The 60,948-nt window shown below is 36.7% G+C and overlaps 2 protein-coding genes and 1 long non-coding RNA gene across 3 annotated transcripts; 1 reads left to right on the top strand and 2 right to left on the bottom strand.

The window, feature by feature from the left end:
* Positions 1-353: 353 nt before the first annotated feature.
* Positions 354-26,534, bottom strand: LOC100891190. The gene is made up of 28 exons (XM_030975409.1): positions 26,468-26,534; positions 25,521-25,655; positions 24,280-24,344; positions 23,421-23,523; positions 22,556-22,834; positions 22,215-22,304; positions 21,265-21,389; positions 20,311-20,437; positions 19,572-19,651; positions 18,823-18,936; positions 17,074-17,187; positions 15,664-15,787; positions 14,595-14,732; positions 13,850-13,993; positions 12,748-12,828; positions 11,975-12,033; positions 11,331-11,462; positions 10,824-10,884; positions 10,307-10,371; positions 9,566-9,694; positions 8,508-8,630; positions 7,731-7,806; positions 5,994-6,091; positions 5,294-5,575; positions 4,217-4,330; positions 2,896-3,058; positions 1,588-1,666; positions 354-1,022 (listed from the first exon to the last, which is right to left on the bottom strand). The coding sequence occupies exons 1-28, from the start codon at positions 26,507-26,509 to the stop codon at positions 841-843; spliced, it is 3,324 nt and encodes a 1,107-aa protein (XP_030831269.1). The 5' UTR covers positions 26,510-26,534; the 3' UTR covers positions 354-840.
* Position 26,535: 1 nt separating this feature from the next.
* On the bottom strand, positions 26,536-52,613 carry LOC105444112 (putative ATP-dependent RNA helicase TDRD12). Its single transcript, XM_030975410.1, has 19 exons — positions 52,524-52,613; positions 51,912-51,961; positions 50,586-50,741; positions 49,021-49,109; positions 47,853-47,900; positions 47,104-47,223; positions 45,332-45,387; positions 38,750-38,835; positions 37,433-37,499; positions 35,872-36,913; positions 35,120-35,282; positions 33,657-33,848; positions 32,787-32,924; positions 32,114-32,215; positions 31,627-31,671; positions 30,585-30,776; positions 28,007-28,135; positions 27,264-27,384; positions 26,536-26,710 (listed from the first exon to the last, which is right to left on the bottom strand). Exons 2-19 carry the CDS (start codon positions 51,936-51,938, stop codon positions 26,553-26,555), a joined length of 2,931 nt encoding a protein of 976 aa, XP_030831270.1. The 5' UTR covers positions 51,939-51,961; positions 52,524-52,613; the 3' UTR covers positions 26,536-26,552.
* LOC115920203 lies at positions 39,565-44,448 on the top strand. The gene is made up of 4 exons (XR_004062248.1): positions 39,565-39,671; positions 40,936-41,078; positions 41,669-41,778; positions 42,603-44,448. It is a non-coding gene; the product is annotated as an uncharacterized LOC115920203 (long non-coding RNA).
* Positions 52,614-60,948: the final 8,335 nt, after the last annotated feature.

Raw genomic sequence — 60,948 nt, 5'->3', positions numbered from 1 at the left:
TTTGAAGCGCAATTTTGTTAGGGCTTCAATATTACACCATATCACAGACACTGATGACACGTAGGGCCATGCATCTCAGACTTAACATTGTTAAACGATGCCTTTAAATCCTATCTGCACTAGTTTAACCAGGAGGGATAAGACCTACCTTCGTAGTCAATGGCAGGTGGTTATCTCATCAAATCAGCTCTCAATTAACATAAGAAAAAGGGGACCATGGGGGACCAATGCGTACCGCTTAGGCATTGTTGGCTATATAGAGGGCGCAAGTAGCTACAAGTAGTGCAGTCCCGCTTTAAGGCACATATACCTACCTATTTGAGATTACAGGTGGTATTATATCTTTACTCTCCTATATCAACTGAGTCACCAAAAAGCAGTGAAAGATTACCCTATAAAATGAGAAGGAAAACATCTCTCCCATTTTGGAATGTATAGAATGTATAGTCATAGTGGGCTACCCAGCACAGGGTGGTGTCAGCTTACATCCTTCCCCTGTTTGAAGGATCAGAAATACACCACAAAAAAAGTACAGTGTAAATAGACAAAAATAAAATACAACCTCCCACCTTGCATATGATCTAGAACATGTCCAGAGACCCGTTTCACAAAGCCTTTTTTCAATGACAAATGCAAACAATCAGAAGCAAGGATTTCACTAGCTTATAACAAAATCTTTCATTTGTCACTGATGACAAGTTTTGTAAACATGGGGCCCAGGTGCAACCCACCCTACTCCCATCGGTAGAGGGTTCTACCCCCCCCCCCTCTTCCAAAATGTATGTACGCTATAGAGTGCAACAAGTCCATCCACAGTCACCAAGATATGGAAGCACTCTCTCAACTACTGAGACCACGGTCTGTATCACTCCGGGATGAAAGTGTTGGTATGTCATCAAAAGCTTTGTCAAACTCGTCTCCTGATCTTTCTGATAGATCCTCCTCATCTTCTGATCTGTGATGATAATCCACAGACTCCTCTATGCCTGGTTCCTGGAGTCTGTATGAAGTCTTCTTGGGAGCTAGAAAACAATCAACACATATACAACTCCTTTAGTCAAACCATATACATATCAAATCATCATCACACCACAAGTTAACGATCTTCCAAACATGACGATCCAACTTGCTTCTGCAAAATGGAAACTGAGTACAAAACACAATATCACAATGAGCAAGTGTTTCTAAATGGCAACAACTGAGATACAGGGAATTAAGGTTAGAGTCAAAAGAATATGCATGTTGTGATACATCATACTCATATTTTAGCAAGTTGATATTGCCTGGAATTGGGGGCTCAATCAATAGTGATCTGTCAGTTTATGACAGGTTCAGTGACCCAATCAGAGTTCTACTTCAAATGTCTCTCCAAGTACTTCGGTCTTGAGCCATCTGTTTCAGCATTTCATATCCTGTTGCTCCACATTCTGTGATTAAATCATCTAGAAAGCCTTTACGAGGTCTTCCCCTCTTCTTCTTTCAATGTAGACGGCCTTCTAGGACTCTGATCTGATCTGGGCTAGGAGTCATACAAAAGGAACAAACATGTAGTAGCTCTCACTCAATATATTCCATTGATATACTTACTAAATGGTTTTCTCTTTGCGTTCTGAGCATCCTCGTCATCATCCTGCCATCTCTCAAAGTCTACACTAATGTATGGTATCTGATGGAAGAAATGGACATACATGGTCATTATCATAATGATGTTGATATCAACAGCAATAACACAACGATGATAATGTTTGATTTACATATGTAATCAATACTTTATTCTCTATATACTATACACGCTATACAGTCCGTACTGTTTACTAATCCCACAGCACACTAGATCATCTGACTACGATCAAATTTTGGAAGTATTTGCAATAGCATTTAAAACAAACATTCAAACTTTTAAAATCTTAATGATCGAGGATCTCAATAGTCATATCATTATTCAATGGATTTCAATGTTCTTTGGAATAGAAGAAGCTAAATCAACTTAGAATCATAGTGACATCATACCAGTAGTGTAATTGTCTACAATTTGAAGCCAATTCAGCTGTTATTTTGACTAAAAGGCTTAAATGCACTAAAATTCCAGTTATAAGTTTTTGTATCATTGTTTAGAACCTAAATCAGAAGATAATGCTTGTTTTTAATATATTCCCAATATTTCTAAGACGATTGCAATTTCTTTGAAAATTGGATCACAGGAGGAGTGTATAGTGTGTGGTGGGCTCTAGAAATATCTCACTACATAGTAAACACACTACTGCAAGAAAAGGAAATTATAATAATAGCTAGTTCTTATATAGCGCTTTTCAGGACCGAAGGCCCTCTCAAAGCTCTTTACAGATATATATATTATTACCCTGGTCATAGGATTCAGGCTTACCTGCACACAATGTATGCACATTCTCCACTCCCTGGGGAGCATTCCAGCCAGGCGTCTTTTTTACAAGCGCACACTTGCTAATCTAACCACATTAGCTTTCGCATCCTACCGGGTACCCATTTAACACCTGGGTGGAGAGTGGCAAATGTAGATCAATGTCTTGCCAAAGGACATTAGTGCCGCGGTGGGACTTGAACCGAGAACCTTGTGATCCACAGTCCGGTGACATATCCATTCGTCCACGACACCTCTACAAATATAATCCTAGCCATATAATCCTAGTCATCATTTGTAGAGATTTCAATAGTTGAAGAGCTATGTAGGATTGGTTTCAAAACTTTCCCTATGTATCATGTTGACATGGTGTACAGTACTGACAGAAGATATGGTGATAATGATAAAAATATATGAACTGGAGTAATTTCTGAAACCATAAGGAAGAGAGATGGCTCTGTGCTTTAACTCTGCCCTAGAACCTGGATTACATGCACATTATTTGATTTGTTACTAACCTTTGTTTTAGTTTGTGTGAGTCTAGTCCACTTGATACCGATGCTCTCTTTGTAGAGGGTGATGAGAAACTCTCTCCCAGCTGATACCATGGTGAAGTTAGTGTTGTCAACTCGGCTAAACAAATCCAACTCAAACTCATACTCTATGTTCTCTAAGATTGCACTGTCAAATGAAACAAAGGAGAAAAGATAGTCAATGGAATTGCAGATTGTATCACAGTCTCACTCTGTCTATGTACTGTTAATTTTTGTTTGCGTTTTCATATTTCATAAAAATACATGTAAAATGTATTTATTAACCATTCTTATGTAAATGTACACGATTCTATGTCATGATGTAATGTGTTCCCTAATATTCAGAAGCGCCTTGAGCATTTAATTAAAATGGATAATGGCGTTATATAAATCTCATGTATTATTATTATTATTATGGTAGTTTAATGGTAGATCAAATACATTTCTGCAAATACACAACATTATGCACTTAATCATAAAAGAAATAGCGGCTTCTGTAATGGCACACATGTCTATTATGGTACTCCTGGCACTCTCATATTATTACCCGTGTCATAGCAGAGCAGCCTAATACGTAGTGCTCCAGCCTATTGGGTAGAGAGCGGCCAATGTGAATTGATGTCTTGCCAGAGGACGTTAGTGCCGGACTGGGATTTGAACCTTCAACCCTTAGACTGAGACTCAAGTGAATGAACCACTATACCACTACTCATATTTAAGACCTATCCATTTTGGGACATTTTCAAAGTGATTGCTTTCCTAGACGTTTCAAGCATATTACCAAGCTGTACTCAGAGACCTTTCCTTTGACTAGGATAAGGACGCAAAGTACAGTGTGGGAAGAGAGAGAATGGGATATATATGTATACATATATATCCCATAATATGTCCATGTGTTGGCATAGATTGACACAATGAATGATGAAGAAGAGAAGATTCATGCTATAAATTCAACCGTTTTAGTAGGTCACAAATTTTCAGCCTACATTACGTCTTTATGAAGTGGTTTTATATACATATCGTCCCTATTTTCACGAAGTGACGGTAGTGTGGAAAATAGTAACGCAAAGTGAATGCAATTTTTTTTCACTACCGTCACTTCGTGAAAACAGCGACGATATATATATATATAGAGAGAGAGACAGACAGACAGACGCAGAGAGAGAGAGACAGACAGACAGAGACAGAGAATGAGTGAGGAAGAGAGAGAGAGAGAGAGAGTGCTCTAATTAAAAGGTATAATACTACAGATATGCATGTATCAATATAATTGTTAATTTAAAAGATACACGCAACATATATTTACCTGAAAGAAATACTGCTTGTGGTGACGTTGACGATAGGGTGTTTGACATCTTGTAACTGAACACTTAGAAGAACAGAGTTGGCATGCTGAGACCATAATATCTTCGGATGACATCTAATAAAAAAGAGTGAGAATATCATCTGATAGAAACGAAAGTATACTGACATAGGGATAGTGCACATGAACATTTGTTGATATCATTTATTTATTCAAGAAAAGTAGAAAACAAATAGAGTAAACATAGTATACATAAATCCAACTTAGTTTGAGAAAAGAATAATTTGACAAAGTAATGACATGAACGTAATAGTGAGAAAATTGCAATTCTACTAGGTCCATTGCTTATAAACTTAAGGTAGATGGCAGGTTTGCAAGATTTTTACCACATGTACACATTAAATGCATGAAACAGACTTGTAATCTTAGAGACATAATAAAGCGGTACGCCCTTTACTTTCAAATGTAAACATGGCATGTGACCTGGGGTCTAAGAAGATGTAGATCAATTGTGGATTGTGCACAAAAATAAGAATTAACCACCGAAAAAATTTTAATTTTTGAGCTTTCATTAATTTGCATGTCTCATTTATGATAACATCACATTTGTCCTCAATGAGGAAATGCCCTTTCATTACAATATAAAATATATTTAACAATAATATCCAAAGCAACAAGGATACTCAATATTCTAAAAAATTCAAAAGGATTGATCAAAAATCACATTCATTGAAAACAGACCGCTCAACTATCAGTGCAGAAAAATTAGCTCACTTTCTTCATCTACTAATAGTCATTACTCAGCTCTTATACACTTTCTACCAAATTTGTTGGCAGTTATTATTCATTTGCAGTCTTGGACATTCGTTTAAAGTTAAGCATGATTATTGGCATTTGAAATTATAATTTTCAATCTTTCCCAGAACTCAATATTACCATTAACCTATTGAGCATAATGAACATTTGTATGACATAAAGGAATATAAATATGGCAACACTTTCAGGAGGGGAATCATAACAAATCATTGTCATGAAACTCATGAACTTGCCAACTTCAACGATAGAAAATAAATAACTTACTGTTTGATCTCCACTTCATCTTCCTCTAGAAGAGGCATTTCATCAGAGTCCTCCTCCTCCAACAGATGGCTTGCATCACCCCCACCATTCAATGGAACAGTCTGAATGCTGTACTTTGATTGGGCCATGGGATGGGTTTTAGGGATAGTCAACTCTGTTTGGGGGAGAGCTTTCTGGCTATGTGCACGAGATGCTTCATCTATCTCATGCTGGTCAATCATGTCCATTAGAGGGAGACATTCATCTTTGGTTTGACTATTGAGGTTGTGTGACATTACACATCTAAAGAAATAGAGAAAAACAAAAAAATTGAAAGTATGTAAAAGATCCCTTTATTGCTTCAGCAAAGGAGAATTCATACCTTTTCAAAAAATATAATACCTTTTTGTCTACTGGATTGAATGAGCTGTAAATACATTTTAAAATGCAGCAATGTATATACAGTTTAAAGCCTATCTACACTCGTTTGACCAAGAGGGATTAGACCTTTCTGCATGGTCACTGACAGGTGGTTATCTCATCAAATCACCTCTCAATTAACATAAGAAAAAGGGGATCATGGGGGACCAATGGTAACCGCTTAGGCATTGTTTGCTATAATTAGTGCAGTGGGTATTTTAAGACACACAAACAATAATAAGGTGCAATAAATGAAGGTAAAACACTATATCAAAGCCATGACATGATGGTTATAACTCACCCTGATATACAAGGTAGTATTTCATGCTCAAGCATCATCTGCCTAGCTTCATAATCACTCCCTAGGGTCTTCAGTAACAAGACAGTCTGCTGTACTACCTGAATAAATACATACAAAACAAATGTCATAAGCATATAACATCAAACCTGTCTCAGTAAGGACCTCTCTATAGAGACCACTGTTCTATAATGGTCATCCATAATGCCTCCCTCTTGAAGGAAATGTGTGTTAAAGAACCTGTCTACAGTGACCACTATTTGTACTTCAATTGTTGGTCTTAACAGACAGGTTTGACTGTATACAACAAGACATTTTGAGAATGAGGTTGTCTATATCGGGATTCAACAGATATAATACTGTGAACACAATAATTCTAGTTTTCATAGACTTGTGGGTACTCTAAATACTACTGTACATCCCACTATGGATCTGCGACTTCACTAACATCACTCTACAAGTCTACAAGACCTGATCTACATGTAGTTCAATACATGCATTAAACTGTACCTCCAATACCATGTCTCTGCATTCTAACACTGCCCCCCCCCCCCCCCAGCCTAACAAAGATAAATGGTGAAGTGCTGTATTTCCTAAATACAATGACCTACATAATAGATGGTCATTTTAGATGCCCCAGGCAGTGTTGATGGATTGAATTCACTGCACCCTACCATAATTTTTTCCCCACAATATTTACTAATAAATCGACATGTATAATCATTTGGAATAGTACTATAATAAATGATGATGCAAAGAATTCTGTGAGGTTTAGGACACATAATTCTGCATAACAACCTAGTTAGTCTGTTATGGAGGAGGGGGGTTCATGCATAAAGATTTGCTGTATATTTAAAATGTACTGCTTACACTCTACAAGCAGTATTCTTTGTTAAAGGTAATACAAAGTTTTGGTATGGGGTCATGGATATGGAAGCATATGCGATCCTACAATATTCAGAGATTGTTGTCGCTGTTGAAATCGAGTCTAGAGTTATGAAATTGTAAATAATAAGCTCTTTATGTTGTATAGCTCCCTCTCAAGGTCAAGATATTAATTAAGCTATAAAACAATGTTTATTGACTAAAATCGACCAATTAGCTATTCCCGTTCGGAAATTATATATCACAACTACATATTTTGAGATTTTCATGGTCGCAGCTACCATTGTACGGCCGTAGGCGCTATTTGAAATTTATCAAAATTTACCGGGAGCACCGGTTAATTTTTATATTCAATTTTTCTCGAAAGCAGAACTGTTTTAGGGCCTAAATTTTCTAGTGCTTATAATACACCCACAGTGGCATCCAAATATATCAAAATTGAAAAGAATCACTATCCACCCAATTTTCAAAATTTCCCAAAACTTTTTATTACCTTTAACTAGGTAATGTGAACTGTCACGTCTCATTCACCTAAACCGATCAACTGGCCCCCTCCCCGAACAAGAAAAAAAAACGAAGGCGAACAAACAAAAAAAAAAAGCTCTAGCTTTGAAAAAGCATAGTGTACTTCTCATTTCTGTACTTTTTCTGCCAACAACTATCTAACAAAAAGTTATTTATTTATTTATTTGTTATTTATTTCTTATAACATTCAATTTGTTTATTATTATTGTTATTATTATTATTATTATTATTCTTTTGGGTGGGGGGGGGGGGGTAGGAGCAGTATAACATATCACACGTTTCAATCACAATTTCACTGACCCGTCCATAGAGAATAGATCGATTAGTTACCTTGTCATCTCTTACAGCCCACATGATATTACAAGCAGCCAGTAAGGCATCATGCTCATGCATCACATCACGATTCCTATATAGAAAACATAATTATAATAACATCAATGTTTAATCCACCAATGACAATTAAAAGTGCAACATCTTTCTAAACACTTAGCAATTTTTCTTTCTCTGATGTATACTAATTAACTTAGTTTGAAGCTCATTCTTCACAAATTTTGGAAATAACTTAAAGCCTACATTTTTCAACTGAATTAACCTCTGTGGCTTTTAACCATTCATCCCATTATCCCATTATCTATTCTATTAGTTAACCTACAGGTATACACTATGCATACTACTACTACTACATATGAAGCTTATATATCACATGTTTCATAAGATATTCTAACAAGATAACAAAGCAGACAAACTACCAAATCATGTCTGTAACTCCAACTGTCTAGGACAGAGGCAATCACTGTCAACGTTTACGAAGTAAGGATATTGTAATTTATAAAGTGAAAATTATCCTCTAAAAAATGGCAAAAGCAATTTGTGAGAGGATTAGACACTGTCTGTGTGAGTTCAATTCTCTGTGTGCGTTAATATGAATTAACATTTTCCCCTTGTGCTCTTAATCTTTAAACCATTTCAATATCTTTAGGGGTGATTTTATGACTTCTATCAGCATACAAATTTTCCTTTTTTGTGACTGGTCCCCATTAAAGCAAATGAGGACTCTTACAAAATCAACTGGAAATGAACTGGAAACGTTATACAACATACACCTACCTTGGGTTTTTGGCTAAGTCTGCTAGGACGGCTAGTGGATGAGCAAGCCTGTCGATGTGGTCAGTGTTATTGATGAGAGCACATAGAGATGAGATGACTTCTGTGGGTAAGCTATCCCGTACACTGCAGTATAAATCACACAACAATCATCATACATATATGTATATGCTTATTGAAAATCACCATACAGTATATAAAGTATTAAGTGGGAAGTGTTTCATGAAATCAAGGTGGTCCATAAGGAGTTTAAAAATATAACACCAACAGCTTTGAATAATTATTTTACATGTTTGAAAAGGTCAATATTTGTTCTCTACCAAAATGATTTATTAATTATCAGTCATAAAATGTGTTTGAAAATGCTTTTCAATGTAGATCAGATTGCAGCAGAGTGCTTCTATGAACCTTAAATTCAAATTCAAATTCAAATTTATTCATGTTTCCAACAAAACATTACAAATCAATTATAAGCATTTAAAACAAATTTAAGAAATACATGTTGGAAACCTTAGAGCTCCTGTGCAAGCCCTAGATCCCAGTCACACAGGACTCAGTGCTTTATCAGTTCATGCTCCTTCCATGTTCCAATTTCACATGTATGAATGATTGAGGACCACACCGATTCAACATGTAGCTATAATGTACAAGCACTGGAATCGGCATATAGTTTATATCTGGAGAACTCTTTAACGTATGTGACTATTGAATGAATGCTTCTCCAAAAAGAGAATTTATTGATTTATTTTTCTATCCTTTTGGATACACCTCTACCCAAGAGGGGGGGGGGGGGGGGGGGGAGGAGGAACCACTACTGTCATACTCTATTATATACATCTACAATACCAACTTAGATTTTTTCCAATGGATTTACTACTTTGCCAAGAAATAAGCTCTTCTTATTTAATTAATCTACCAAAATCTTTTATGTTTAGAATTTCTTTTTTTTAAAGCATGTTATCATCTCAAACGACATAATCAGTATTCAGTATTAGAGTAGTTAATATGAATTTTGCTCTTCTAATATCAGCGTTCCCTAACACTATTGAACATGTTCTTACACATCATTGTAGAAGAGAATGTTTCTCAGCGTGTCACAGACATTCTTTATCACTAAACTGCTGTTGTTCAAGTCTAGCAGGTGCTGTAGGATTGTGATACCTCCAGCAGCTAAGAACAGGTCTCTGGTCCTGGAGGAAAATAATCATATGAACATTAATAATGTCCTGTAATTGAAGAAGGTGAGACAAACACAATTTCATACTCATGTATGTCAATTTAAAATCAATATTGTTCATTCAAATACTGGATCAATCACCAGTTCACTGTTATCATTATGTAACCACACTCTATAGATGATAGATGGTTCTTCTCACACTATCATCTTCCATTTTAAATGTCCACTGTCAGATACTTTCTAGTTTCTGCACCCTCAAGGAAGAGCCCTGTTTTTGTTCTTCTGTTGAGCACATGGAGCACATGTTGATTCATGTGTTGGATCTAAAGACATAACATTTCAATTCTGCCTCTTCCCCATGTGGATTTAAATGGCTATCAAGTTAAAATAAAAATTGTATGGTTCATGTACCATTATAATTCGTAATGATTAAAACAATAAGCTGGGAAAAACATACTCTCTATGAAGATTAGGACTAAAATGGTGGACAGACTATTGTAAGAAATACATCACAGTCCATTAAATAGTGTTAATAGTAATAGGAAAGTGAAAATCATCCCAATAAATTCACTTTCATCTATCTTCAGCTTATTGTCGGCCTCTTTACAAAACAATCCCTTCTCACCTTTTCTCTGTTGCGATTTCTTGGATGAAGGAGGTGATATCCTCCTTTAAACCTACATCAGATGTCTGGAAATAAAACAAAAAACAGGTAAAAAATGTAACGTCTTATTTACGACAAACATAGTATCAACGAAAACCTCTTATGGGTCTATTGTAATAGTACACTTTGATAAATACATGAAAATGTATATGTAAGAGGGGAACATACTTCAGACTCTAGATGCATAGAGAGGGAAGAATAACAAATACATTATTTACATACAGTAATATAGTTAACACTAATAATAATAATAATAATAATATTCTGTGTTTTTTTAGCGCTCAATACATCGATCTGCCTAAGCGCTTTACAGATGTATTATTACCCCGGTCATCGGATTCAAGCTGTAGAAAAGTTACATTTTAGGTGACTGGTACACTTTAATGTGCATTCAGATATTTACTATTTTAATCTAATGGACAAAAACAGATTGCATGGGGAATGATCTAGGCATAAGATGATAATAATTGAAACTAACCTTCATGAGAGCATTATGGATGCTTTTCAATCCTCCTTCATTTGCTATCTCATGACATATTCTGAAATAAAAGATAATTTCATATTTTATAAATCATGTACAAAAGTATCCACACAATTTACAGAATTTGTAGTGTGTCTTGCTCAAAACAAATAAATAAAGGGGGAAAAACACACACACACATTCCATGTTCATAGTTTAATGACTATTTAGTAGTGTTTGAAAAGATCTCAATCATCAATGATCACTTTTAAATTAATTTTAGAATGGCTCACTTTTTCCATTTCTTATGAACATTTGTCAATTTTTGATAGCGTATGATAAAAACAAATTTAGAGAAACTAAATTAAACTGAACCTTTCAGAAATACAAGTAATGACTGAAGTTACTTTCTACCTATCATGATCTGGTAGCACATCACATGACAAAGTAAGATATTATTTAGCAACAAAAAATTACCATCAACAAAAGAAATTATGTGTTCTGTGATAATTTGGAATACAATACCTAGAAGATTCAGATGAGACTCTTAGTAGACTTAGCACCAGGAGTTCTTTGGTATTCTCTTTCAGTTTTCCATTGCACAGAACCTGGCATAATGCTCTGATACATCCACCCTCAAGCAGAGATGTCTTGTCACTACAATACAATCAGATAAATTTATTTAATACTAATTAATAATTGGAAGAATAACAAAAATGAAACATAATTTCTGCACAACTGCCAGAATAGCAGAATCTTGCCCAGAGAACGTAGAGTGCAATCCAGCGGGAAAAATACATGGAAGCTGTGAGCGATTAAGCTCTGGATAACTCCAAAGTAGCTCCAATAAACTGAAAAGAGCTCTAAAGGTAGGATAATAAAATACTTAAAAACCACTAGAAACTGTGAAGAAAAAAGTATCTTTATATAGGTGCATGAATTCAATGATTATTTTCTTTCAAAACATTATATTTATTTTATCCTGCCACATAATGTACCAACACATTAACAGATTCAATATTTGCAGTAACTCAAGATGGTCTGGTCACTTACACATTTTGTGTAATTTGTATAATTCTACATCAAAATAAATTGTATCATGCTACAAATCTTGGCACATATTCACTGATTAATGATACTTTACATATAAAAACACAGTTTTGAGTTACCTTTCACTTGACATGAGTTCATCTATTTTGGTGACTAATCCGACTTGACCTTGTGAACTCTGTAAGGAAGTCATCAAACATGTAGTGTTTATCAATCATTAATGTTACTACTATGATTAAAATACATGATGAATGTGGCAAGGGATACAATAATGGTTGGTTCATTTATCAGCCATATACACAGATCTCATAAGTAATTTACATAACTTAGCTCTGATTAAATGATCTTAAAGCCTTCTGTGTATCTATCCCATGATAAATACATTGTGGTACGGGGAGATGATTTGTGTGGCATATAAAGAGTGAAACCCTGAGGAGACTCTTCTACTGGAAGCTAATGAGAAGGTAAGATTGGTTCTACCTCAAAACACTTGGTCTGATGACAAAAACAGGTTTTCATTTTCCACAGCCAAATGAAGGGTGAGAAGAAAGACAGTCATTCTACGATAGCAGTGCCAATTCTGCTACATTAGACTACTTCCAACAAACCTTCTAAGATATCAGCCCAAGTATCAGATCCTTCATCATCTCATATCTCGGAAGGATTATCAATTGGCAAATAAAGAGTGATGTGATCTGTATAATCTACATGTTTATGCCTCTACATGTCTGTCAGAACACATACAAGCTCCTCTGATTAAGAGAAGTTTCACTAGTTTTTCCAGCAAAACTAGCATTCACTTGTACGGATTACTAGAAGTCTAGGATACCATAGCAATAATAGACATGACATACTTCCTGATGAGGTGTTGTGTGACTTTCCTTTGACCTACCTTGACTTGATAGAGCTGTGCACATAGTTTGTTGAGTTGCTGAATGTCTTCTGAGGGACTGGTTTCAATCGGGAACATCATCTAATATTCAAACATAAGGTTTATTCACAATCTAATGTTAAAATATGTCTATATGAAAAACTGCAGTGAATAGAATTATGTGTCTGATAAATGAATAGTACAAAGTGAATAAAAGGTAGCACTTTGAATACATAGCAGTCACATATCCAGTTGCTAATGTAACAGAGAAATAAAATAATCCATACTCCATGGGAAGCAGGTGGGTCCTGAACAAAGCCTAGAAGCCACAGATTACACCAGCTATATGTTTAAGTTGAAGCCTTTGGTGTGACTGTAGCTATTCATAGTCGTCAGAAAACCTAGTCTTGACTTTAAAGGGATCCGGTAACTTTGTCTCAGATTCTGAAACCAAATCCTGGATTTAGCTCATGCTGCAATGATAATTATAAACCTTTAAGTCAGTCAGGAACCCTATGACTTTTACAAGCCGATCGCCTGTCTGATTATCAAGATATTTATGATTGGAAATTGAAACCAAATTTTGCGTTTGCCAAACGGTTTTCATAACACTACAGTATATTGGGGAAAACGAGTATGATAAAACCGGTCACTCAAAGATTTTTACTTTTTGAGGCACTTCTTGATCATTTTGAGGCGCTATCTCTTTTAGGGCTTCAATATTACACTATATCACAGACACTAATAACACGTAGGGCCGTGCATCTCAGATTTAACATCGTTTAACTATGCCTTTAAGACTCAAACAGTACTACGGAAGAATGTCAGGTAAATCAGGCAAAACATAGAATATCTAACTTTGCAAGAATTTCTTTTTTTTTCCATACTATTGTGTTTGGTTTACTCAAGATATAACATCAGGATATGACAAATATATAATCATCTATATATTGGTAGATGAATGATGTAGATATTGATTATTGAATGGATGTAGAATACCAGTGTTGTGTCCGAGTCTACCCCATCTTAGTCTGAGTCCGAGACCGGCATCACTTATAAAGCAAGAGGGGTTTACTTTAAGCATAATTGAAATAAAATTTATGAGTGATATTACTTTGCTTACCTTCATGAAATGTTGAGTTGGTTGAGCTAGACCAGCATCAATGAGTCTCTTACTAACGAGGATCTTTTCTCCTCCCATTTCATTGTACATGTTCACCTTGTATCGATAGCCACCGGTCCTATCGCACAGTGCAGTGCTCTGAACCTAGTGATAATATTAAACATACCTTGTGAAGTTAGAAGGAATTTAATTATTTGCCATCCCATAAATTACAAGAAAATAAAGAACAGAAAAGTAAATCAAATTGATCATGGCAAACATCATTTTCTTTTACTTATTAGAAGACATAGCAGGGCTGTAAACGAAAATCCCAGGGTAGACCTATTTATCAGTTCTATCTCACAGCTCACTACTCTACCTACATGCACTAGGCGCAATAACAGATGGATAATGCTGGCTAGAGTCAAAGAAGAGAAGTGATATTGAGATACACATCATGTAAAACATGTCAACATTCAATTCTAAAACAACTACCCTCTCGCTTATCGTCCAACCCCACCCCTCCCTAAATAACTACCCCTAGGATAATTTAATATCCCTGTGGACAACTACCCCCCTAAAAAAAACCTCCTCAGGCAATGGCCTGATAGGACCTTTATTGCGTGCAGTTGCAATTCATTTACACATCTAAAAAACCTTGGGGGCTTTTTTGAGCATGAGAGTGGTTGTGCAGGGGGATAGTCATCTGGGGAGGGGGGTAGCTATAACTTGAACCCAGTTGATCAACTATAAAGTAAGGTCTTACCTCGACTGTAACAGACACCTTAGTGGTTTCACCTACACACATATTCCACAGCTCTTCAGTAGTCTTGTCATCCCATGTCTCCTGATAAGCTACTGGTTCAATAGCTTCTAAGCTACATTGAATCGCTTGAGGGCCAAGCTATAAAAACAAAACACACAAAAAAATAAACTAAAAAAAAGTAAGACACAACAACAACAAAAAAACAAACCTGTTGTTAGTTTACAAAAATGTATCACAAATACTATAAAAGTTCAACCATGAAGGGTTTGTCAGTTGTTCATCTTGATACAAACACAAGTCCATGATATAGATAGTAGTCTATGATAAAAAAATCCCCAAGTCTTCAAATAAAAAGAAAAAATAAAACCTTTCCTTTGCCTAGAATTGTAGTCAGTAGAAGCGTCACGTGGGCAAATTCTTTGCAAAGGAATTTGTAGGACAGAATATAGACACATTAGAATGAATTTGAACAATTCAAAGTAAAGGACAGAACATTAATCAATCTTCTTAACAAATTATCTCCCATGAAGCCTGTTCATACAACCGAACATTTATTTCAAACACATAACATACAAGTAACTAACAAAATGTATTTATCTTGCTTAAATTCCAGGAAAGTTTACAAAGCTCTATGCATCATATGTCTTTCATATCATTTCTTACTAACTATTATGGAGCCAAAAATCTTAAAGAGAGAGATGGCAGTCAGTTTGCATGACTTGTGCAGTAGGTCATAATTAGCTGACACAAGACTTGGTGGAAATACCATCAATGGGTGTACAAGTCACACACACAGCAAACCCATGGTCCCATCAAGAAATACCCCCCCCCCCCCCCCCCAGCCTCTCCGGAGAGATGTCTTGAGTGGAACAAAGTGTAAGGTAATGACTTTTCCATATGGGGCGATCGGTTGAAAATGCAGGCCTGGTGGTCATAAAACTGAAGGCTATTCGTGGTGATTGACAACACCCGTTATTGGGTAAGGGTGTCAACTTCCCTACTAACACGTAAAAGAAACTACACTCCATGAGATGCTGCTAAATATCTGCCAAATAAAAGATTTGCTTACATCTGTGAATTCCTGAGGTAGAGGGCACACATAGCCCTTCTGAACCCACTCCATATCACCATGGTCCATGAAGAAGACGTCTCTCTCATCGTCCTTCTCATCCAGAACACGACCTCGGTACCATCTGTGCACGAAAGACAAACAAACTCTTATCATTAACTGTATGGAGGAGCGATGGCTGTGGTAGGGCAGTGGTCTTTTAAACAAGAGGTCCTGGGAAACCAAGTCGATATGCTAGTGCCCTTTGGTATTTAAAGGCATTAATACTCGGAGAGGACTAAAAGCTGCAGGTCCACTGGTTGCTTACTTACAAGCAATCAGGTAAAACAAACAAATATTTAAAACATAGTTTGCAATTGCCATTTTAAAATTCATTGTATTAAATCCCATGTATACCATATTTTCCGGCGTAAAGGCCGCAGTATTTTTGGAAGAGAAAATATTTTAAAAATTTGGGGTGCGGCCTATGCCACGAAAGAGTAAAAAAAAAATTTAAAAATAAAAAAAAGTAAGTCAAAACCAGCACGAATTTGCACATATGGGACTAGATCTACGAACGGTACAATAACTACACATTTCCACACATCTTACCGACAATTTTATCTTGCATTGTTGACATGAAGACGAAAATAAACTTCCAAAAACAACATCTGCCGATAGATCTTGATCTAAGTTCGTGCCAATGCGTTGCAAAAGTAAAAGAAGGGCCTGTTTAACGGAGCTGCCGCGAAGTATCCAGCACGCGAAGTTGCTATTTTGAATCCATTTCAATACACAAGAGAGAGGCGCAATGTATACATCACAAAAAACTTCATAAGCTAGCATCAGTGCGGGATGGCCGAGCGGTGTAAGGCGGTGATTTTAGTCAAATCAACATTTGTACGCAAGAGATCAAATCCCGACTTAGACAAAAAGTTTTTTTTTTTTTTGAATGTCGAAATCGGGGGTGCGGCCTATACGGCGCTGCGGCCTTATCGCCGGCAAATACGGTAAACACACAGATCTACTTAATAAAACAAAACAGACTGTGCGCATATATTAGTACACAGACATATATGATTTTAAGCATACCGCAAAAGACTGCAATAGAAGCAATATGAGCATATTATCTGTTTGGAGCCAGAAGGGCATTAACTCATGTACTTTAGCAATGGGTTAATGTCCTCCTGGCTGTGAACAGACAATGTTATATGTTTAACACTTGAATAACAAATGGTACTTAAGATAGAAGATGTGAAATGCATGTAACACAACTTGTAGGTACAGGTAAATAATAGGTCCATTTACATAGCGCATTTACTATATGAATATACTCTACTGCGCTTAATACAAGTATCGTTTTAGTACCCCGACTGTAGCTGAGCTGTGAACATACACAATGGTAACATAATATGACTTTCGTATCTTTACCTGTCATCAATACTACATTTTGCAATGCACAGCTCTCCTAGAGCAACCTGGCACTCTCCTGTTGGTTGGTAGTCAGCCATCTTGCGATTCAGATTCTGCATTAAGCTCTCTAACCTAAAAATAAAAGATAAATATCAAATCAAACAGCCTCTCATAATAATAAAACAGCGATAATAAAGCGCTTTCCACCTAAATATCACAGCATTGCCATTAGATACGACTCTATTTACAAGAAAATAACAAATAATATGCAAGTCCTATAAGAGATAATTTTTTTTTTAAATTTTTTTTTTTTTTTTTTTGGGGGGGGGGGTCAAATTCCTTATCAATCTGTGACGTATACAACCCATGTATGAAAAATATTTTCCTTTATCAATAACTATGAAAATGAAAGTTTGATGAAATTTGAGAAGACTGCCCAAGATACGTCACAAGATTGCCAATTTGTGTTTGATAGAATAAAATTACTAAAATTACTAATTATCTTATTCTTTATCGGATTTTGCTCAAGCTTTCACTGATCGGTTTCTCTCATAACCAACTAAGTTTTAGGGTGAAAATCCCCTTTAGAAATTGTTGGATAGTATTGGAAACTATTGCACGCTTTTACATGAAAAACGTGGGATAGGCTGAGCAAAGGAATCTCACCTGACCGAGTTTAAATTATTTGATTAGGATCAAAGGAGTGAGTTGTTGCTAGTATTGATTGGGTTGAAGGCCTTGACGATCATACCTGTAGTTTGATTTGACTGTGGGGTCATGATACCCCACCTGATTTACATTGGTTCCTGTGTTATAGTGGTGGGGTATAGTTTTAACGAGAGCTTTTCGTAATGATCATACCTGTAGTTTGATTTGACTGTGGGGTCGTGATACCCCACCTGATTTACATTGGTGCCTGTGTTATAGTGGTGGGGTATAGTTTTGATAGTAATGATCATACCTGTAGTTTGATTTGACTGTGGGGTCGTGATACCCCACCTGATTTACATTGGTGCCTGTGTTATAGTGGTGGGGTATAGTTTTGATAGTAATGATCATACCTGTAGTTTGATTTGACTGTGGGGTCGTGATACCCCACCTGATTTACATTGGTTCCTGTGTTATAGTGGTAGGGTATAGTTTTCATAGTAATGATCATACCTGTAGTTTGATTTGACTGTGGGGTCGTGATACCCCACCTGATTTACATTGGTTCCTATGTTATAGTGGTGGGGTATAGTGGCTCTGTCAAAGTTTTAACGAGAGAAATGAAGGTGGGGTCGTGATACCCCACCTGATTTACATTGGTTCCTGTGTTATAGTTGAGGGGTATAGTTTTAACACAAGCTTTTCGTAATGATCATACCTGTAGTTTGATTTGACTGTGGGTCGTGATACCCCACCTGATTTACATTGGTTCCTATGTTATAGTGGTGGGGTATAGTGGCTCTGTCAAAGTTTTAACGAGAGAAATGAAGGTGGGGTCGTGATACCCCACCTGATTTACATTGGTTCCTGTGTTATAGTTGAGGGGTATAGTTTTAACACAAGCTTTTCGTAATGATCATACCTGTAGTTTGATTTGACTGTGGGTCGTGATACCCCACCTGATTTACATTGGTTCCTATGTTATAGTGGTGGGGTATAGTGGCTCTGTCAAAGTTTTAACGAGAGAAATGAAGGTGGGGTCGTGATACCCCACCTGATTTACATTGGTGCCTGTGTTATAGTGGTGGGGTATAGTTTGAACGAGAGCAATGATCATACCTGTAGTTTGATTTGACTGGTTGTATATAGATGTGATGAGGGTTCTCTATAGCTGATAGATACACCTGGTTTGCTGTATCCTCATTCAGACGGGCAGGTGCCGGTAGCTTCACACTGAGAAACAAACAAACAAACACAACATTTACAATCTCTCAGATATATCATTACACTGCTTTAGGTACTGTGACTTGAGTACACAAGACTCCTAAATGCCTTAGCATTTCATTTTGTTGTTATGATTGTAATAATATGAATGCAGGGCCCTCGGGGAGAGCAGTATGAATACTGATGAGGCTACCCAGGGTAGACAAGACATATTCTTATTATTATCATTATTATTGTTGTCCCTTTGTTTTTTCCTTTTCAGATAAAAAAACAAAAATACAGAGCAAATAATTTTATATAGCGCTTCATACATCTCGGACGTCTCTAAGCGCTTTACAGATATACTATTACCCTGGTCATTGGATTCAGTGCTTGCCGGCACACACTGTGTGCACAATCTCCACTCCCTAGGGAGCATTCCATCTAGGCGTAAACTTGATGCTCAAAAACTGTTTGACCAACTATGGCGGTCGCATTCTCCCGGGTACCCATTTTAACACCTGGGTGTTAGAGACATCATGTTCTTACACAAAAGAATTGTACATATAATTATCTAAAGAACTGTGACATAATTAATTCATAATTAAATTGGAAAAAAGAAAAAGAAAAGACAGATTAACCCTGTCATAGCAGCAACCACATACCTTTGATTGACTTGTGTCAATGGGGTATCTTTGGGTAGCTTCATCTTCCCCTTGCATAACTCCACTAAGTTTTGGATGTGCTGCAAGAAGATAACAGAATGCACAGTAAAGTATCGTTAGAATACTTCTAAGAGCAAAACTTCACCATTTAAAAGCCAAATCACAGCAACTAAAAGGAATATCGACTAATTGCTTAAAAGTAATAATGATTATCCTTTGTGAGTTGTTCTCCTTGAAACATTTTTCATCAATACCAAGGGGATTCAACCTGTCCCAGGTCTTTTTTATTATCAAATTTCAATAAATTGATTTTACGAGATATCAATTATAATATGACATGAATACCATAGTACTGGAAGTTGAAGGAAGTTGACATTAAATTTTACAAATCACTTTCATAACTTAATTATAACAATCTAAACAATGTTGATTCTAACATTCCATTCATTTTGAAATATCAACAAATTTGGAGTGTGAGGCAATGCCATGATATTGCATTTTTAAAATCAACCCTAGTACCAGCAGTTAGTGTTACATTTATACTGAGGGTTAAAAAGAAAAACCTTTTACATAAGCATAACATGAGATTGAAGTGAGTTTGAAGTGAAGAAGATGAAGGGATGAGTCAGTGACTGTTAAGCATTCCTACATTCTATGTTAGCATGCATTCTCATATGAACAAGAAATACACAGGTACATTTTAAAAAGCTTATTCTAGAACAATTTGCACAAATCTTACCTCAGGATTATCCACAGCGAATCCTTGTTTGATCATCTCTCTCCTAGTATGTATCTCTACAGATGACTTGGTCTCTTCAAGATGACATCGTTCAACTAAAGGATCCAACCATAGACTGTTACCAAGGCTATAAACAAAATAGAAGAAATAGAAAACCACATGAGAATAATACATGAAACCAGATAGCACGATATATGCTTAATAACAGCTTACAGGTCAATTTCTTGCATTACCGGTAGTCAATTCCTAAATGCAACCCTGGATACATATTGTACTTACAATACCTTGGTAGGTAGGGTTTCTATGGTGTTAAAAACACTGCATAATATGCAATCAAAATCTCTAATACAGTTAACAATATTTAATGCAAATTTGAGGTTTTTAATTTTCCTTTAACACTTAAAAATTGCATATAGCAAGAAAGAATTGTGAAAACAATATGATTTTGAAAGCTCAACCTTGCACTAAGAGTATTTTGAAAAATGTATGAGAGAAAGAGATAAGAGAGAGAGAAAAGAGATTACATAGAAACAATAGGTTTTTGAATGGTATAGTTTGCAATTCAGAGCTTTTCAAGGTTTATCCATAAGTGTACTCCAAATATTTAAACACAAATAGTCTAAAAAGTCTAAAAAGTCTAAAAACATCCTTTGATGTTAGAAACAATAAACATTTACACTAACAAGCTGAAATGAATTGCCTAACATTATTTCTAGGAGGAAATATTAACAAAATCATACAAGCTTTTCAAATAGTTTGTTTTGCTACTCAGAAGCAGTAACAGTGAGCAACTCAGGCTCCCTAACATGCTATAGTGGGAAGAGAGAGATAGAGAGAGGGAGAGAGAGAGATAGAGAGAGAGAGAGAGAGAGAGGGAGGGAGAGAGAGAGAGGGAGGGAGAGAGAGAGAGAGAGAGAGAGAATCTTGTTGCTAAACTACAATGACTGTGCTTACCTGAGCACGATCTTTCCATCTAGTTCCTTATTAGTCAAGAAGTCATACATGTAATTATCCGCCCGAGGGTTCCAGGAATAGTCCTTGTCAGTAGGCTTCACACGACTCACAAACACCTCCACTGCCTGAAATTAATTGTAAATATTTACTTCTTTCCATTCTGAAACTATTATTTAAAACATGATCTGCCCAATGTTAAGAGCAGCACGATAACCTCATACGTTCATAAGAATTGGATAGCTATAGCAAGTTTTATGCTTTATTACAATGTGCACTATTTGCTAAACAGACTAAACAATCAAAAGAAGGCAGAATTCATATTCTTAAAGGACTACAGATAGTACTACTGAGAACACTGCCTAATTCATAATGCTTTTCTAAATATCTAAAAGATGTTTAATTTAACCTAAGAAGGCTTTATAAAAATGAATGATTAATTTGTTATATCGGGTAGAATTATTCTTTATTAATCACAACATCTTCCAAGGTTCTGTGTGCATATCAAATATGATTATTATAGGACAACTATTGGAAATGATGGATTTTGTAGCAAAGAACCATCTTGCAACTGCTTGAAACATTATAAATATTTGGAAATAAACATATACAAGGTAAAAGGATTATTTTTTTAACTTTAACAAATAATTTGAGATATATATTTCCTACAAGACATATATTGTGTTCTTGGATGTTTTTTTCTGCTAAATTTTCCCTTTATAATGCCATCTGCCCTCAAAACATTTTTCTTTAAAAAAAAGCATATAGATGGTGTTTTAAATCATAGTAAAATTATAAATGTTTATATTATGGGCACAAAATGAATCTTTGTATTAGTTTGCATTCTCTTAACATTGCACAATAAATTGGTATATAGTGCAATTACTAATATTAATGGTTTTAAAGAGATGGAATGTGCTCTGCTCCTGTCGCAGATATAAGATGATAAATACCTGATACTTGATTTGACGTAGACCATCAGGTAGCTTGAGTAACTTGTCAATTCCAACTCTCTCTCGACCTCCTCTGTCTACAAAGTATACCTGTTAAGAGAATGAATGCTGGTCTATGATTTACAGAAACCCATTAGTCAAGGGCTAATGCATATAAAATGATTAGAAGATCACTTTCATGCCCATCTGATAAAGAACTATACTCCTTGTATTCTTGATTGTCTCATGATAAGCTGCTTATTAACATGCATAAAAGAGTATGAATCACATAAAATAACTAATTCCTAAGGGTTTGTTATTGCCATCCATAGAACAGAAACCACATAGTAGATCTGACTTACGTTAGCAATGCCAGGCGAGTCAACGGTTTCCTTGGAAACCAAAGCCTCTACTCTAACTCTAGAGTAGCATCCTGCCTGGTCCTTGTAGCCACACAAATTATCCTTCTGAAGAGGTCGCTGACCTATGATGTTGACCGGGTCAGTGTACCATTCCTGCAGTTCTACAGTCAATTTGACATAGTCTGTTGTCATGGAAACGACCTTGTGATCAGGAGAAAGTCGATGGGCCAGTAGACGCACATAACAGTGGGAGGCATTCACTATGTAGGTGACAATCAGCTATAGGGAGGCAAAAGAAAGAAGTAAAAACTCAGTTTATTCACTTTATATCCCAAATTCTAACCCTATGGTCCCAACGCAGGTTCATCCTGATACCGGCATCTCCAGTCGGGCCATAACCATCATCAACAGTTTCGTCAACGAAATTAGAATTCTCTTATATTTAAGAAATTACACTGGTTACCTGTTTGTGCTCATCTCAACCTAGGATTAGCTCTAAAGTACTTGACTGAACTGTTTACCTGAATCATACCAAACACAAACCTCAGGTCTTAACAAAAGTCTCTCTTTAGTACGCCTCACATGAATACAAAGTTTGCAATCTCATGCCTTGTTTTTTCTAGAGCCATCTAACATTATGTGTCAAATGTGTGCGGCTAAGATGATGAAAAGGGTATGTGCAGGGTTGCATGAATACGGTATGACGTACATATATATTCATTTGACGGTATGACCATTAAAAAAATGACCAGGAGTAATAAGATGCTCATTACGATCCTCGCAATCGATATCGCACAACCAATCAGAGCTTTGTATCCGTAAGAGTCATCTAATATAACACTTTGATATTAAAGAGCACACATACCTTGACAGTGCCTTGCTTGGGAAGGTCAATGTAATCTGGATGGGTTCCTGGTTCATCCATGTCTGTAAACACTTCATGTCGATCCCCACAATGCATCCTGCTCCTAATGGGCGGATAACAATCATATATTACTTATGATTTATAATCAAATATGTTACTCTAATTTGGTCTTAATGAATTAATAAATTTAGCTACATGTTTTTAGATTAAGGTTTCTTTATTTCGTTCATGTAACTAGTTAACTATACTTGTACATGCTCATTTTTAACTATGTAAAGCGCATAGAGAAACTTTCGTTTATTATACACTTAATACATCAAACTTTATTGTTATTATGATTAATACACAGTCATGTCAAATATCCATCTTATATTCATGTGCATAGCTACTCAGACAATTCCAGCAAAATCATTTAGTTCTTCTAAGTATTAGCAAGCACTAATAATTAAAACAAAAAGAGACTTTTAAAACATAACAAAATTGTAGAAAACAATAGCACTCTTTGAGAGAAATATTAGAAGAAAAAAAACATAAAAATCAAAATAAATTTGAACAACAAAGCAAGAACAGTGTGATTAGTATGCATGGTGTTTAAATTGTGAAAACCTCAGAAACTATCAACATTGGTCATCTCATTGATACCTTAGCAGTTAGACGGGTTATGCAAGCTGAAGAATAGCTTTAATTGTCAACATTCAGGCAACCATGCCTTACATAAGGAAAAAAAAATCAACAAAAAAAAATCAACAAAAAAAAAATCAACAAAAACTCAAAAAAATCAACAAAAACTCAAAAAAAAATCAAAAATTAAAAATCAAAGCTCTTCATTTTCCAATGCCAGACAATATGCTGATCTTACCTACAAACACCAAAGGCCTTGAGCTGATTACAAATAGGTTTGTTCTTCCTTCGTTCTTCTTTGGCCTGATATGCAATGAAAATAGGAGAGTTTTTAATATCATTGAGGACAAAAATAGTTGATGAGAATTCTTACATATACACAATATATCAATCGTTCATATCAATAGATCATATAATCAGTGCGTATTTTCATATATTTTTGAACATTTGAAGAGTACCAATTACTACAAAAATGTGTATTTTAGTAGTTCCATATCGTAATACTACATTAAAAATATGTGCTTTCAATATTACTTCTGTAAAGAGATTTTGGTAGTTTAAATACACTCTCAATTAACATAAAAGCGACTTGTGCATAGACTACTTGTATAAGCTCACATTCAAATAGGGCCTGCATGGAAAGCCATGAGCTAGAAATGGGTCATTTAAAGTTCTCATTCAAAGCAAAACCCAAGCATAACAATGATGTTTACTACTAAAAACTTTTGTGAGTGTATGTGGAAATATCTAGGTAGAATGATAAAAATATAATTAGTTGCACATCCTTCGCTTCATATTTAAATATCGACTGCAGAGATGCCAACTTCTTGACACAAAAAAAAGACTAAGTATCCTTTACAAAAATATCAGATTTTGGAGAGAAAAATCAGATTTTCACGAAAACTCGACACTACTGATGGCTGTTGGCCCCGGGCCAGTAAAATTTCAGAAAAATGTTTTACTGGTAAGTACGGTCAAGTAAAATGTTTGCTCTTTCATGTAAATATAAAGAGAAAATTGTAAAGCAAAGTTTTTGTTGGGGTTGCGGGGGTTTACTTGTACATGTTTCTATGCGATTCCACAGTTTTTATGGGGTTTTAAAAAAAATAATTAAAAAATAGAAAAGATATTTCTTTTGTTGTTGTTGTTGTTGAAAAATCGTATTTTAAGAGGTGATATCGTATTATCGTATTTCACTCTTATTATCTTACTAAATACGATTTAATCGTACTGGTTGGCATCTCTGCTACAGGAATTAATTCCTTGAAATGCTAGAGCGCCGCAGTGGCTGCCTTGCTAAAGCCAGGGTAATAAGGAGTGGCACAACGTGACGGACATGTGCGCTATATAAGAAGCCACCATTATTATTATTATTACAGATATAAACTAAGGTTCGTATTTAAATAAATCCTGCTCTCCTATAATAGAGACAAGATATATTCTTTGTTTCTAGATCAAATGAGTCTAGAGCAATCTTACCTGTTCCACCTGTTCATGGGTGATTGATGAAGGCAAAGGTTGACCAGAACGGAAGAGTATATCAGACATGTGAGATAATGCATGGATGTTGTCTGCACTCACAAAGCTTAGAGACTGACAGCTTGAGTTTTTCTTCTGTATCAACAACAAGATTAGAGAGAAACTAATTAGATTATGACTCATTATACAATCACTTAACCTTTCAGAGATGATTACATCTATATTTACCTTAAGATTTATTCCAACTAGTTTTCATATCAATCGTGCTTCAATAGCTCCATTCAATTTTTGATGAGACTCCTTTATTAACGTTTCAAAATTACTAACAGTCAAATGGTATAAAGGTAGTCTTCAATTTTGATGAGGAAACTACTTTCCTAGAGAAACTCAACACAGACATGCAAATTTAAGTATAGGACTGCATTGGTTAAAATCCAAACTTATCTATATCATATTGTCATTTTATACATATAATGTGGCTGTTAACTTTTTCTACCAAATTCCTTTTGCAGGTATTCTTGATTAACAGTCTTTCATATTCTGTAAGATTTTGTTGCATTGGAATAAAATTTTGAGACAATTTTTCCTCATTTGAAAGATAAAGCTGAGTTCTGGTTAGTTGATTGCATTGTGAAAGAAACGGTGTGGAATCGATCAGAAATGATTTTAAGAGTTCATTTGTATGAAAGCAGGAAAATAAGAGAAACAGAATGGTGAAAGTTTGAAATAAATCGGACCGATAGGAAACTTATGGATTTTAAAAATTTGAAATCACTACATCTCAGCCAATATTAAATTGACAAATTGTCTCAAAACTCTCCTGCTGTTTGTCGTCTACTAAAATATCATCAACTTTTGTTTCTCTCCTGAGCATCTAGAGTAAATGAACAACCCACATCGACCCAAAAGACATACATGTGTATACATTTCCAAAAATAATAGCTCACCTCTTTGAGTTGTGATTCAAAGTGTCTGATCATACATCCCATTCTCTTTCCATAATGAGCCTTGTTAGAAGGGTTAGGGTTAGGGTTAGAAATAATAGCTCACCTCTTTGAGTTGAGATTCAAAGTGTCTGATCATACATCCCATTCTCTTTCCATAATGAGCCTTGTTCGAAGGGAAGTCATAATGGATGATATACATGGCATCCGTTATCTCAACATCGTTGATTGCACCATCAGTCATCACTATATCACAAAAGAATTGAAATTAAAAGGGAAATAAAACACATCTTATTGTTTATAAGGTTAATGATTAATCACAAAGATTACATTGAATTTTGACAAATTGACTTTTACCCAGCATTTTCATGAGTCCCCCTAATTAGTGACTATATCAAACATACAAAGTGTTATACGTTGATAAATCTTCTAGTCTAATATACTATCCTACTGGTTGCAAATAAGGTCCTCCAAGCATTCAAGGCATCTATTAAACACTGCTATCTAATTACAACAGTAGTAGATTTAAGAAAATCAAGAACATAAGATAAACATAGACCAAACTTAAATGAGGAAGTATTATTCAATGGTACACTTGTAGTGGAAGCCAGTAGAAGCCAGGTGAAGAAGAGGCAGACCTGCTATTTCCTGGTTGAAAAAAAATCCATGTATGGACAGGGGAAAAAGCTGTCAGAGCAACAGTAGACAGAGAAGGGTCGCATAAATATGTAATGGCCCCAGCAGCGCAGCTAGCATCACCTGACTGAAAGAAGAAGACACTTGTATCGTGAGAACTTACCTAGGATTGGTATTGAGTCCGGTCTATGATGAGTGTACCATTCTTTCTTGATTCTCTCAATGCTGTCACTTGGCATGTCGTCTGTTGCTAGTAAGGTGTAGATGGACGCTGAGGTCAGAATCTATGAAAAGAAACAAGAAAACAGACAGAGTTTTATTCCAACTGCTGTCCGTCTATGGAACTCTCTCCCTGCCCGTGTAAGACACATTCCAGATAAAGGACTCAAACTTTTATGCAAAATACATGGATTCCTCCTTGATGTGACATAATTTTGTTTTTGCTTTTATTTTGTATTGGGATTAGTTTGTTCCTTTTTATTGCCTGTTTTGTAATCAGTTGTAGTGAACCACTTGATTGCACTGCCAGAGCTCTCAGTGAGAGTCTACTGTTCAGCACATTTTGCAACTTATACTTAAAAAAATTAAAAATCTGATATTAAAAATTGAAAGAATCATATCAATACATGCATACATTATAATAGTTCATATGCTCAGTGTTGTTAAATGTTAATATCTCACTGGTTTACAAAGTAAACATTCACTTTGAAGAAAAATCTTGATTACACGTGTGTGATTCATTCAAATTTAGTCATTTCTCTTCTACCTGTGACATCTCTTCATGGAATAGACCTTCTACATGTACCTAGGTGTACAAGTTTTCACCAACAAAAAATGGGACATTCACATAGAAAATGGCAATGTCATTGACAGACAAAACTACATTGACAATGACCTTGAGATTACCTTCATAAGTTCTGCAGCAGTCTTCCGATCATTAGCAAAGATGATTGATTTGGTTCCCTTCAGCATTCCTGATTGGAGCTTACTCAACATGACTTGGGTGCGCTGACTAGAATCCATCATTTCTATGTTCTATTCACACATACACAAAAAGAAAGCAAATAATTATAGTTAACCCACAGAACTTCATCAGAGTTTTCTAAAGGTCTAAATGAATCAACTTTTTCCCCTTCCAAAAGGCCATTTTTAACCAAATTTAATGCAAAGGTCTTTGTGAAGTGCCTTAATACAAATTATTTCATTCACCTGTTACATATTATTATATCTCAATAGTCAGAATGTGAATTGCATACAGTATTTGTTGCTAGGTAGGACAAACATTATGGCTGGCCCTACCTTACAAAACAGAGTATATCCAGTTTGCATTCTGACTAATGAAATACAATTATTCTTAATAGGTGAATGAAATAATTTGTATTGAGGCACTTCAGAAAGACGGTATGCATCAAATCTGGTATATTTGTATTATCCACTCTTTCATAGCTAAAAAAATATTAAAGAGTATCAAATGAAATAGCTGGATTGAAAATTACAACAACAACAAAATTAAGGACTCCTCCATCATCCCTCTCTATCACATGGTGCAGAGATGCCAACCCTATAGGATGGCTGTCAGTAACATTTACCACATTTGTCCGTAACAAATGGGGGTCTTTCCGTAACGCAAGACACCGCAGCATAATTTTCGCGGAGAACGTACACAAACACCCAATCATACTGCATTTCGAACCTACCATTTTTAAGTCCAAAATAAAGATGTGCATAAAATTTTTTTTTATAACTGTTTGCAGTCAAAGGATTTCCTCCTTTGGTACTTGCTCTTTTGAGTGAATCCATGATAATATTCAGGAAGAAAACACCTCGTTCAAGCGTCGAACAGCAAATTCAAATCCACAGTCAAATGGCAGAACTCGTATCCTACACACGCACACGTACACTCACCACTACCACAGACACACCAGCCCAGGCCGCTAGGCCCGGCGTTCATGAACAACAACACACCGTATACCGCACTTGCAATGCGCCCGCTGAATCACCGAAGTCTTCGCTACTATACTTTGAATGGGTATTGCGGGCGGGCGCCGCGCGCACGATCATCCACCACCATGCTCCCCCCAAAATGCACGACCGCACGTATACTAGAATCAAAACAGTAATGACGGCGGCCGTGTTGTTTCGGAATTAAACAAGATGGCGGCGGACGGACCATGTGCGTGAAAAATGCCTATCCAGTAGAGGTGTCGTGGACGAGTGGATATGTCACCGGACTGTGGATCACAAGGTCTGCGGTTCAAGTCCCACCGCGGCACTAATGTCCTTTGGCAAGACATTGATCTACATTTGCCACTCTCCACCCAGGTGTTAAATGGGTACCCGGTAGGATGCGAAAGCTAATGTGCTTAGATTAGCAAGTGTGCGCTTGTAAAAATGACGCCTGGCTGGAATGCTCCCCAGGGAGTGGAGAATGTGCATACATTGTGTGCGGGTAAGCCTGAATCCGATGACCGGGGTAATAATATATATATCTGTAAAGCGCTTTGATAGGGCCCTCCTGAAAAGCGCCATATAAGAAATAAAATAGTTATTATTAGTCAAATTCAGTGAACTTATGAGTAATTGCGTGCAACATGCAGTGCTGTGTACGGAGACTATGTGATAAGGCGGCATTCGCTATAATGTACTTTTATTTATCGTTTCCCGTAACCTTTTGATTGTTTACCGTAACGCCGTAACAAGAGCATTAAAACCGTAACAAATACGGCGAAACCGTAACGGTTGGCATCTCTGCATGGTGCATCCGCAAGCCTACTGTATATCTACATCACCATGCAGGCTGATACTTTCAAGCAGCATCTAACAAAATTTAGGAATTGCCAATTTGTGAACAGAAATAGAGATGATAAATTTAACTCTGCATTGCCAAATTAAAACTTCAACTTACAACTCATTGTGAAACTCAATTAATCAAGAGATAAAAGAGGTATTTTACAATTAACTGGGAGTAAATGTTTATGTTACAGGCCCCACATGAGGGTTTAGAGTGCCTGGTTACTCTGATTGTACATGATAGTAGGTTCTTTTTTTGGGTATTTTGTTGTTGTCCTGCATTTGTGTGTTTAGGGGTAGGCTTTCATATAAGGAATCCTTCCTTTCTGCCGATCCCAAATGCTCTCATAAATTGCCATTGAAATTTTCATCACTATCTTGTTCTTGTTTGTTTTATCATTCCATTCTGTATTTGTATGTTTTAAATGATTTTATGAAGAGTGTTGAATAAACTTTGAATTGAAGTTGAACAAGGGATAAGTAGTAGAGTAGTGAAGTACTGAAAAAACAGCAGTAGAAGAAAAAGCGGTAAGATAGATTTTTTTAAACAATTTACTGGTAAATTGTTATGTTCCAGGACCTACATGAGGGTTTAGAGTTCCAGGTTTATACAACATGGGAGTAGTAGAGGAATAGTGAAGTACTGGGAATATTAGAAGAAGAAAAAGCGGTAAGATTGAGATTAAGCGTTCACCTGTCGAACCCTGGCATAGACTGCAGCCTCCAGTTTGTGAGTAATGACTACAAGTTGATTGGTCATGTATGTCCGGAGAAAGGAACCTATGGCTGATGTCCACTCATTGGCAAAGACCAGCAGCTGCCTTGGAGCTGACCGCCTCTGATCAACCCTTAGTACACTCAGAAGCTCTTGCATCATGATCTTCACCTGGTCAAATAGAGACAATGAAATATCTTCATCTATGCCATACACAGATGCACAGGATAGTCTATGAGGGGTTTTAACATGTGACAACAATATATTTGAATTTTAGCTTTAAATTTGTTTACCTAGTCATACATTGTATTTACAAATGCTTCAAAATATGGGTGATATTACACGAGAGACCATGATAGAACCTAGAGGCCTTAAGCAAGGCTTGGACCCAGGCCACTAGCAATTTTCACACTTTGAAGACATACATGTATGGTCATAATCCTTCCAAGTCGCAATTCCACATGATTACATTTTTGTTTGTGGGCCATCCTGTATGGCTCTATTAAAGGAAGTGGAGTCAAAACAGTTATCATATTGGTGAAAGTCCCTGCCTATTGTTTCATGCCTTCATTTCATTTTTTCTGTAAACATGTTTAATACATGTACATTCATACAAGACCTTTTGTTTTAATGTGAACTCGAAAAAAAAACCCAGAAGTTTCAGAAGGCTTGTGAACATTATTTACCCTACTTTTCCAATACATGTAACAAGCAAATTTATCTCTCTCCATTGCCACATCTTCACCCATCTCTTCATACAAGTTGCACATAAGTCAGTTACAAAATAGACATGGAACACTTCTTGATTTACGGTTGAATTATCCTAAACATTCTATATCACTACACAGGGCATGATAAGGACTCAATCAAAGTAATGACCCAAAAATGCAATTCTTCAATATCGCACATCTCTATGCACTTCCAAATGATATTATTAACCTGACATTAGCTGATGCTATGTCAGGTAAAACACATAATTAATCAGGCATATTGAGTTGACAATTTTAAAGACAACACTTACCTCATCAAAGAAGTCCCTGAAAAGAATGTTTCCCTCATCAAAGATCTAAACAAATGTGAAAAATGCAAAGGTAATTACTTTCTTAGAATCAGGTCTCAGGTCACACATCATAAAGAGCACACACCACATACAATTTTGAAGATAAGTCAAGATTTATCCCAGTTATACATGAAATGACTAATAGGCAATTTACAATAAATTACCATTTTAAAATATAGGTGTACTTTCCACAAATGTAGAGTACAATAAATGCTATTATAAAATGGGTTCAAGAATGTAGCTAATGAGAAGCTTCGAAACGGATCATGTGCGCGCACCTCTCTAGATCCACCGACAAGACAAGGACCTAGACTAAAATTTATTTGGGACCTCTCTAGATCCACAGATGTTTTCACCAAAGGAATTCCTAATACACTATACTACAAGGAGTATCTCTATTTACACTCTTCTTCTGGGCATGCAATGATAACAGGAGAGATCTACATACCACATGACAGAGTCTGTTGAAGTTTGTCAGGTTTCTTTCTTTCATCTTCAACACACATGGTAAGGTGGAAATCAAGATCTGACAGCCATTCACCAGCTGGACCTGGAGTTGAGAAAAAAAGTTATTCAAAACTTTAAAAACTTCAATTTAATATGTAAATAAATGTTCTTTTTAATCATTTGTTTATTCAGCCCTTCATTTTAGCATTTCTCTAACATTACAATATAATTTAAATGATAAATATGCAGTCCAAATGGTATAACCTGAACTTTGTAACAGGGAAGGGGGCAACCCCCCCCCCCCACTCAGTGTTATTTATAGTACGCGTATGCATGTTCCCTCCCTTTGAAAGCACCCCCCTAAGTCTGGTGTGTAAAGTCAATACGGGCCAATTTTTTGTGTATTACGAGCCAGACTTTGTCGCGTGAAAAGTACCCCTTTACCGTAGTTTTTGGGAACATGAATACGGTCCCTTCGTTCCTGGAGTGGGGGGGGGGGGGGAGGCGGGGCATGATGCAATGGCCATCTAACACGCTTAAGAATTATTTGTTTTGTCTGAAACGTTCCAAAGCAGTTCAAGTTATGGACATTTCGATCCTTTCATTTTATGCTTAAAATGTTCCATAGTATCTTAAGATGGTGATAAAATGTGTAATGTGTGTGTCATACAAACCTCTTGTTGTTTCTCATTGTTACCCCCATATAGGAAGATGGTGTTGATTGACTTGCTTGCTGCTCTTACAAACTTCTCACACAGCTGACATACAGACTCTGCATGCTCCCAGGATGTACACAGAATCAATGCCAGGGGCTGCAAGATAAATAGAAGAAAAAGTTCAGATATGATGCTGTAAACCATCGCCAAAAAGAAGCAACAAAAAAAAGAGTCTTCTTGCATGTAAAGTGAACAGCAACTGCATGCAACAAAGGTCCTGCATGTATTCACTGAGGTCTGTGTTATAAGATACAGAAATGTGATGCGCATTACACTTAACGTCAGCATTAAACAAAACGCCAGGGTTTTGCTGCGTCTGAACAAGTTTTAAGAAGTCCATTCCATGTGGAGAGTACAATATCCAAACATTGCTTTTTGTGAGTGAACCGAGATGGTTGCTACAGCAATCAACGAGTTGAAGGACCGCAATGGCTCCTCGCTGCAAGCAATTAAGACTTAGTGAGTACTATATCCATACATTGCTTTTTTTGACTGAACCCCTTGACTACTAAGTTGTGCCATTCCAATAGGCTCAAACCAGGGACCATCTGGTTCTCTAAGGTTAAGATTTGAGTGTAGTAAGTATCCCCCCATCTACTAGAACCGGGTGGCCCCTCTATTAGGCCTATAACATTCATAGATGTCAGTTGTCAACATGTTATAGTGTCCACCCTAATATATAGTTGATTTCATATCAAAGCAGAAAACGAGAGAAACAGAAAAGGAAACATTTAGGCAAAATCAGAAAGAGAAGAAGAAAGTTTTGTCTTTTTTAAGTAATCAAAGTGTAATCAATCAAACATTAAATGAGTAATTTGTTGTACACACCCCATTGCCTGGTGGTAGGTTGGTGTATGTACTTGATTGGAGCAGCTGAGTGATGACCGGCAGAAGGAAGGCTAGGGTGTTAGCTCCATCTCTCGGAGCCACGCCCACAAGGTCACGACCTCTCAGTACTGCAGGCCAAGCATAGGCCTCGAGGAGACTTATGTTCATGTGTGTCTTTTCTCTCTGGTAAACCTAAATAATTAAATCAAGAAAATCCATTTATTAATCATTAATGATGTTAAATCAGCAAACATGATGAAGAATGTCATTGATGGGAAGACACTTAGTGACAAAAGAAAGACACGTCCCCTACTGAATAGAGATGGGTAGCATGATGCCCTTTTTTGGTTGAAAAATGAATTTTTGAAAACTATAAAAGAAACTATCTATGAAAAAGATCAGAGGAATTATTTCAAAAGGCATATAGTGCAGTATGGTATGTAATCCCGAAGGATTTTTGTGCCAAAGTTGATTTTTGTTGTTGCTGTTTTGGCTTCAAAAGGGTCCCAATTGGCCAAAAATGATGGGGTTCGAATTTTCAGACCCCTCCTTCATTTCCTGGGGGCTCCATATTGGGCGCCAAAATGGCTTATATAACGCGCAATAGGGAAATTCGGTGTCTTCGGGAAAATTTAACCCCATCAATTTCTGATAGCTTGGACCCCAATGAATCCAAAAATGCAACAAAAAAAAATCAACTTTGGCCCAAAAATCCTACGGGAGCTGTTTCAGTGACATACCGTACCACACTAATACCAAAATATGACTGTGTTACAAAAGAAATAGAGTAAACATTTTATTGGAGACTCAAATTGGCAACAAAATCTTATGACACTTGTTACTTGTTTCATCAGCAACAATTCTTTATTGAAATACTTTCTCAAATGATATTTAGTCAAAATGCTCTCCTAATGACAGTACTTTTATATGCAGAATATTAGGATCTGGCAATATCAATATGGGCAGAGGGGGAGGGCCTGTGTATAAAACACACTGTGGACAGAGGGTCTGTGTATAAAACACACTATGGACAGAGGGTCTGTGTATAAAACACACTATGGACATGTATTCCATCAGGAACCAATTGTAGGGGTGCTGTAGTCAAATGGTCTAATCACTAGACAGGGAATACAAAGGTCATGGGTTCAATTCCGGCCGTGGCTCTTATGTCCTTTACCAAGGCATTTTATCTCCATGGTTTCTTCCATCCAGGTATTAAAAGGGTATTGGGTAGGGTACAAACATCACTGTGGTTAGATTAGCAAACATGCCTATAGAAAGGCGACTAGCTGGAAAGCTCCCCAGGGAGTGGAGAATGTGAACTGTAAAATGCACAGTCATAATGGAATCTCACGACTATTAAAGCACTTTTGTCAGTTACGTTGTAACTACATGTAGTAAACCAGTTATAAAATTCAGTAGGTTTTATTATTTAAAAAAAAAACCTTGATAATCCAACTGACCTTCTTGATAACTTCTGGGAACGGAGCATTTTTGATTTGTCTGATCGGATCAGGTGGGAGGTCCCCATGCATGATCACGCCCATCTCGTTGCCATGGTGATGACTAGAAGATCCAGTACGAGGTTCATCTTCAGGGCTGCCAGACTTCAACTGCTTTAGAAGACTGAAATGTAAAAAAAGAATTAATTTGGTTCATTCATATGCTTATTTAAAAGAACGTGATATAATCATAGGACATGTAATGCTTGAGAGAACAAATCATATTTGGAATCCAATGAAAATGAAAGCTATTCTTACCAAGAATACTTGCATTACATATTAGTATCATAAATAAGGAAAGATTATAGTTTGAAAACAGAATTCAGTGATAGCGCATCGACTGGTTTTAGACCAAAACCAGCTACCATTATAAACCATTGAAAATCCGGCATATATCTTTAAAAATTGGTACTTATTACAGGCTTATTATTATCATGATTATTAAGTATTTGGCGACACCTGTCCCTTAAGATTTAGGTCATCCTTTATTTTCATCATACTCCTTAATTGTCAGGAAGATTTTGTGGGTTGACTTTCACGTTCTGGTAGAACACAATTTGTATTGTTTAAGGTGATTAGTACCACTTACAAGAGAAAATATAACCTGAATTAAGTAAATTCGAGAAGACTTATGTCTGTGGAATATGTAAAGTAAGCTTTCGAAAGGTCTGACCACTTATTACATATTATCAAGATAGGTGATATTATTCTACCTTTCTTGAATAATCTTAGCCCGTTCAGAGGGGGAGGATGTCGGTGTAGTCTTTGCTCTGACTGGTGTAGTAACCTCTCCTTCAGAAACATCCGATTGTCCACTCGTTGAACTCATCTTATTCCAATCAGATAAAGATGGACTCTGTTGAGATGCTCCTCTGTGGGTTTTGTGTTTCCATGGTAACTTAGAATCCCTGACTGGGGACACTAAAGTTGGAGGAGACTTGGTTTCTGATTGCCTAGGTGTCCTAACCTGTTTGGATGGTAACTCCTTTGGTCTTACGCTCACATCTCTCATGAATGGCTGTCTGGTAGTTTTAGAGATTACAAGAGGTTTGTGGATCCCTGGTCTCGGAACAACATTCTCATCAAGAGGACGAGGAGAAAGGGATGGCTGAGTTGAGCTCTTGGGAGACTTTGATGATTGAGATGATGGAGACGGATGAGGAGACCTTGATGGCTGGGCTGATGGAGACGACTGAGGAGACTTTGATGGCGGGGCTGATGGAGATGATCGAGGAGACTTTTCCAACATCCTTTGAAGATTAGCTGACTTCAAGATGTTTGATGGAGGGGAGGTTGTAGAGGAAAGAGGTGACAAAGGGCTCGGTGATCTGGTTCGTCCAACTTCGCTGGTCCTGACGAGTCCTGCAAGGCCACGCCCTCTGCCTGTAGAGGGCGTTAACTGTGATCCTTCAACATCTTTGGATGTACTGTCAGGACTCATCTCATCCTGGACCTGGTCCTGGACCTGCCCTAGTGAAGGACTAGATCCTCTGGCTCTTGGCGATCTAAGACGAACATCCTCATCTGGAGCGTGTCGTACCAAGATACCCCCAGACGTTCTCTGCGTCTCTCCATTTAAAGTTTGACCAGAAGGGCTCTGACCTCCTGGTGTCCAGGGTGAGGGTCCTGCACCGTGTATCTCTGTCTCTGATTGCTCTACCTCCGTGATACGAGGAGGACTGGAGATCTTAGGGGTGTATGTTCTAGGGGTCATAGGGCGAGAGCATCCACCTTCTGAGCTTCCTATTTCTGATACTGTCAACAACAAGCAAAAGATTCATTCATTAATGCATATTACTCTTAACATTTCTTTTTGTCTTCTAAAAACAAATATTTATTTACACATATATGTCAATGATCTTTTGAAAATTCGATTTAAATTTATCATGAAGTCTGTCAACAATATCATCTAGAATTCGCCTCACATTATGTGATATAACTTCAGTCTACAATCTCACAGATTTGCTTTGTAATTGAGACCAGTATTAAAAAAAAATCATAAATGAATCAGCCCAGTAAAGCAAATAAACGTTCATACCCTTGAAATATACAATTCCAGAAAAGGTATTGGAAGATCTTTAAACCCTAAAATTAGCTTTAAAGCAGAATTATGTGTTCAGCTCAGTCACTATATTAGTAATATTTATTTACTGTTTATTCAATTAATATTGAGATAAAGCAATATACACAGGAGAAAATCAAAAACTGCAATTACATCCATTAGTAATAGTGACATGAAAACCTAAAATTGACAGTTCAGTAAAAGTCACTTACCTTCATCAAACTCCCTTTCAACACTAACAGCATAACCCAGCTTTAGAAGCTCTTCATTCACATTCACCTGCAGTGACAAAAGGTAGTATTCACCATTTTAACAAAAGAAATGCAAGTGGTCTGCAACTCTGCTTAAATGATCACTTAGCATAATGAACTTTAAAGGTAAAGACCAGTTTTGGAAACGCCCCCTTCTCAAAAAATGAAATGGAAGCTCTTATTACCAATCATGTGAAAGAATATGTTTTGACTAATACGTGATCATACAAATTTTGCCAAGAAACCGCCTACTAATTGATATATTTGGTAAATTATTATATCTATTTGGACCTGATAGATATAACGCACGTGTCGCGCACGTGTGGGGGTATTCTTATATACATCTTTCTGTGTACAGTGCTCGTAACTTTATCAAGACTTGGCCAAATTTCTTATCATTTTGAAGATTCCAGAACCTTGCAGTACACACCAATACTTATATGCTAGATGATCAACCTTTTCTGATCGATTCCACAACATTTCTTTCACAATGCAATCGCATGATCATAACTGGTCTTATCTTTAAAAAAGAAAATAAAAGTAAGTAGCTTATCACACCACGTGTGAATGGTATAAATGGGCACCTGATATGCTGAAGTGCTACAAAGTTGGCCAATCAGGTGACCAGGATAAGAGCTCATTCACAAATGAAGTGGTAAACCAAGGTAGTTTTTTTTTTTAAAACCTTGTAAAAAAATGAATAAATTCAATTTCAAAGATGACCTATATCTGCAATGTATATTCACCTTACTATGCCTAGTTGTAATGTAAACAATGTAATTAGTTGACAACTAGCTGTGTGTAAGGTTTTATGAATATAGGTGCAAGATAACAACTACACATGAAGGGGTGGGTTATTCTACCTAATGTAAATGGTACTATTCAATTCAATTCAGTGTTATTCCATTCCAATATACCCTCCTGTTTGATTTTCTGGACTAGTTACAGCCTGCCTTACTTTATTCGTCATTATATTCTTTTCAAATGTGTAAAATTTGCAATGGTTTGTGTGTTATATATTTGTAAAAATGCAAAAGAAAAAGAAATCAAACAGAAATAAATAAATCAAATCAAATCATGACAAAATAACCGTATAAATCCAGTACAAAATAAGGTAAAATGATAGAACAATAAAGCGATACATCAGATAACAACACAAGATAGAGCATTATTGGATTTGGGTGGCCATAAAAAAAAACATGAGTTAGGTTCTTATCCTAACAATGATACAATTCTACCCAATACTATATTCTACCTTTGGAGCTAGGATGATCTTACCTGACCATGTGGTGTGTTCACATGGAGAGTAACAAAACGTGTATCCTTTTGACCAATCCCATGTATGTCCACCTCAGCTGACCGGTCTGTTATACATAACATAGAACAGGTGGATTTACAACTGAATTAAAGTATTTCTATGAAAAATATATACAAATTTGTATCAATTCTTAGGCCAGAGTCTGATTTCTAACAGGTAATAGACCAAACCAGAACTTTTATCTCAGGGTCAAATCATTATAAATTATCAAAACAGTTTAGGGAAAATTTCTTCTCTTTCATTCAAGGTACTAACCACTAGTAATACCATATGATTGATAGCTTAGACTTTATATGCATAGCATACTGTAATGAATTATATCAAGTAAAGTGTATCTACTTTTAAACAATTTGTACCTTCATAACTGAAAAATACATTTTTCATAATATGCTAGTATGTTGAAAGAAAAGATTATTGTAGTATTTCAAAAAACAGAAGCTTGCCTTTTTGTTTATTACTTTTTTAACAGCAATGAAACAATGACAGCAAAATATAAAGAAATTTTACAAGAGATAAAAGCAGGATAAAAGCATATTTACAATAATTGATTCCTTGAAATTTCACTTTATTAAAATCTAATATGGATTACCAAACAAGGGAAAGTTATCAAGTAATATACATAGCTTATGACCTGGGGGGTGTTTCATAAAGAGTCTCTCTTAAAAGTCTCTCTTAGTGTAAATCATGGAAAGTCTCTCTTAAGCTACCAGAGACTCCCGTGAAAATTTATTTTCCGTTTCATAAGGATCTTCGAAGACTCTCCTAGCGTAACCCTAGCGTAAGAGTGACTTTATGTAAATAAAAAATTTGCATATCATTTGCATACGTCAACAGCGAATAAAACTTCACTTCCCGCCGCTGCAAGACAGTGCAATCTTTTGGGTAAGTGGACTTTAAAATGTTATATAATTTCGTCTGTATTTCTGTGTAAAGTGTAAATGACCAGTATTCGAGTCCCTGTTATACTAGTAATGATTTATCATGTACATTTTTTAGAGAATTATAGCAAACTGTATCATTAAATCATGTTTTGACCTCATTATTTTTGCCGGCCGATATCGTCTGCAAAATTTGCTCGGTCCCAAGTGTGTCTTTTGGTGTGTGGCCTTAAGGCTAAAAAATCGGCAGTAGGGTCAACACTAAATTCCCCCTCGACATCGTACCGTCTATTAACAGAATCATTATCCTAATCCTCGGCACATAAATCTCTCATGCAAGGCCTTGACAGTATTTTTGATAGCTTTATTGGTTTGTCAAGGCCTTGAAGCAGCACTTTTCTTGGAAGAAGAAGAGCTAGAGCAATTGGAACATGCGCCTGAGCTGAGCTGGCTGAGTTGAGCTTAACTAGACTAGTCAAGCATATTGACCATTATAATTATTCTAGGTTAGATATGTTTGAGCTCTTTCGTTTGTACTCGTTCCTCTGATTTGGGTAGGGTCGGCTCCTCTCTAATTTAGAGACAGAAGCCGACCATAAAATGGCATAGGGTCTAGGGCAGATTAGCTCTGCAAACTCGGTGGCACGGATCTGACTACCAAACTTATGCCCAAATAGGGTCTAGATCTACTTGATTTTATCGGATGCATTTATACTCCAATATTAAGCCTAGCTAGGCTAAACGACATCGGCTCCACTTACAATACCAACTTGACTGTATAATCCGTTTAACGGTCCCTTTTCACGAAATTACCGGTATGGGTCAAAATCGACATCCATGTTGAAAATCTTGCAGCCGTATTTTAAACTCTCACTGTGCATGACGTCGTCTAAATCTCATCCCTTCTAGTCTACGCGCAAGGCAAAATGATTATGAAGGAAAAACTGATAACGTCATTACGAACTTGTAGCTCGTGCACAGCTTTTCCTTCATTATCATTTTGAGGGATGAGATTTAGATGACGTCATGCGCAGTGAGAGTTTAAAATACGGCTGCAAGATTTTCAACATGGATGTCTATTTTGATTAAAAACACATATGGTCCCACAACTTTGATCATTTTATCTCTGTCACAGTTTCAATTTTATGTCACTTCGACTCGGTCCAAGAAGATAGAAAGACCATAGGTCTAAATTTAAAAAATGATTTTCAATTATTTTAAAAATATTTATATCCTTTTCTTTTTCTTTCAAATAAAACAAAATCTAGGTGGAGAAAAGAAACGGGGATGCCCATGCCGGTGAGTAGGAAGCATCGACATTGAGGGCTCCGAAAGGACTGGAGAAGAGTGTAAGCGCAAATGGCAGAAGATTGAATCAAAGGCTCCGAGAGTACGAGCCTCAAGTTAACAGGTAATTTTGTTGCAATTAATCTTGTCGTATTATAAAGTTACAATCCAGTAGCGATATTATGTTTTGAGATGAATAGTAATTAGCATGAAACCAAAAGTCAATAATTTATAAAGTGCAGTTGAATGGGCAAAGTAGCGATTTCCTGCAAAGAACATGGAATGTGTATTTATGGCCATGTAAAGATTACCTGATTACTATTTCTTGGGAGTCAGTAAGGGGTCAAAAGTCACAGGTCAATTTAAATATGCCAAACTATCTTGTAACCATGATAATGTCAGATCGCTAAAGGCATCTTAATCAAGTTTATTTCAGGGATAGGAAGAGAACTTCCTCCTATATTCCAGCAGTGCCAAAAAGCATCTTTATCTTTATGCCTCCGATCTGAAACTTGTGCAGCATTATGTTTTCTGGTTGTCAGTTCATCTATTTGTTCAAACATCATTGGTTTTAAACTCGTGTTGTGCCCTTTAATTTCATTCTAAGCACCTGTGTATAAGCAAAACAGCAAAAAACAGAATTCAACCAAGCTATCAATTTGTGGGTATATGTATTTTGTAAATGTTATGATTTCCCCCCATATATATCTGAAGGAGGTAGACCAGCAACACCAATGTCTTTCATTGACTCCCTAGTCCTCGAGATGCTGGATACAGAGGTTGTAACTTGTTGACGGCATCTAGAGCTCACAGAGGCAGGATTTGTAAGCATACATATTCAATTTTGAAGTCATACCTGATTAAAAAATATTCATGGCCAGTTTTCTAGTTAGTTTAAGAAGCTGGGAATTCTGGGAGGTCATTGTGACATTTGTGATATGAGTAGATCATACATACATACATAGCCATACAAAGGAAACGCAAGCAGAATACTTAAAAAGTTATGGGAAAAACTGAAATGTTTGGGTTTAGTCTTTAGTATTTTTCAGTTTTTTAATGTAATTTTATTAAAATAATCCATAACATGGTTATGAATCAGTATAATTGTGGGACTAAATCTTAAAAGTTCTGATGATTTAAAAAAAAGCTGTTTTTATCTCTGTTTACTTTTCTGTGTCACATATTATTGTAGGCAGCTGAGATGTCCATCACATTTTTATATTTGAGTAAACATGAATCAATGTCAACATAGCATAAGTTCATCGTGTCAAATCAAATCCATTTAAACTCAGTTTTGCCATGAAGAACCATAATATTTATAGGGACATATAGGAACAACAATTTTGCATCTTGTTCCTGTACCTGTTTTTGTAATTACTGTGAGATTTAGTGCCGGTCATTATAGCATGACCTACAAAAGGATGGATGCAGTTCCTGACAAATTTAGGGCAGAAGTGGTAGATTCCCGCTCACACCCAAGCCAAGCTAACGTGTAGTTGCTCGTTACGAATCTTTCAGATATTGATCTGCATAAATGAATTTGTTTTACATACCCAATTTATACATATTTTTTTACATAGTTGATTTTATCTCGACAAAGTTTGTTAGATGATAACTCTTTTTTTTTTAAATCTCTTTTAATTTAAAGGACATTGAGGAGGATAATGCTGCTACCAGCATGCTGGAGGACGTCATTGGAGGTGTAGAGGAAGAGGAAGGGGCCTTGGATGAAGGAGAGGCAGTAGAGAATCTAGAAGAGAAGGAGGAGGGGGGGGGGGGGGGGGGGGGGGGGGGAGACGCTGCACAAGTTGTGAAGCGTATTTGTACAGCCGAGGCTTGTTGAAGTGGGGGAAGAGCGGAATTTGAGCTTGCAGGATATCCTGCATGTGCTCCAGGAGCATTTGTATTTTTAAATTGTTTTTCATTGTTCTTATTATTTGTAAAGGATTTTGAAAACAAATGTTTTCTATGACGCAAGATCAAATTTGGCTCTTCCTTCACTTCGACAAGCCTCCTGTTTTACCAATACAAAAATTGAATGTTGAGTACATTTAAAAAATGATTTTAATTCCCTCGGCAATATTCGTCTTCATACACAATCGTTTCAAAATAATTTTGCAGTAATGAGTTTTAATGACATCCGCTTTAACCTCAGTATACAATTTGAGTGCAATGCCTTTCCAATTTTGAGGGAAATTCCTTGATAGAAGTTCTTTGCCATAAGAGTAAACTTGATGAAATTTTTGAGCCAAAGATAAGTAGATTGTAAATGAGAAGCGAGGAGATTTTTTTTTTTTGTGTGGTCACTTTGGTCTTAATATTTGAACAGGGTTTTTCTAATGCCAAAGAGGTAGCCTTGGATTATCATCTAATTGGGGAAAGGGTGTTTAAAAATGAGGCCCACTACCTGTAATGGTTTCCCTGTTGCAGGCAAAAACAAATTCTATAGATCATGAGTTACACCACTTTGTATTTTCTGTCTGCTAAAGAGACACAGCACCTTTAAAGTTGGTAGCCCTCATTTGCACACCCTCCCCAAAATATAATATTGCATGGGTAAAGCTCTTTGGCATGAGAATACACGATACACTCCATGGAATTTGATGAAAGGAATGCAAATGAGAGCTGCTGCCTTGAAGAGGAGTTTTTAGTTGGTAGCCATTAACTACGTGTTAACTTTATATTAAAATGAGCTGGGAAGGACACATTAGCATTTGTACACATCAATATCCTGCTTCTTGTAATGGCCAGCATTAAAGTGATTCAGTCTGTACTCGGCACAAAACGACTGTCCAGTACAAGGGTCTGAAATATCAGACTATTTTGTAGTTGTTATTTTTCCTTCTCCACTTGTAGATATAACTCCACCTTGAGGCTAGTATCAATTCTAAACTTTTAAGAGGCGATTTTAGTTGGTATTGCTCTTCAAACCATAAGATTTGCACCATACTTTCAGAGCAGTTTTTAGATGCTATTACCTCTTGTTTACAATCTGATTTACACACAATTATATTTTCAGCCTACAAAAGGGACAGTTACACTGTAGGTCATTATCAAGCAAAATAAACACTAAGATAATTTAAAATAAATACAAAAATTGTGTGGAATTATTTTAAAGTTTTTCCTGTGCATTTACTGATGAGATGTACAACTTTAATATTTGACAAAGTACATAAATACTTTAGTACATTGTGTTGATTTACCTGTGGACTTGCTGTTTTACTGACATTTTGATGCAATAATCCTTGTTGGAATTTACATTATTGAATGTTTATTTTTTTTATTATGTTTGCTTCAATATAAAAATGTATATTTATTTGTTCTTCTTTTCATTCAGATATTTTAAATTAAAATAAGATATTTCATTGTGACATTTGTTACTTATATACACCATTGTTTATTTTAATACCAACGTAAATTATTCTCAGTTGAGTTATATTTACTGCCTTAATGTGCTATAAATATCTGAAATATATCTGTTACATCCATTCGAATTACAAGTGTACTGCCTTCAATTTTTTTTCTTGAAATTTAAGTAGTAATAAATAATATGTGAAAGATATGTGAAGACTTTGAATACTTATGAGAGGTAAAAGTCTCTCGTAACTTTATGAGAGACTTTTGACTTAAGAGAGACTTTTATGTGTAGACTTTGCTTTATGAAACGGAAAAGTCTCTCATAACTAAAGTCTCTCATAAGTAGGACACTTAAGAGAGACTTTGGGGTTTATGTCTAGACATAAATTCTTTATGAAACACCCCCCAGGAAACCAATACTTTTCATATCTCAAGTGTTTCATTCATCCTCTTTAAGAGGAAGCAAATTTGAAGCAAGATGAAATTGCAAGTATCTTGCTACATTTATCTTTTAACTAACATTAGTGAAAAGAAAGAAAAAATCAAAAAGATATCCCATCTTCCACATTGTTGCATGTAAGATAAAATTGCATTGATACACATGTACATGTAAAGGCAGGGCAAAGGGGAACCCCTTCATAGGATGAATAACTGTGTTTTTATTTCATAATTTTTTATTTTTCTTTGCATTTTACTACTTCTAATGCGTATTATTCTTATATGTTAGTTTTATACTGTTTTTACCTTTGCTTGTACTTCTAATGCGTATTATTCTTATATGTTAGTTTTATACTGTTTTGACCTTTGCTTATGAGCTTTGGTGATATTCATTATTTTTATTTCGTGTTTTACATTTTTATTCTGGTCAGGACCATGATGTAAAACAGATTTTGTATCTACAATGTATATCTGATTCTTGTTATCCTGATAAAATATATTCAATAAAATAAAATAAAAATAAATTTAATTTCAACTGTACTTTGATTCCAATCCTCTATAGGTTATGAAAACTTAACCTACCTTCAACAATGTTCATGAAGAATTCCACTGCTGCTATATCCCATTTCTCTGCTGGCCTGTATAAAGACATTCAATAAAGAGAAAAGTCAGAATTCCAAATCTCTCAACTTCTCAGCTTTAAAGCAATAAAATACTGCTCAATACCAAATTTTCTTGTTGGTTATGCCATCTCTTAGATAATAAAAAGAAGAAAAGAAAACCAAGCATGAGAAACAACATGCTTAAAGCAAGAGAAACATACAAAGTTTGAAACATTTAACATTATTACAAAGCCTCAGAATATTTTTTTTGTATTTTAATAGATTTAGTGATACATAACATTTTCTGAGCGGCAGCTAACCAATTCTCGCTACCCCAAATAGCGATTCTGCCGAGATCCGGGGAAAATCCTGAAAACCAAAAACAGCTTCCTGTGCAGGCGCTATATTACTAGGCGCGATAGCGCAAACGTAAAACGCCGTCGCCACACAACGTGTATGCACCGAATATGTCGTCTGCTCGGTCTTGTTTTTTTTTCGCAAATATTTCAACGTTTATTTGAACATTTCATTCGTTGTTTTTTGCGTCTTTTGACATCAGTGACGATGGTTTTCTTTTGTGAGGCTGCACAGTGCTGGGCTCATGATTCCAAGCGTAAGAACCCTGAAAAATGGGGGTGGATGAAGGCCGTGACTTGGGTGAAATTTCCCAGTTCGTGATCACAACCCTCTCTTTCACGGTAGAGTTTAACGGCCTTTTGTGCTAAAGTCACTAATTCTGCCCGAAGCTTTCCATTGCATGGTATTCCTCTGTCCGTTAAGATTCCGAAACTGTTTTTTTATCCATTTTGTGGTCGACGAGAAATACATGAACTGAGTGTTGTCTCTACACTGTTTACTGTATCGTCTGCTCGTGATTGTGACGCTGGTCGCTACATGCACAATTTTAAGACAATTATTTTTTTTTTACTTTTAGATTAACAAAAAAAAAACATGAATAAAAATAAAATCTTTCCTGTAAACTATTTTTGGCTTTTTATTGTATATTCAAATTGAATAAAAACAAACTAAATTTAATGCATATATTATAATCTGTACAAATTACACTGATTGGCATCGATTTTAGCGTGCGTGAAAACTCTGCACAGCGAACACAGGCGCTAGCGCCAGCGGGATGGGACTCTATACCGGAAGTTGTAGTGACGACCCGAGAGAGTGAAAATTACCTCGTCTCGCGAATTTCGAGATTTTCGTACCTATTTAGGGTAGCGAGAATTCGATCGGCCCATTAGGGGCTGTCCTTATGGGGACTGCTGGTGTGACCAGCTGTCAACAATTATGTGTTGATACCTGATATGGCTATTGTACGCAACACAATATAGTACAGAGGGAAATGGAAAAATTCAAGGAAATTTTGTTGCCACTTGGTGTATTAAAATATGATCTTCTTATATAACCACCTCTTTTTTACCTCCCCTTTGGAAATGCCACTGGTAATAAGATATTTTCTGTTATTTTTTTGAACACTTTTATGACCCTTTGACTTTTGATGTTTAACTCTTCCACCCAAATCAGTCCATACATGCATGCTCTATACATAGTACAGACTTGATCCAAGTTTGGTTAAATCTTCCCAATGGTTCTTGAGTTACAGCGGTAACGGAAAGCAGGATGGATAGACAGACGACAACCGAAAACATAATGCATCCGCCATCACCTTTGGTGGCGGAGGCATTAATAATGTTTCCAGGTGCTTAATTCTACAAAAAGCTATCACTCATGATATATTATTACCCCAGTTCTGCTTGATTTTCTTCAATGGCGACATGTAGGGTAGTGGGTTGTAGACCGTGGAGTCTGAAAGGTTTGGCTTGTGATGGAAACATCTTCAGTTTGGCTGGAATCTCCTTCAATCTGTCAATACAATAGGAGTGAAAGGTCAGGTCAGTAGGTCAAAGGTTAATTTCTTCAATGTAAACTGACTTACACTGAAAAAGCTAGGATCCAGTCATGGTACCAGGTTTAAAACAATGGTGTGACACTATTTGGGAGTGTCGTGGCCAAGTGGTTTAAGGCGCCTGACTGGAGATGCAAAGGTAGCGGGTTTGAATCCCGACACGGCACTAATATCCTTTGGCAAGATATCAACCTGCACTTGCTACTCTCCAGCCAGGTGTTAAATGGGTACCTGGTAGGATGCGACCGTCATTGTTGGTCAAACAGTTTTTGAGCGTCAAGTAACGCCTGGCAGGAATGCTCCCAGGGAGTGGAGATTGTGCACATAGTGTGTGCGGGCAAGTACCGAATCCAATGGCCGGGGTAATAGTACATCTGTAAAGCAACTTAGAGGCGTTTGTATTAAGCGCTATATAAGCCGAATATTATTATTATTATTTGTTCAAAATTTTGAGATTATTACGTTGTCTAAAATAACAGAAGTTTAAACAGCCAGTCACTCTCTCCCCTTTTCAACACACACACAAACACACAAGAAAAAAAAACACACTTATGAATATGAATTGAAGAGAATAGAAATGACTTACCTATTGATTGGAACCAGGAATGACTCTGCATAATCTACTAGATGACACCTAACAATATAAACACACACAGAATCATATTATGATCAATCCAAGGAGTTACTCAAACATGTCTAAATCAGATCATGTCAATCATACATGTACATGTAGTAATAGGTGAATTAATTCTTTCTTTTATTTCAATAGAAACATGCCTGTACATATATAAAAATGAAGAATATTTTAAACATTGATATCTACATGTAGTAAACATGCTTCGGAGTATAACATAACTTAGTAGGTATCATTCTTTGTACAATGCAGGTTTCTGTGTTTTCAATATAGCTTACATGTCCTTCTACAATACAACAAATGTATTTACAGATCATGAAGTACAGTTACACTAATAATAAATAATAATTGATATTCTAATAGAGCATAAATGCACCACACAAGGTTCTTAAGGCGTTCCAATATTATTTTGGCTTTGCTTTAAGCTACCGTTTGCTCACAGCATTCAAGGAATTCTTTTCTATCGGTACCCATATAACACCTGGGTGTAGAGTGGCAAATATAGTTTAAATGCTAAAGGAAATTGGTGGCGCTGCAAACCATGTGATCCATACTCTGACGACGTATCCATGACACCTCTACACTAGTTGCTTCAATCTTGCATTCAGTTTATCATGTAGTGTTTTTTTATAGTCCCAAGACCTAACATATATCTCTCTCCAAAAAAACACAACACTACATATATACATGTAGGGAGTTTTAAATTTGTTAGAACAAAGACATGATCATTATTAAAGAGGTTTAAAGGGAGATGGTCATCAGTTTCCAAATGCAGAAGATCATAATTCACTGACACCATGCAGGTTCGGTTGAAATACTATGAATGGGTGTACACGTCTCACACACAGCATAAAGCGCCTCAAAAATATGCATTTTCCCCAATAAACTGTAATGATATAAAAACCGTTAGGATAACGGAAAATTGATTTTTATTTCCAATCACATATATCTTGATAATCAGACAGGCGATTGGTTTGTAAAGGTCATGGGGTTCCTGACTGACCTACAGGTTTATAATTATCATTGCAGCATGAGCTAAATCCCGGATTTCATTTCAGAATCTGAGACAATGCTACAGAGTCACTTTAACTTACAAAACCCTAAATTGAAAATAACTTACAAAGCTTTTATTGCATGAGCTGTCTGATAATTGCTGAGAACCCTAGCTCGGTACCATTTACTATCACTAGGCCTCTGAGCTAGATACATCTGTAACAAAACAAAAAATAGTCTTGATTATTCATCAATGTACAGATATAATACTCATAATGTCAGTTGTTGTGATAAAATTCAACATTTTGAGAGATTCATATTATAATGAGATTAATTGAAGTGTTATCAGTACACTATTGTTCCAACCCATTTGATATCATTTGAGTTTGTTAAAACACAATTGTTATAGCCTTCAATCTGAGTTATCTTGGACTTAGTATTGAACAGGTGAAAACCTTACCCATTCAGTATCAATCTCAACAAGATTTAAAGACTAGAAACTATGAAGAATCAATATAACTAAAGGGACACATGAAAGCAAGCACTGTAATGATTTGTTCTGCATTTTTCAAAGCCTTGCATTCTGACCATCCAGAGATTTCTTTTCTTTTGTTGATGCATTCTACAGAACCGATGGAATAATATAAAAGAGGAAAAAAATCATAGCGCGAAATCTCATGAGTACTTCCAAGAATGGAAGAGAGAATAAAGCTAGAAATGCAAAATCGATCAACTAATGATACGACAGCAATAAGAAGCAAATCCCTTTCACATATACAAGATATCTTTCATCTCATTCGATTATGAAGGTTAGAATTGCATTTCAAACCTGTGAAATATAAGACATATGATAGATTTTATTGAAATCTAGCAATATATTCAGCACAGTCCCTCGTGCACACATGTGTGTACAGTACATAGATGCAAAGTTTGTCTACAGTAAGTGGATGTCAACCTTCAAGTTCAGTAATTTTGAGAGATTTTGTACATGTGTGTGTGATATGATATTCTAGCAAAATATTTAAAGGATGTTATTAAGTTTTTGAAACATTTTTAGCCCTTATCTTCCATGTACTTGAAGAGAAGAGTTCTATGTCTCTATACTGTATCAAAATATAAGCTTGGAATATTACTTATAGCGAGACATTTCAGTTTAAATACGCACTCAGCGAGCAGTAAAATGTCTTGTTGTGTAGACTAGTTTTAAAAGGACACATACCGGTAGGCACTCGCATAAAATGGGGCGCGCACAGAACCTAAATCCGACTTGGGTCCCCCCTTATACACAGGGTTTGATATTGTCCTTTAATTTCTTCCTACTCCTTCTCTGTTTACCTATAGCCAAGCAAACTCTCTGGGGTTGATTTGTATACATTCCAGCTTTACACAACTTAGTTTCCAGGTGATTGGTATGTACACTTTTAAGTGATTCAATGGCTTTAGGGAAAAATACACAGGGGCTCGGGGCAAATAAGCCCCCGAAATGCCCAAAAGAGCCCCGAAAAGTCTTAAAAGATCCCCAAATTTCACATAGAGTTCAATGCAAAAGTAATTAAAGAGTTTTATTTTCATGCAAGCAAGCTTGAAAGGTAGCCCCCGAAATTTTTAAAGTAATTTTTTCCCTGAATGGCTTTGCTCCTAATGGTAGTTTAGCCGTCTGTATCAGCATTCTAACCCTGGCCTAGTACATACCTTGCCCTTGACGGGATTGTTAACATGGTCTATGACGTATTGGTCTGACGAGCAGTAGTCCTCAATCTCATCACATAGTTCCTGGAACTGAATGGTCTCATGAGATACTCCTGGTCCTAGCACCTCCTTCCCCCAGAAATGGAAGGGGTCATCAATCTGTAAATGAACATGAAACATTCTTCTTCAACCACATATCATGCTTTCATCATTTCATGAATATAAAACAAAATTATTTATCGGATTGCAATCATGAATGTTCATCTGTATTGGTAATAAATTTGTCATGATCATTATTTATTAAAGTCAGCACTCCGCTCTTACAAGGGATTACTGACTTTCGTGCCATGACACTCCCTCCCTCACTTTACTTCTTCTTCTCTATAGCATACTCCTCATTTAAACCAACCTTACTGCTCTCTTTCTTCAACATATCTTTCCATGAAGATGAAAACTTTGGTCTTCCCTTTCCTCTTATGCCATCCACTTCCAGATCCCACTCTTTTTACAGAGTTCATCATCTTCCCTTCTCAACACATGACCCATCCAGTTCAATCCACTTCTTTTTACCACTTCCACCAGTTTCTTCCAGGCCTAACCTTTCCTTTCCTTTGTCTTTCAAAGTTAACCAATTGACAACTTAATACTCATATTCCCCATAGGTCCAATGCAGCAACCACCTGGTTCCAGGATGCATCGGGTTACATTTGAAATTCTCAGATTGGAGTTAAACCAAAGACACCACAATGATGAAGGTCATGAATTGGTTAAATCAAGTTATGTTATGGCAAGAGTATTTGGGAGTCATTAATAAATGAACCAGCAAAATAAAATACTGAGTCAGACCATATTCAGTTTCTATTGGGGAAAATAAAATCTACTGAATCTCCAAGAGTGCAAAATCATTAATGAAAATAATGGTTTTACAACTGTGAACTGACAGATTGCATGTAATGGGGTTATTAATGAAATACTTTCAAAAGATCTACCCCTAAGACTGTGAGAGGGAAATGTATTAAAATAAATGGTCCTCCTCAATCAAACTGAACATTCTCTGATCTCAAATTCCAAATAGGACGATTTCCCAGGAGATATTTTGGCTTCAGCATGCAAGATTGGACGATTTGGAATTCTACCAAAATAATAAAAATATAGAACCAATTTAATCAACAAGAGGGGAACTCAAAATGGGCAAAGCAAATCATTTTAAATCACATAGTCCAGCACTCATACAAACTGATCAAAAGAAAAACTGAAGAAAAAGGTTATCAAATTAATTTATTCATAAAACAGAAAGAGAAGAGAGAAGAGAAAAAAAGACAGACTTACCTTTAAAATGGTGATGTTGGTCATCATTTTAGCATCTATGGTTGCATTATCTGGATAAAATGTAAAGATACATGCAAAGGATATTAACTCAAATTGTGTGAAGTCACATTAGTTTTAAAATTGCTCTCCTTTAGTTTTAATGATAAGGCTATAGATCTAGGCCTAGCCTAGAGTACATAATATGTACAGCCAGGCATGGCACGCAATGAAAAGGGCGTTGTTTGGCATTAATCAAACAAGAAAACAAATTACAGCAAATGTGCAATGCCAACCTCCTTTAAAAGTGACATAATAACCATCTTGTTGATTGGGTCCTTTCACCAGGAAAAAGAAGAAGATCAAAAGGCGTAGATATTGAATGCTTCGAATTCTGAAGGCTTTCCGCTCGGAATGAGGTTGCTGCCTTGCATCCACCGCAGAGCCTCTGGCGTCGAAGACGGCTGTGCTCTGTTAGAATTACTAACATTGCTAGCCCGTCGTTGAGCTTTTTATCTCGAGTCTAATAACTCGAGAGATATGTAAATGAATATACTAACCAAAAAAAATATCGATGGTTCCCTTTCTTTACTTTTCAAATTATGATAGGTCAAATATAATTTGAGTTCTGCTTACCGGATTTTGCCGGGTATTTCCCATGATCTATCAAATTTGGCGTGCACACACGTGCAGGTAGTATGAACGTTGTTGTTGTTGTTGTTCTTGTTCTTGTTGTTGTATAGAGCATGCGTATTTTACACTGAACTCTACGTGTGTTAGTTCAGTGGTATTCTTGTGTCTCGTTTATTTTTTCCGAAGGAGTACACTCCTTGGTGTAGGCATGAACCTCTATTAGGTTCATGGTGTAGGTCCATGGTCTGACTATTTCTGTAATAGTCGGGGCGTGTTTGAAGACAGCAGACAAGCTAGGGAGAGGGTCGAAAAGTTGCTAACATGGTTCTCTCTCACCAACCTCTAAATAAAAATCATGAGGCACATTTCGAATAGAGTCTAGATTTGAATTGAATTAGTGAAAATTAAATGCAAGACGTGATTCCAATAGTATAGGCCTATAATTTTAAATTTAAAAAAAATTACCAACAAAAAAATTCAACTCCCAAATAGCACTCCAAACTACTTTTACTCCCAAATGGTATATATCCAATAAAAAACCAATACATTTTTAATAATATTTATACTAATATTTAGCTTTTATATAGCGCATCCTCTATCGGGTACCCATCACCTGGGTGGACCGAGTAGTAAGTGTAGGTTAAAGATACTATATCCCTTTTGCAGCCAACATCAACTTCTCTAGAACTTTGCAGGAATTATGAATATGTCATGTATGTCCTATATGTAAAATATAAACGCTAGCAGTGTCCGTTTACTTGCTAGACTTCACTGTCAGACACTATAGTGACTGATGGGCTTGTTTTCTTCTTAGGTAATAACATCCATGCAATGAGCTGTAAAGCGTACATGAGCATTTGTCTAAATCAGTAACCCACTTCTTGTACCGGCTAAAATCAAACTAATTGAATCTTTGCGCAGCATAAAACGTACAACCAGTCGGTACAATGGTCTCAAAATCAGACTATTACTTACTGGCTCTATAGCTCTTAAGTCGATTCGACAACTAATAGTTGTTGTTTTTCCACTTAAAGACATTTTCAAGCCCACCCCACCCCCATTTTTTTTTTCATTTAGCGAAGTTCTAAACTAGTATATTATTATTGTTATTATCTTTCAAATGCCGTTTTCATTTTTTGGGCCTGCAAATGGGATATATAGTATATAGTATAGTAGTACTTGCCAAAGGATATTTTAGTGCCGTGTCGGGATTCGAACCCTCGACCTTCGCATCTCCAGGCAAGCGCCTTAAACCACTCGACTACGGTACTCCCACATGCAGGATATAACAGAATATAGTTCAAACAGGGAGATGTCAGTTCTGCTTTAACCCATACAAGTATCATCCGGGGTTAAACCAAGGAGATGATATCTCCCTGGTTCAAAGTTGGAAGTAGGCCTATACCGGCAACCACACATCCCGGGACTGTGCCTTTTTAATTTTTTTTTTACTGTATACCATGGAGATTAACACTACTTACACGGCCATTCCTAAATCCTAGAGCAGAGCCTAGAATATTATGTCAGTCGTCCGGGTCAGTCTATGGCTTTGTCAAAGTACAGAGTCTATTGTAATCATAGTTCAGAACTTCAGTCAATTTTGCGCACAGCTCACACAAATATTTAAAAAAAATTAAGCACAGCTACTGACAAGGGTATGTGCCAACAAACTAGTCGCAGTGAACGGGGCGGGAGACCCCCCCCCCCCTTCTTTGTGCTTCTTCTCCTTCCTCTTCTTCTTCTTTTTCATAAAACATGAAGAAGGGACGCTAATCATATATATAGGGGTTACTATACTCGTAAGGACCGCTATTTATAATACGGATAGAATGAATAGCGATCGTCTTTTCGTATTATGAATAGGAACCCTTTCAATAGCGACCCCGATGTTGTATTATGAATAGCGACCCTCTCCTTCGATTATGAATAGCGGTACTTACGAATAATAACCCTTTTCTCTAATTATGAATAGCGGTCCTTAAGAATAGTCGTCTTTATGAATAGCGAGCAGACCCCCAGGGAGGTGAGACATACAAGTCTAAGCTCATGATTACAATAATTATATTTAGGTTGAATTATATGATTGACCATTTTCTTTAGGGGGACATTTAAAAAAAAAAAATATTCAGTAAATGGGAGGGGACCTCGCAAGATACGTAACAAAATTGCCAATTTGTGTTTGATTGATTACACCTTAAAAAATTCTTAACTTTCTTATTTTTAATCGGTTTTAATTCAAACTTTCACTGACCAAACTTGCTAAGAACGCACTAAGAGCAGGAAAGGCATGTTTTAATTGATATAAAAATAATACACGATCATTAAATGAAAAGAAAATTGAAGCGATGTTCCCTCCTGTGACTATACATTGATAATGTTCGGGTTATATGTAAGCAGGGTAATGCATACAAATTTTTGCCTCATTAAATCAACGTTTGATGTATGTATATTTGCTTCCGTAGACAGGGCATTAATTACGGGATCGTTACATGTAGAAGAGGTTAAACAGGGTACCCCACCAAAAAACGGACTTGTTCCCATGGCAATGAATACACGTTGCACACAAATCTAATTATCCGCTACAATAATTTTTATGAAACCAATGATGGATAACGTTTGGTTAATTATTTTGCCCTCTTGGAGGCTTCCAGAGGTGTCACGAACTGCCGACTGGTTTTCACAAATCCATTACAATACACCATCATGTCAACCAAGTACAGCGTTTTTTTTATGAAAAAAAACTCATTAAACAACCAACTATGAATCAAAAATTACCTCCGACGATTATAGTTTGGCAATTTAATCCCACGTTGGTGTTCTTCTCGTCTCTTTCGTGTCAGCTGATTCGCTTTCGGTCCATTAATTCACAGACGTATCTCTTGATCCATTACATTTCGGCGCCATGAGCAGGCATGTCTTCATCTACTCGAGATTGCCAAATAGCCCGCTATTTCTGATCCTGTATATTAGCCCCATCATGAAATTAGCGGGATATTTGGCAGTTGAAGGCGCAAATAGCGGGCCATTTGCTCGGGAAATCATCGGGACTACTTTGCAAAATATCCCGCTATTTTGTCCGCGGTGCGTTTTCACCATGCAGCTCGAAGACTCGCACTATGCGCGAACGCTGGGCAAAATAGCTCGAGCTAATTTCTTGAGCTCGAGTTTCGAGCTGATGACGACGCGATTTGTAACTTCGGGCTTATTAATTATTTCCCAAATCATAAACAGCGGGCTATTTGGCAATCTCGAGCTGGTGAAGACTGACGAAGAAGGTCAGACTCTTGTGACTCCATAGTCTCCATTAGTTACTTTGCTTTGATATTTAGGATGACGAGGTCGTATTCGTTTGTAGCAGTTAAGAATTCCACCAATGATGAGGTCGAAATGATACATACCATATGGGGACCATATACACCTAGATTTAAAGGGCAATCTTACCCTAATAAGTTTATTTGTATGAAAGCAAAACATTAAGATAAGCAGAATGGCGGAAGCTTTAAATAAATCAGACAGATAATACAAAAGTTATGAATGTTTGAAATATTGGTCGGTGGATCGTGACGTAGTGGCGGATAGCTCTCCCATTTGTCGTGTACAAAAATATCAGTAATTTCTGTTTTCTTCCTGAGTGCCGTCTCGTTCGGTGCACTACTCAAAATATATTAGATGAATAGGATATAAATACTGGTCATCTAAAGATATAAGACCCTCCCGAGTCATACTTTTTATTAAATCGAAATTTTACTCATTTTGTGTGTTGGAACAAATTGGAAAGTTCTCCGCCACTACATCACAGGAAACTACCGATTCAGCCAATTTGAAGAGCACATAGTATTCAAATTTTCAAAAAATTCATTTCTTTCTCATTTCTTGTCCGATTTTATTCAAACCTTCACGAGTCTACCTCTCTGATCATACTGCTTTCCTCTAGAGTATCAAGGTTGGATTTCCCTTTAAGTGTGTTTTCCAATGTGAAACCATGCTTGCACTTTATCTCGATAGGGGGCGCTCTGCAATTTACTAAATGATAATGTACCCACTATGGCAACATCAAACATCCATTAAAGGGATAGTTGAGTTCTGTTGCAGAGGGCACTACACAAAATAGGGTTTTTGTGAGATAATTAGAAACTGAGTGTCAAATTTGAAAGAACATAATATGTAAATGACAAAATCATCATCTTCAAAATCATCAAATACTTGTGTACCACCACAAATATTGGGTATTTTGGAAAATTTGAAAAAACCGTTGACAAAACGAAATAACGCCTTTTACGTCGTATTTCAACTATCCCTATAACAAAATTAATGATTAGTAGGCCCTAACACTCTGTGACTTCTTAATTTTCTGTTATTGATATCAGCAGTGTCAGTGTGAGTATGTACATGTAAATAATTATACGAAGAAAACTATCATAATTTATTTACTCACCCCAGCTCATATAAACCAAACATTCAATTTGTTTGTCTTAAACGAAATGGAAGGCAGAATCAATCATAATCGCGATAAGAATAAAATGACAATTTATTGAAAAAGAAAAGAAAGATATTCATAATGGCGACGATATACAGACGAATCAAACTACTACAAAATACCACTCGCTTAGCCATCACTGATGTGATGATGAAGAAGGCGGAAAGAAATTATACATTTAATGTGATTCTGTCTTTTAAACATGCTATCCGGTTTACGACCAATTAACTTTCTTTCCCTATTCACCAATGATAAACACATGTCCTATTTCAATTCTAATCAAGATTAATTGCTCAGTAATTTCGATCTCGCAGCTTGATCAACCAAGCGGAACGTGTTAGGTCCATGCGTGGTTTGGTACATCACCGTCAACTAACGAGTACCATTCAATGAGATGGCTCCATAATTATAGAGCGGGAATAATATTGTTGCTTTTACACAAACTGTGTTGAATGATAATAACGATGATGATGATGATGATGATACTACTTCTTCTACTATTTATACTACTACTTCTACTGCTTCTTCTTCTACGACTACTACTACTACTACTACTTCTACTGCTACAACACTGCTATACAATGTTAGGAGGGTTAATCTGAGATATTAAATCCCCTGGGGGTGTGTTTATGATGCACAAAGTTGGAAAGAAATGGAAAGAAATGGGTGGATAAGACGGTAATTGGCTATGGGGAAAATACCCCCTCTTCCCTCGTGAAAAAATGAGGTCTGGGCCACGTCTTTCATAAAACAGTTGCGATTAAATAATTACAAATTATAAATATGAACATAATAGAGAGGGAAGTGTCAACTTGCGATCGAATATAAAGAGTGCATTATTGATCTGAATCAATCGCATCTCTTTATAAGACGGGCGCTGAAATTATTTTGGGCCTGTTATGATGCGTATTATATCCTTCATTATGAAATTAATGAAAAAGATAATGTAAACACATAAAGTTGCAATGCTGATGGGCTTCTTTTACTCGAACCCTGTTGATTTTTGATATAGGCCTATGTTAAAGGTATAGATCAATTTTGGAAACGCCCCCCCCCCCCTCTCAGAAAATGAAATGGAAGCTCTTATCACCAATCATGTGAAAGAATATGTTGTGACTAATAGTATACATGATACAAATTTTGCCGGGAAACCGCCTACTAATTATTTGGTAAATTATCATATGGATCCAGCCTGGATAGATATCGCGAATGCACTTCAACATTGAACCTTTGGGCATATATTTCTGTTTTTAGCGAATATAGGTTGAAGTATTGCCTTCTAAACCTCTGAAGGCAATATTTAAACAATATTGAGTGGACATTTTGCACCCAAAACCCTTGAACCGCAATTTTACCACTACCGGTCTATACCTTTAAGCAAAATCAAATGTGTTTTATATAGTAAGGTGCAATATCTCTCTTTTACAAGAACTTGGTGAGGAATATATATAACCTATTTACACAAGGGATTTTTTTATTTATTGAAATATATTTAATCAGGATATCAAGAATCAGATATACATTGTAGATACAAAATCTGTTTTACATCATGGTCCTGAACAGGATAAAAACACGGAAATATAAATAACGAATATCACCAAAGCTCACAGGCAAAGGTAACAACAGTATAAAACTAACATATAGGCATAATACGCATTAAAAATAGTAAAAAGCACAACAAAACAAAAAAACAAACAAAAACGACAATGAAATAAATGAAATTAACAGCGGAAAAAATATCAAATCACTTTAATAAAAGGCATTAAAATATCACCCTAAAAAATAGAAGAGGAGAGAAGATATAAGGAAACTGGTAAAAAGTAAAGGAGGAAAGAGGGAAAGAAAGAAAGAGGGGAGAGGGAAAGAAAGAAAGAAAGAGGGGAGAGGGAAATGGAGAGAGAGAAAGAGAGAGAGAGAGAGATAAGCCATGTCAAAGCAGTAAATGAATCGGCATTGTATTACACAGGTTTAAAAAATTTGTCCTTGTACATACGTTTAAAAACATCGATAGATTTAGCATTTTGAAAAGCAGAAGGTAAACTATTCCAGATTTTACCTCCAGCGTATCTCAAACAATTCTTAAAACATTCAAGATTAGGCTTAGGTAAAACAACATTCAGCGTATTGGCAAGTCTAGTGTTAAAACCATGTCTGTCAAAAACCATTTCCACTTCATTGCATAATCGTACTGGGGCTTTTCCATGAATACAGTTGTACATTATACATGATAAAAAATAGTCCCGTCTAGCGTCAATGGATTGCCATTTTAATGAATTTATTATACTCAAGCTATTTACATTATAATCAAAATTCCCTACGACAATACGTGCAGCTCTTTTTTGCAGTCTTAAAAGAATATTTCTGTTTTGTAAAGAACAGTTTCCCCATACGGAACAAGAATAATCTAATGCTAGGAGTCCACTGGGCCGGCGCCAGTTGGTGCCAGTTCGCGCCAAAGATTATGTGATTGGCGCGTAGTGGCTCGCTGTGGCGCCGAATTAATGTCCGCTCGGCATATGTCGCCAAGTGGAATAAACTGGGTGCCATATGGCGTGCGCCAAATGCCACCCGGCTTGCTCCAAAATGTTGCGCCAGTTTGCGCCAGTTCGCGCCATTACACGGCCATTTGCTTCCAAAATTCACCCTGTTGGCGCCATTCGCGCCAATAGACGGCTACTTTGCGCCACTTGGTGATTAGTTTGTGCCAAAGGTCGCCAAATTGGTTTGAACTTGCCGCCGCTTGGCGCTACTTGCCGACTATATAAATACCGGCCATCGGCTACCTGGTTCAGACCATCCTCAGCTGCTGTATGAACAACATCTCTACTAAATATTTACAATTTTGATATGTCTGAGGCTTTTGATAATGTTGGAGTGATGATGCTGCTCCATCAGAAGATGATGAGAGATTCTGAGGTGGCCACTGCCTATCAACTTATGCTGGCCAATCCTGAAGAAGAAGAGCCTCCTAAGAAGAAAAGGAAGCACACCTGGTGGTTTAGACCCATGCTCCACCCACAGTTGAGGGCCGAACGTGGACAGTACCACACTTTGATGGAAGAGCTTAGGGAGAATGACAGGAGGAAGTTCAATAACTACACCAGGGTGTCCCCAGAGATGTTTGGTGACCTGTTGATCAGGCTTACAACCCACTTGCAGAAGAAGGACACCCACTTCAGGAAGGCCATTCCCCCTGGTCTCAAGTTGTCCGTCTTCCTGCGCCATCTCGCCACTGGGGCCACCTATGCCGAGCTGTCTTACAACTTCCGAGTGGGCAAGGAAACCATCCAGAAGTTTGTCCCTGATGTAGCCAGAGCGATAGTGGATGAGTATGCTGCAGAAGTCATCTCCCTCCCCACAACCAATGAAGGCTGGCTTGAGGTTGCAGGTGATTTTGAAGCCAGATGGAATCTTCTTCACTGTCTGTGAGCCTATGATGGAAAGCACATCCATCTCCAGAAGCCCAACAAATCTGGCAGCCTTTACTTCAACTACAAGAAGTTCTTCTCGGTTGTCCTGATGGCTCTGGTAGATTCAAAGTACCAGTTCATGTGGATCGATGTGGGTGGGGTTGGCCATCAGTCTGATGCCTAGATCTACAACAACAGTGAACTGAAGGAGTGTATTGAAGCTGGCACTTTAGGCATCCCAGATCCAGCTCCTCTTCCCCATGATGATGAAGAGCACCCTATGCCGTACATCTTCGTGGGAGACGATGCCTTCGCCATGAGGACGTACATGATGAAGCCCTATGGCTGTCGTAACATGGACCAACAGCAGAAGATCTTCAACTACAGGCTGTCCAGGGCAAGGCGTGTGGTTGAAAATGCCTTTGGCATTCTGGCTCTGCGGTTCCAGTGCTTCCTTGGCAAGATGAGACAGGAACCAGATACAGTCCGCCTGCTCGTTGAAGCTGCCGTCATGCTGCACAACCTCATCAGGAAGCGCTAT

Source organism: Strongylocentrotus purpuratus, unplaced genomic scaffold (genome assembly GCF_000002235.5).
Source record: "Strongylocentrotus purpuratus isolate Spur 01 unplaced genomic scaffold, Spur_5.0 spur5_scaffold_8, whole genome shotgun sequence".
Lineage (NCBI taxonomy): Eukaryota > Metazoa > Echinodermata > Echinoidea > Camarodonta > Strongylocentrotidae > Strongylocentrotus > Strongylocentrotus purpuratus.
This window is presented reverse-complemented; position numbering and strand designations above follow the sequence as displayed.

What these genes read in the sequence shown, in the direction of transcription:
- LOC105444112 (XM_030975410.1), bottom strand. Translation starts at nt 51,938, where the DNA reads ATGATGACCAACATCACCATTTTAAAG. An exon ending in CCAACATCACCATTTTAAAG is followed by an intron (nt 50,742 to 51,911) that starts GTAAGTCTGTCT and finishes GTTCATTTACAG; the next exon opens with ATTGATGACCCCTTCCATTT. An exon ending in GGACTCAATACCAATCCTAG is followed by an intron (nt 26,711 to 27,263) that starts GTAAGTTCTCAC and finishes TTTGTGATATAG; the next exon opens with TGATGACTGATGGTGCAATC.
- LOC100891190 (XM_030975409.1), bottom strand. Translation starts at nt 26,509, where the DNA reads ATGGGATGTATGATCAGACACTTTGAATCACAACTCAAAGAG. An exon ending in CAACTCAACATTTCATGAAG is followed by an intron (nt 12,829 to 13,849) that starts GTAAGCAAAGTA and finishes TTTGAATATTAG; the next exon opens with ATGATGTTCCCGATTGAAAC. An exon ending in GGGCTGTAAGAGATGACAAG is followed by an intron (nt 6,092 to 7,730) that starts GTAACTAATCGA and finishes GTATTTATTCAG; the next exon opens with GTAGTACAGCAGACTGTCTT.